Source organism: Strongylocentrotus purpuratus, unplaced genomic scaffold (assembly GCF_000002235.5).
Source record: "Strongylocentrotus purpuratus isolate Spur 01 unplaced genomic scaffold, Spur_5.0 spur5_scaffold_16, whole genome shotgun sequence".
NCBI classification, from domain to species: Eukaryota; Metazoa; Echinodermata; class Echinoidea; order Camarodonta; family Strongylocentrotidae; genus Strongylocentrotus; species Strongylocentrotus purpuratus.
Genome location: NW_022145601.1, coordinates 3,446,689 through 3,518,777, shown reverse-complemented (window position 1 = coordinate 3,518,777; position 72,089 = coordinate 3,446,689). Strand labels below are relative to the sequence as shown.

General features: G+C 36.2%; 3 protein-coding genes across 3 annotated transcripts; all 3 read right to left on the bottom strand.

Moving 5' to 3' along the window:
- Positions 1-7,483: 7,483 nt before the first annotated feature.
- LOC105439383 lies at positions 7,484-17,927 on the bottom strand. The gene is made up of 5 exons (XM_011668312.2): positions 16,872-17,927; positions 14,985-15,272; positions 12,129-12,230; positions 8,325-8,552; positions 7,484-7,999 (listed from the first exon to the last, which is right to left on the bottom strand). The coding sequence occupies exons 1-5, from the start codon at positions 17,773-17,775 to the stop codon at positions 7,638-7,640; spliced, it is 1,884 nt and encodes a 627-aa protein (XP_011666614.2). The 5' UTR covers positions 17,776-17,927; the 3' UTR covers positions 7,484-7,637.
- A 3,257-nt stretch (positions 17,928-21,184) lies between these two features.
- LOC105439385 lies at positions 21,185-26,145 on the bottom strand. The gene is made up of 5 exons (XM_030986546.1): positions 25,108-26,145; positions 23,811-24,068; positions 23,283-23,384; positions 22,646-22,873; positions 21,185-22,340 (listed from the first exon to the last, which is right to left on the bottom strand). The coding sequence occupies exons 1-5, from the start codon at positions 26,021-26,023 to the stop codon at positions 21,994-21,996; spliced, it is 1,851 nt and encodes a 616-aa protein (XP_030842406.1). The 5' UTR covers positions 26,024-26,145; the 3' UTR covers positions 21,185-21,993.
- Positions 26,146-42,629: 16,484 nt separating this feature from the next.
- Positions 42,630-70,117, bottom strand: LOC115924809 (lactadherin-like). The gene is made up of 3 exons (XM_030987659.1): positions 69,954-70,117; positions 43,498-43,651; positions 42,630-42,792 (listed from the first exon to the last, which is right to left on the bottom strand). The coding sequence occupies exons 1-3, from the start codon at positions 70,115-70,117 to the stop codon at positions 42,649-42,651; spliced, it is 462 nt and encodes a 153-aa protein (XP_030843519.1). The 3' UTR covers positions 42,630-42,648.
- Between the last annotated feature and the right edge of the window lie 1,972 nt (positions 70,118-72,089).

Genomic DNA, 72,089 nt, shown 5'->3' with positions numbered 1-72,089 from the left:
GTAGTTATGCTAAGGTCTGGAAAATGAATGGCTTTGTATAATTAATTGATGTTAAACAATCCCGCTCGTCTCTGTACCAGTTCATTTAACGCAAGGCATCGGTGGTTCAGTGGTAGCTACTTACCTGCCACGCAGGCTACCCGGGTTCCATTCCCGGCCGATGCAAGTACATTGTAGCTTTGGTTACGGTTATAAACGAAGATACAATTTTGCAAAATTTCGACCACAAGAATCGTCAGACCATGATTGAAACATTTCATGTATTTGTAAAAGCTTCCAATCGTATGGTATATTATTTGAACATCAGTTTTCTCTTAACATTGTACATCATTTAACAACAACAACAACAACAAGAAAAACAACAACAATCGCTTGACATCTGTTAATTTTGTTTAATGGTCATATAGGATATTGTTCAAATCACTAGGTCCCTATCTTTTCATCAAGCATACACATGAATATAATAATCTTGCCAAAATTTGAAAGTGCAGGGTAACAAAATTGTTTTGATGATTTGTTTGCTTAAATTTGTAGGTGTGGGTTGTAGATTTGGCAAATCAGTACTCAAGTTGAGCATAAAGTTGGCTCCAATATTGACATGAAACTTACCCTCGTATGGGCAATTCTTTTTACCCAACATTTTTACAGAGTAGAGTGTCTCTGAGGAAGAATCGGGGACAAGACCAGATCTTCGAGAAAATGTATATAGGATTTCGTGTTTGCGTATTTGTCATTCGAATAGGCCATTTTCGTAATGTAACCAAATCTAATGAATGCGTCTTTGTGAAGTGCCTCAATACAAATTATTTCATTCACCTGATAAGAATAATAGTATTTCAATAGACACAATCCAAACTGCATACATTAGTTGTTGTCAGGTTGGACAAGAATTATGGCTTGACCTACCTTGCAACAGTTAATATATGCAGTTTGCATTCTGAATATTGAAATACTATTATTCCTATCAGGTGAATGAAATAATTTGTATTGAGGCACTTCACAAAGACTTATGCATTAAATTTGGTTACATTACGAAAATGGCCTATTCATTTACTTTGCATTTAAGCATGGACCTATTACGGATGGACATTCATTGTGATTGTCTCCGTCAATGTCGTCTTAATAACATTCCGTACATGTTTCTTCCCTTTGGTCTCATCATGGTCGCCGGCAAAAAGCCGGGACAGAATCAAGATAGTGATTTTACACATGTTTATCTACATGCGCAGAAGATAATTACTCGCCTAAATCATGGAAAATAGATGGGCAGTTCTGGCTTATAATCGGAAACTGTTGTTCCGTGTACTGTACATGTATTTTTTTTGAAAAAAATGTTGATATTACCAGACAGAGGTTATTTTTGGATTTTTTGGTTGTGATTTAAAATCCCTTTCCCCCCTATTTCCTCATAATATTCCAGAGTTACAACACACAGGGCTGATACAGATCATGGCCTTCTAATTGATTTATAAGATCATAGGTGTGTGCGAAAGTTTGCGAATCAGTAATAATACATTTCATATCACCCAAATCGTCTGCTTTTCAACTTTGCTGCTCCCCATTGAGGATGCTTTAATTTAAGACACACTCTTACAGAACACACCATCCAAACAAAACCCAAGAAAGGGAAACTGCTCCTTTGTCAATGACCGAAAATGCTTACGCAGTCGTTATTGTTAAAACAGCTGAATGTTCCCATTAAGATGCACATAATCCGAAGATGGCGACTATGATTGGATTATTAAAAGAAAGAATCACATTGAATGTCCATCCGTATTAAGTCCATGATTTAAGTAAGCGCTAATTGGCTTTGCCATGCCAATTATCATTCAATTTTCCAGTTTTTGTATTTAATTTAGGATTTTGGTCGAAGGGTTTCATAGATCTGTCATTCAATTTAGAAACTGCTCAACTAGCATTCAAATTAATATTTACTTGTCGAAGCGTAATTTTTATCATTCAAATTAACACCTGTCATTCGTATTCGTAATATTTTTATTCAAGTTAGGAATGTTAGGGGGAAGAATTGCAACAAACTGTTACAGTTTTTAAATAATGCAGTTTAAATGCATGATTTGCCATTGCGGTCTAAGCTTTTATTCCATTTATTTATTTTCAGGACAATGCAGATGGGTGTAGTCAGACGTAAAGTAAAGAAGGGGCGAAATCGAGGGATATGGCATTTCTGCACGGACATGTTCATATACCCGGGAATGGTGGGGGTACCATCGCCCCTTTTTACTACAGACTCGGAATTTTACAAAAGTAATTTACATCGTCTCTTATACCCAGGACACGTCTGTTGTTCTTAAAGAGTTTCATAGTTTACTTGCCCGTCAGCAGATCGATGGCTAAAGACATGGCTAAATAATGAATCATGTTCAAATTATTGACTCTAGTCCCTACCCCAGTCACAATATTGTACCCTTTTTCCATAATGAAATTATGATGAAATTATAATAAATTTATGATGAAACATAAGACAAACAACTTCCTTACATGAGCATTTACAAATATACTGTGACCATCAGGTCCGTATGCAAGTCGTTTTCTTCTTCTTAACAATCAAACTTAAATGCTGATGAATATCAGATAAATCTAATAAGTATAAGTGTATAAATGCAAGAAAATGAAATATGATGAAATACACATGAAAACACAATCTTGAAAGAAAAATAATGAGCTATAAAAAGTGTGTAATAGACGAGAAATGTATATTGACCATCAATTTAAGTGTACAAAGTGCTAATTTGAATGCTACAAATGAATTAGAATGCTAGAGGTACACCGTCGCGTTGTCAGAAAATTGTGTTGCGCCAAATCGAATGACCAAATAGTGAAAGAAGCACATTGTTCATTAATTTGAATTAAACAAACGTAGATTCTAACAAAAATTCCATAGATTTGAAAACTAGAAAAGGGAATATAAACCCGAGATATACCTGATTGCACTAAAACCGTTGAATTTGAACGCAAGACAAATTAATTTGAATGACAAACTCGCGAATTTGGCCGGGAAATCCTATATTAGTATGTTCTTCTTATTTATTGACGTTTAAAAGAGTTTTCGTATAAACCTTTCCCATCTTGCCTTATCTTCCTCTGTGTCTTTACATTACGTCAGCCTTATGCCAAAAGGGCCTTAACCCGATTTTGGGGGTTATTGAGTTATTAACATCACCTTGTAGACTTCATCATTCTCTTTAAAATGATGTGCTTGACTTGTTGAAATTCGATTTATTTATGAAGATAATTATGAATTTCAAAAGGGCCTTAATGCGTATCTCATCTTTTTCCTTACGCCAAAAGGGCCTTAAAGGTAATACAAAGTTTTGGTATGGGGTCATGAACTTGGTTCAAATGAACATATTCGACGCATATGCGGTCTTACAATATTCAGTGATCGTTGTCGCTGTTGAAATCGAGTCTAAAGTTATGAAATTGTAAATAATAAACTCTTCATGTTGTATAGCTCCCTCTCAAGGTCAAGTTGTAAATTAAGCTATAAAACAATGTTTGTTGACTAAAATCTACCGATTAGTTGTTCCCGTTCGGAAATTATATATTTTGAGATTATCATGGTCGCAGCTACCATTGTATGGCCGTGGCGCTATTTGAAATTTATCAATATTTACCGGGAGCACCGGTGAATCTTTTTATTCAATTTTTCTCGAAAGCAGTAGTAGTTTAGGGGCTAAATTTTCTAGTGCTTATAAAACATAAACAGGGGCATCCAAATATATCAAAATTGTAAAGAATCACTATCCACCCAATTTTCAAAATTTCCCAAAACTTTGTATTACCTTTAACCTACACGGCAAATCTTTTATCAATGACAGATTATTTCGTAATTTCCATTTAATTCAATAACTATCAGTAGAAACTCCATTAAAAACATGATTAGTCTACAATAGACACAATGTACTTAAAATAATCACTGAAAGTATATGTCATGAATTTAGATCATGAAATCTGAGTGAGATTTAAATTAGGTGTGGAAGCATGAAAGGCGACCTACTCGTTGAAATACGCAGATGTCAACGTATGGGACTGTGATGAAAATTAAACAACGAAAAAAGTTGTCCTAAATGTACGATCTCTAAAAAAATAACTTAACCGAAAGCTGCATTATATTAATAAAATATTCAGATATCAAAAATAATTTTTCAAACATTTTAATTAATCAGTTTTACCAGTTTTCGTGATCCAGTAGCCGTAGGAGGGCCTTTCTGGCAAACCAAAGGTGTTGCGAAACAAGAAAATTTCTTTATGCCAGAGGGGCACTAACTATGCGCGCGTACGATAACGGCAGGTTTAGGCCCTTTTGGCATAACGCCGCGTAGGTTACGCCCCTTTTGGCTTTATGCCGAATAGGTTACGGCCCTTCTGGCATAAATACGCTACATTCAAGTCTTATGCCAAAAAGGCCCTAACATGTTTTTTTGCACATAGCATGTACAATTCTGAATATTTTATAACACATTTAACACATTTCATGTAAAACTTAATAACTTAACACATTTATCGAAATTGGCTTCAAAAACAAAAAAACGACCACAAACGTTTGATTATTAGAGAGGCCAAAACCTTTAAACGCGATTATCTCGGAATGGCCAAAAGCAGTTAAGGCCTTTTTGGCATAAGGCCGACGATTTGTTGATAGTATTTATGTATTCATTTATTTCTGATATTTGTATAGGATAGTACATTTTCAACATGATAGTAGTAGTCTCCCATGAGGCCCTGTTAAGTAACAACAGAGTTCAATAACAACCATGAATATAAACTTATGATACAACAAACACAACAGAAGTTAATAAGAATACGTGTATACATTATTGGATATCCTCGTAATGATGCTATCGTATTACATTATAGATGCTAATCAGCTTGTAAACCAAGTGAAGAATAATCATCATTTTTTTTGTGGCCTTGTTTTTTTCTCAATGATTTATCGTATGGATTCCGTGTTATTAATGAAGACACGAAGGGCAATGTTTAAAACATTCTGTTGTATACTTTGGCACATAAGGTAAACCTCCTTTCTCCTGCCTCCGCTTTCTCTCTGAAAAGGTAGGTTATACACAATAATAAATATTCAAAACATTTAAAGAGGTAACAAAATAAATTGAAAGAAATACAACTATCCTATGTTAACATCGGTGGTTTAGAGGAAGAATCCTCGCCTATCTGTATAAAACCCGTTAGCTTCTGGGGGCTCCGCCCCCTGGACCCAACACCAATTTGTGTCCTGCCAGTGTCACAAATAATGTACAAAAATAATTGCTCATCTGACCGTTATTTATTGCCCCAAACCTCTGAGCTTCCGGGGGCTCCGCCCCCTGTACCCCACGCCAATTCGTGACCTACCAGTGTCACAAATAAGTTATAAAATATGCTCAACTGACCATAATTTAATGTATAAAACCCGTTAGCTTCTGGGGGCTCCACCCCCTGGACCCAACACCAATTTGTGTCCTGCCAGTGTCACGAATAAGGTATAAAATATCTGACGATAATGTATAAAACCTGTGAGCTTCTTGGGGCTCCGCCCTCTGGACCCAACACTAATTTGTGTTCTGCGAGTGTCACAAAAAAGGTATAAAAATATGCTCATCTGACCGTTATTTATTGCCCAATACCTCTGAGCTTCTTGGGGCTCCGCCCCCTGGACCCAAAACCAATTTGTGTCCTGCCAGTGTCACAAAAAAGGTATAAAAATATGCTCATCTGACCGTTATTTATTGCCCAATACCTCAGAGCTTCTTGGGGCTGCGCCCCCTGGACCCAAAACCAATTTGTGTCCTGCCAGTGTCACAAATAAGGTATAAAAATATGCTCATCTGACCATTATTTATTGCCCCAAACCTCTGAGCTTCCGGGGGCTCCGCCCCCTGGACCCCACGCCAATTCGTGACCTGCCATGCACTTTCACAAATAAGGTATAAAATTATGCTCATCCGACGATAATTTGATGTTTAAAAACCCTGAGCTTCTGAGGGCTCCACCGTGGGGAAAAAAACGTGTAAAAACACGTTAATTTTACCTTGGGGTGCGATTTCTCAAATTTTCCGAGGGTTCACTACACCCCCCTCCCCCTCCCCCCTCCCCCTCCCCCCCCCCCCCCCTCCCCCCCCCCCCCCCCCCCCCCCCCCCACTGAGCGAAATATTGGCCGGCACGATTTTCAAATTTCAGCACACTAAATTTCAAATAAGAAATCCCGGATCCGCGCCTGGGTATCCCGATACGGTGTAGATTATACCAAGATACGCCTCCATACAAAATTTGAAAGAAATATGACAACCCCTCTCATACCAGCCCATTAGCTTAATTAATTGCTCATCAAGTTGGTCCTGATAATTGTTTATATAATGCATAATTTTATCAAACGGATTGTTCATCAATATTATGTCCCAGTGTTCGTAGCCTCGTGTCGATGCCCTCGCGCTGTTGGAGTCTCTAAATTCTGACGAGCGAAGCGAGTCAGAGAAACCGAGGCGCTTGCGCGGAGGGCCTCTTGACAAGTGATCTGAATTTCTTATGTTTTACTATGTTTGGTGAATATTTCGACCCAGCAGAGTTCGGTGAAAGTCATCCAATCAGAGAGAGCTACTATGACGTAATATCTACCGCTCTGTGCGAATTCCCTCCGTGAGAGCGAGACTGGCCGCCTAGTTGTAGTCTGCAAGCACAAACCCTGGTCAGTCGTAAAAGAGAGTGTGCACTATAAGACTACCATATGCCACGTACTATAGCTGCTCCTGACCTATATTGGTACAACCAGTAGGTACCAGTAGATAGCTGGGCTAGGCTTCTCTCAAGGCACAATGATTGTTTGATAAAGTGTCAAATTAGGGTCTGTGCTTGCAGACTAGCCTAGTTGGGCAATCCCGAACGCGTCTTATTTTTTCGTACCACGGCGAGGCCAGATTCCAGTATGTACTCATTTTCATACATAACAAGCTACGTAAGCTTGCAAAGTGGTCACAAACAATCAGACTTTGATTATTCATTGCTTTGCCTCACTATTTATAAAGGCAAAAAAACTAAATAAACTGAGATTTGAACCCTCAAGTCAACGTCAAAGTGCTATTAGTAACACGCTGTCCTTACCGATTGAGCTGACGATGAGTTGATGAAGGATTGATTTGTATAATAACTATCACCCTATTGACCACCCGACCGGATCCATGTGCGCATGCGCTGGTTTCCTTCGCGAGAGCGCATGCGCAGATTTCCCTCGCGAGCTCAATCTGGCCTCGCCGTGGTACGAAAAAATAAGACGCATCCCGAACACACACGTACACACACACAATCGCTGCGGTCTAGACATGCATAATTCAGTAGGAAATCGGGTCTCATGAATATATAATTCAGATCACTTGTCAAGAGGCCCTCCGCGCAAGCGCCTCGGTTTCTCTGACTCGCTTCGCTCGTCAGAATTTAGAGACTCCAACAGCGCGAGGGCATCGACAAGAGGCTACAGTGTTCGTTGCTTTGAAAATCATTTTTTTGAATATTGTGATGGCTAAGGCAGTGCTCATTTCCTCGCCCCACTGCTCCCATAGCAATGCTCTCAGCATGTACATCTATTGCATTTGCATCTATTAATGAATGATGCTAAAACTCTTCAAATTTAGAGTTTCTCTAACGCATCTACTAGCGCGAGGACGTCCCATAAGCAAAGACCCAATTCGTCTTTCAGAGACTTCAGGCAAAATTCTGGAGCTAGATTTAGCAGTTTCTTGATCTGCTTCAAGCGGGTGCCATCTACCTTCTTAAAACTATCTTTGCTCGTATCAATGCCATACGATCTCAGCCATTCTCCCGCTTTTTTTTCATCCCACTTGCCCAGATCTACCGTTGTCTGCGAGCGGGAATTCCCCTCGTCTCCATTGCCTGTTGGTTTGTCATCTTTGTTTCCTCCACTACAGTCTACGTCATCTTCCGCTGTTCCATCCCGTTGCCTTTGAGCATGGGATGTTGGATTGCTTGCACCTGCATGCATGATAGGAGTAAGACACAGTCATGAAGTGTATTTTAATTGGTAAGGGTATACCAGAGAAACTTATGCGAAATCCCTTACACTGATTTAGACTCGTTTTATTATTTAGAATTGGGACGAAAATCATTGTTTAAATGGTTTTTCGATATTAGAAAAGATCGTTTAGATTCTTAGGCCATTCTATTTCTGTAAGGAAATAAGAATATCTGCAGAGGCCTATTAGATGTTAATTTTTCTAATCAGTTGATTACAGAAAAAGTATGATAAAAACACACTGCTGTTACGACAAATAGAGAAGAGTTTCCAAAGAAGGCTTACCTGTGACTTCATCATCCGATGGCACAACCAGATCTAGTTTCTCACGTTTGCCTCTATCGCTTAGCTCAGAGACCAGATCGGGTAGGCACTGTCTCATGAGATCGTCTGAAAACATAGGGTAATACTTCTTCATTCCCATGAGGGCACCGAGCCAGTCCTCTGGTGTGAATTTATCCTGAAGCATCAGGGGAATTATGTCTTTCTTTAGGGTGTAGGCGTAAGTCGCTTCTGATAGATACACGTATAACGTAACACAAAAGAAACAGCACAGTCAAGGTAAAGTACAGGAATATCTAAGTGGGGATCCAGATTGGGAGGGGGGACCTGGGAGACTCAAGCTCACCCAATCTTTTGCAAGCTTCCCACATATTTTCTTCATTAAGAATGACTTTGAGTGAGGCACACGTAGAAAACGAATTCAAGAACCCATCAAGCCTCCTCCCCCTTCTCGAAGACCCCATCCTAAATAATTCTTACAAAACCACGCCTTTTCTCTAGCAACGAAAGAAAAAGTGTATCCCTTTCCGAATAGCAAAAAGAAAAGATAAAGAAAGAGAGAAAGAAAAAGGAAGAGGTAGCCACTATAGGAAGTAACATAAAGAGATGATGATACTGACGACCCAAACCCCTTCCAATATTCGATGGCCTTTCCCTTCTGATGTGCATCCTCCTAGTTGGTCTGGTGCCCCCTTCCGTTCCTTATGCCTCAGTTGCGTATTTGGCTTGCGTATTGCTGCGTATTTATGGCAAGCCGTTTTAACACTTATTCCTATTTCTTGATACCAAGTATTGACTTGACTTGACGTAGGTGCATAGGACGGTGTGTCCCCTTGCTCCCTTGCGAAAAATCATGCTCCAGTCTGATCTGTCCTGGGCTCGTTGCTCTGCCTCTTGAACCGCATCGAACCTGGTCCTTCCATCTCTTTGGAGGGCGTCCCCGAAGTCTGCGTCCATCAAAATCATTCTGGAATGCTTGGTATTGTAGGTAGTGATGCGGCATGCGTAAAACATGGCCAAACCATTTCAAGCGACGTTTAATTATTTCCTCGCATATGGTGCTTGGGATGTTCAGTCTCTGTCTGATCTCTTCGTTCCTAATCTTGCCCATTAGGTGAACTCCAAGGATGGTCCGGAAACACCTCATTTCAAATACCTCAAGCATATTTCTATCAGATTTTCGGAAAGTCCAGTATTCTGCTCCATATGTGGCAATAGGGAGGATAAGATTCTGACTTTGAGTCTCTTAGAAATATCCTGGTTGGACCAGATGGCACTTTTCAGTCTTCCGAATGCCCAAGTAGCCAGTCTTGTACGACTCTTCACGCCCTCTTCTATGGATGGAACTATGCTGCCGAGAAAGACAATTTTTTCCACTTTCTCAATGTTGGTGTTGTTAAGTGAGATATCTTGTTGATCCTCTGTCATGACTTTGCATTTTGTTGCATTGATTTTTATACCCCATCTTCTACAAGCCTTCTCCAGTTCATTTGTTGAGATTTGGAGGTTTTCAAATACGAGTTCCATCAGGGTGGTGTCATCTGCATATCTTATGTTGTTGATACACATGTCACCCATCTGTATTTCACGTTCTAGTTGTTGGATGTCCTTCATCACAAATTCCAGGAATAGGTTGAAGAGACTTGGAGAGAGGAGGCAGCCTTGTTTTACCCCAGTTATGACATCAAACCATTCAGTTATCTTTCCATTCACTATAACAGATCATTTGGTTTGTTTGTACATGCTCTCTATGAGTTCAACTAAGGACTTGTCCACTCCAATGGAACGCAGACATTTCCAGAGAGCTTCTTGCCATATGGTATCAAATGCTGCTTTAAAGTCAACAAAGTTCAAGTGGATTGGTATCCTTCTTTCTCTGGCCTTTTCGATGATCTATCTAACAACAAACAAAGCATCTGTCCACATTTTTCCTCAGTCAGATGATTCTCAATGGTTCCCTGTATTCTCATGAGGACCATTCTACAGAAAACTTTCCCGGGTATGGAGAGTAGAGTTATAGCTCTGTAGTTGGATGGATCCAGCTTGTCTCCTTTCTTAAACACTGGAGTGATAAGACCCTTGCTCTAGTCTTCTGACCATGCTGCATTTATTATTTTGAGCAGGAGTTGTCTCATTGGTTGTCCACCAGCCTTTAGAGTTTCGGCATCTATTTTGTCCCACCCGCAGCCCTTGTTGTTCTTCAATAGCTTTATTGCCGTCTCTACTTCTTCAATTGTGAAAGGTTCACTTGGGTTATCTGTAGGTTGTGGGTCAGGTATGGTCAGAAGAGCATTTTCGTCCCTTGGAAATTGCGTGTTAAGGTGAATGCTAAAATGTACTTCCTAGCATTTCAACACATCTGCGGGAGTAGTTTTTAAGATGCCGTCCTTGTTCTTCACGGCAGGTTGCATTTTGTCTCTCTGGCCAGATAGTTTCTTCAACTTCTTGAAGAGCTCGTTGCTGTTGTTCTTTGCGCGAGTTAATTCCATCTATTCCACCTCCGCGTCAAGAATTTTCATCTTCCACTTCTTCACTTCATACTTGACCGCTTTATTGAGTTTCGTGTAGCTTTTCTTGTTGTGGGCCGAGGGATTGTTCATCATGAGGATTCTGGCTTTTCTCCTTTGTTCACAGGCCTTACAAACCTCCTCTGGGAGACCTTTAACTCGTCTCGACCTTTTGAAGCCTACAATTTCCTGAGATATTATTGGTTGTATCTCTGAATGTCTTCCACAGCTAATCCACATCTGTGTCCGGGAGCTGAAGTAGTGGTTCAAAGGCACCTCCAATCCTGGCTTTGAATGCTTCTACAATGTTAGAGTCATTAAGTCTGCCCACATCATAGCTTTTCGGGAGGCTCTTCATTCGCTTGGTCTTTGTAGGTGAGAACTTCACATTAGCCAGTACTAGATTGTGGTCTGACCCAATGTCAGCTGAGCAGTACGATCTGCAGTTCTGGAACGTCTTTAAATTTTCTCATTTGGTGGTAATGAAGTCTATCTGGTTTCTGTAATGTCCACCTGGGGATGGATGTCCAAGTTGCCCTTCTACATTCTTTGTGTTGGAAGTAGGTGTTACACACTCCCTCTTCTGTTGATCTGACCTAATCCATACTTGCCCAAAGTTGGTGCCCATATTCCATGGTCTGCTTCTACTTTCGCATTAAGGTCACCTATGACAATTATGTTCTCCTTCTGGATATGCAACATGAGTGCATCGTAGAAAAGGTCACTTTCTTGTTTACTATGTGCAGATGTAGGGGCGTAAACCTGGATGATATTCATGATCCCTTCTTTTATGTTGAATTTCGCTGTGATGATCCTTGGTAAGACTGCTTCGTAGCTCATCAAGCAATGCAGGATTTGTTGGGAAATCATGATGCCGACTCCCTACCCGACTCGTGTTATCTTTCCTGCTTGATAAAAGGATTGAGTACGCCTCTTTGTTTATAAGCGTCTCTGTGCCAGTCAAGTGTGTGTCACACACACCTAGAACATCCATATCAAATCTCCGGGCTTCTTCAAGGAGTATATTCCAGTGCCCTGCTTTCTTCAGTGTTCTCACATTCCAGTTCCGATGTTCAGCACACCAGATTTCCCTGTGTTGTAAGAGGACTGTGTTGTAAGATTGCCTTATAACAGAAAATAATTTCTTGAAACCAAGAATTCATTTCTTGACATGAAGAAATAGGAATTAATTTTAAACGGCTTGCCATGAATACACAGCATTACGCAAGCCAGATATGCAAAGGTGTCACTGAGGCATGAGTATAAAAAAGGGTGCCCCTCCATGGCTATTTTTTCTCACCTGTACGGCAGTGTTGACTCTCTTTGAATTTATGACTCATGCAAACCAGTACGACCGAAGCTCTCTGGACTGCCTTGGCCATGGAATCCAGTATGTCACCTTCTGTTAATAAATACCAAAGACATGAAAGAAGAATAGATGAAGACCTACAAAACGAGGAGGAAAAAGACGGACGTGTGGTTTCTTTAATAAAAAATGAAATAACATGTTAACATGGATTGGCAGAGATAATAACCTTGGTGACAATGACTTCGGTGGTAAGGGCTTTAAAAGCACCGTGTGTATAATTATTAATAATACTAGCAGGACCCGCGGAAATCCGCGGGATTCTAGAGGGGGGCGAGGGGTGTAAATAGATATACAGAGACTCTCTAAATTAAAACCACAAAGAACTTTATTTGCCATTCATTAAAAAAAAAAACGATCCAGCTCTACCGGTGGTTATTCTTTAAGCCTCTTTCACACTGGAACTGCGTAGTGTTGTGTACCGACTATGCATCAATTAGGCTGCGTATTAATGGAAAAATGTTGCTTTACTGTAGTCCCTGCGTAGGTTGTGCGTAGGCTGGCGTACAGGTTTGCTTATGGTTGCTTACGGTTGCTTACTGTGTGGAAAGCTTTTACTGCTTTGTCGATTTGGCTTAGGGTAGCGCACTGTTGCGTAGGCATGGCGTACAGTAGCGTAGTGTTGCGTAAAAAGGCGTACTTTCTGTGTCTGTGCCAAGTCAAGTACGCGAAAAAATTAAACATGTTGAATTGTTTGCGTCCCTCAGCATATAGTAACGTAGGCCAGCGTAGTTGGTTCGCAACACTACGCAAATCTACGTATGGACCCCACGCCAATTAGTCACCTGCCAGTGTCACAAATAAAGTATTAAAACTATGCTCATCTGACCCTAATTAAATGCCTAAAACCCCTGAGCTTTAGGAGGTTTATGGCCCCTCCGTACCCGTAGACCCTACGCCTATATACACTCAACCCGCTGCGATCTAACTGATCTCCCCCCTCCACTTTAAAAAACGTTTCCTGGAGCCTGCATGCAACATGTAGGAATGGTGCATGGTGATGCATATTTTTTCTGCACCCCCCCCCCCCCCGAAACGATTTTACTCATTACGCAACTGACTGTTTTGCAATGCATGAAGTCACATATACTTCTGTCTGGTTGATATTGAATTATTAATATGTAAATGTACAATTCATAACCCTATGTAATGTTTTCGGGTAATTTACTGTATATATAAGACTATATTAATCTCCTGGCTAAGTAGACGTAGAGTCGTATAGGTTTAAAGCTGTATAGGTGTACAAAATGATGGCACTTCGGCCCGCACGCTGTTGTATTGACGGGTTCTTCGATGGATGGATAGACGTATGTGTAGTTGTATAGTTGTGCGAATATTGGCCTACTTGGCCCCCCATACTCTTCGACTCTAGCTCACTCAGCTCAGTCAGAGTCCCGGCCGACAGCAGTGCAGCAGCAGCAGCACTGTATGTACTGTATGTGTGCTGACTGAAGGCAGCTTGCAACTGAACTGTCAGTCCAATGATTTTCTTGTGAAAACTTTCCTTTAGAAAAAATTCAGTAAACATGGCCGTAATAATCACAAAATAAGCTTTGATTTCATACCTCCATTCACTAAAACTATATACAAATCGCGGCAATAATGATGGAAATAGGTCTCTAAGTTTGGACGTCGACGGGAAGTCCCGTGTATCTCCCTGGCTTGTGCAGCTACTACAAAGCATATTATATAGAAAGATGCTTTACTCGGGTGTAAGCCCGACCCGCATCGTAAATTTGCTACGCCTTATTAGGCGAGTTAATGGTCATCTGTCGTGTGTCTCTTTCATACGGATGTAATATTGAATATGCATGAGGTATCTCTGTCGTCACGCATATCATGCATTATGCATATCGTGTCTGTTTTCGCCCTAGACGTCGACACGGAGGAGGACCTCGGGCGGAGTATAGCCAATTCCACAGAGTAGACTCTCCCGCGGACGTTGGCACCGGGCACCGGTACCCCGAGGAGAGTGTTCAGGAGGAGATAGCTGCACCAACTTCGGTCGGCGATCTCATTAAAAAACATTAAAAAAAGAAGGCTTGCGGAGACGTCATGCCCCCCGCGGAATCTTAGCGTATTACTTACTGTGATTATTATGCCATTCTAATGATGAAAGGAGAGAGTAAGAACACGAAATGAAGATGATTCTACCCCTGACCACTCTTTTATATGAAGTTCTTGTTTTCATGAACTTCACCCACCTGCATGGCCCTCCAGAGGATTTGTTTATGTTGGGGACCGGGGTAAAATGCAATAAATTATTGAAAATTTATTGCATTTTCTTAGTTTTTTTAAAAGATATTTATGGAAACTGCCCCCTACCCTAGCCCCCGCTGCGTATAATCATAGTTCAGTGATAAAGCAATGGCCTCGTAACTGTGAGGCCCCAGGATCAAAACCGTGTCGATGTGCTTTATTAGTGCCCTTTTGTGGGGCATTAATCCTCATTACTGTCATTCATGACTTAAGGGCGGTAGGTCCCCTAGTTGATAAGCATAGTAGCATACACTTGCTTAGCAGTCACGCAAAACACACATTACTGCCATCACTCCTTAATTGAATGGCTATATTTGAGACTCACGCTACAAAACTGAACTAGACATAGAAAATAAAAAGAAGTGAATGAAAAAAGGAGAATGAAAGAAAGGGATAGTGGTTAAAGGAGAATTGATTAATGAAAATAATAGTGGTCAACGAGGGAAAATAAATTAAAGAAACAAACCAACAACGCTGGAAAAAGGAGAATAGATAATGATCAAAGGAGAAGGGTTATATAATAATTCCTACTCATTTTGTCCACATCCATCCATACGTTGTATCCAGATTCTTCCAGATGGCACTTGACTTCCAGCATTCGCTCCTGGCTCGCATGCTGGTAGCTAATCATAATATGACCCTCCACATGACCAGACGATACCTCATTTTTCACCGAACTGTGACCACCATCTCTACATATAGGGATGTGACCCTTGAATTCGTCATCGATGTCCAACACGTCATTGATGACGAAGAGTGCACCCGAGCAGGCGTCCTTGATATCACAATCTTCAGTCGTTTCCTTAATCTTCTCCAGCGCTATCCATAAGAATATTGGAAACAAATAAAACAAACGAATAATATTAATCCTTTCTTTAAGAATTATGTATCATTTTACAATATTGTCGTGTAGACATATACACTTTTTCTTGAAATTACTCGTTGATGAATATTTGCGGTTGCAAACAAAATGTCGATAAGCTACATATTAGGTAACCAAAAGCATAAAACAAGAATTAGATTGGATTGCTCGTTGTATCTTGAAAATGGGTTTTAAGGTTACGCTAATTATTTTGACAGACTGATTGACATCAAGATAAAGAAAACTAAAGTTTTCCATGTATATAGGTTCTGTTCTAATATAAACATAGACAACATTTGCCCCGGGCCCACTAATTTCGTCAGGTGTAGGGTCTGGATTAGGAATTCGCTTTTGACAGTAAGCTCATTTACACATCCCAAACACCATTTTGAAAACCGTCGATTTTGTAATTCTTGTTTTGTTTTCTTGTTGTTGTTTTTTTTGGGGGGGAGGGAGGGGACTTTTCTTGGAATTAACACTACTGGAAAAACCCATGACAACCGGCGAAGTTTGCACGTACCGATGTTGAGGTAAGTAATGCGCATGCGCGAATGGTATAACCGTTGATGTTTGCTCATACCGATTTTGGGGGTGAGGAATGCGCATGCGCCATTCGTTGGTGCATGACCTGGGGGTGTTTCACAAAGGTTCTAAGTCGAACTTAACTTTAAGTTGGACTTAACTTATATGGAGAGTCATCAGTAGCCTTATAATGAAATATATTCTAAAGCAAAAATTAAGTACTTTAGATTTTTCCCATATCAAGAACATATCAAGTTTTGGGACGAGGTATAAATTTTGGACCAGGGCTGAAGTTAAGAATTCGGTTATTGTAATATATTGAGAACGGAGCAACTGTTACCGTATGTACACTGTCGCTCATATAGTTGGAATATTTTTGTTTTACCCCAATTTATGGAATTACTTTAAAAATAATTTTAAAATAATAGATCAAGATAATAGTATACATTCTCAAATTTAATTGAATAATAATTTGCCAATGTGTGTTTTGCGTGACTGCTAAAGCATGTGTATGCTACAATGCTTATCAACTATACTACCGCCCTTAAGTTATAAATGACAGTAATGAGGATTAATGCCCCACAAATGGGCACTAATAAAGCACATCGACACGGTTTTGATCCTGGGGCCTCACAGTTAGGAGGCCATTGCTTTATCACTGAACCATGATTGTACGCAGCGGGGGCTAGGGTAGGGGCAGTTTCCATAAATATTTTTAAAAAACAAAGAAAATGAAATAAATTTTCAATAATTTATTGCATTTTACCCCGGTCCCCAACATAAACAAATCCTCTGTGTGCCCATGCCTTGAGCCATAATGCATGGCCGTCCATGCTTTAGCAGTCACGCAAAACACACATTGGCAAATTATTATTCAATAAAATCTGAGAATGTATAATATTATCTAGATCTATCAGTTTTAAATTATTTTTAAAATAATTCCATAAATTGGGGTAAAACAAAAATATTCCAAATATATGAGCGACAGTGTAGCATATGTCATATATTTTTAAAGATTGTAAGCATTCGCTTACCGTTGAGGAGTGTTGTGCGTTGGTGTATCTTGACTTTGTTCTCTTCTTTGAAAGCCAGTTGCCATATTCCTCGGGCAGCCCAACGCTTTTCTTCGTTGCTCGATCCTTCTTCCATCAAGATTCGCTCCAGGACGTCTATCCCACCAAGTTTTACGATGAGAAGCTTGTTGCAGTCGTTGATGGCCAGCTGGTTGAGGCCTTGCAGGACCTCGAATGTCGAGTAGCCGTGAAACCGGCGACCTGGTTCACTCATGGCCGACTTAAGTGTCAACAGGAGGAACTTCAGACACGGTTCATTCAGGGATATCTTATGAACTTCTGATTTGTCGACGATGTAGGAAAGCGCCAAGAAGGCATCGGCCTGGATCTCTGGGTTCTTCGATTGTGAACACTCCTGGAGGGTATCAACGAACTCCCGACATATCACTCTGTTCTCGGAAACTTTCCAGCAGCAGTTGTAGATGATCGTCAGTGCGTAACTGATGTGTCTGTCGCCGAGAGTTCCCGTCTTGAGATCGCGAAAGAGCAAAGTTAGAAGACCCTTCTCGCCAAAGGCATAGCACAACTCTTCCGAACAATCCGTTAGATTGCTAATACTATACGAGAAAGTCCACAACGTCTGTGAGTTGAGGAAAGTGGAGATGTTTGCTTTTACACGGCTCTTCCAAACCAGCGTAAATATCTCAAAGATTTCATCATAAGAGACCAAGTATTTGAGAATGGCCGATTTTGCGTCCCCAGTTTTCAGATGGTAGATCATGCCGAGTATATTCCGATCATCGATGAAGGTAACAGCCTCTAATTTTTGACTTTCTTTGAATTTTACCAGAAATTCATCGATCCCATGGCAATGAGCTTCGACCATCGCCTTTTGCTTTACCGTCAGGTTTTGCTGTGCGTCCATGGTGGCAGCTTCATTCAGTTTTGATTAATAATATCCTATATCTATACATTACACTGGACGCTGAAAGTACTACTGGGAAAATTCGTGATGCGCAGTTTGACAAAGCCCGGTCCCACTCGCCCATTGACTAAACCGGTGCCTGGGGTTTCAGGAATATAGCGACTTTTCTTTTTACTTTTAAGGCAAGGGGGGAGGGGGGGCAACACAAATTAATTAATACGAAAGTGTTTCGATTATTAAGGCAAAGAAAATACTTCATGAACTCATCCATAGAAAATACATTAATTTTTATCTATTCCCCTATGTCTATGACATGTATGACAAGCATATTATGACAGGGATATAGCCCAGATTGTTTCCTATAAAGGAGTTCAGGAGTTCCCAACTTTTCTCCTAGAAAGGTAAAGGGCACTTAATTTCTTAATTAATTAAAGTCCGAAATAGATAACTTTTACATTTTGAGATAATTGTTTAAAATAGGCATTCTAATGCATTACAGAGCTTACATAAGGTTTTTAAACATAATGTAATTTCCTTCTGCATTTTTTGCACTCTTTTATATGGGTAATTTGGAGCCCCCCCCCCCCCTCTCAAGTGCAACAACGCTGCCCCTAGTCATTCTATTTAGCAAACATAAAAACAAAGGAAAAATGCAAAAGATCAAATTTTTCATTTAACACAGTAAAAGGTGAATAGGAAGGTGGGAGCCGAACCTAAAATCTTTCAAAAAGAATGCCTTTTCAAGCACTTATTTGAATCTTCTGAATACGAATTCAAACATAATAAAGTGTTTCAAGTAGGAGTCAGAGTCTATCTTCTAGTACAGAGCGATTTATTGTTATTTATTTTGGGTAGGTGGAACCACGTCATATCTTTCCAACAGGAAACCGAAATTACCGGCTTAACATCCGCTTGCTCAAAAGGTTAATTGGTTAGAAGTACATAGAGATTCGAAAATAAAACACTGAAGCGATCAACGTTGACACAATCGCTAAGCAACTTTCTGCGTAACTCCCTAGAACCACAGGACATACGGGATGCTTCTACTCAGAATATCTCCAAGAGTCTCTTGAAAACACAACTCTTCCAGTAATCTAAATTCAATTTGTATATGTTTGTAATAGTGTAGAATATCCATCAAATAATGTTTGATTTGCCTTATCATACTTTGCTCTGTTCTGTAGCCTCTCACTTTGTTGTCGTCATATATTATCTTTAATTCTTCATTTTGTTATTTTTATGGAGCTATTAATAAATGAAATTTTGTTAATTTTTTTTGCTTATTTTTTGGTATATTTGCATTTTTTCCTTTAATCTGTAGTATTTATTTATTTATTTATTTATTTGAAAATATTTATACAGGATGACAATATCAACCAAGGCTGTTTTTCATATTGGTCCTGTATATACATACATGGTAGAATACAAACAATGAAATACAAACTATCAATGAAATACAAATATCATTGAAATATGTAAAACATTAATAGATTACATGGATATTGAATAATATAACATTTTTATAAAATAACCAGCATCTAGACACATAGATTTACATTCAAAGGTTTACCCAGAATCACAAAAAGAATGATTTGAAACAATGTAAGAAAAAACAAAACTAACAAACTTGTATTTATTACAGTAGGGTAAAAAAAAAAGATATATAAACACACATCCATGAGGATATTGGTTATTTACAACATTAATGAAAGTACAATCTTTTATAAAGGTATTTAAATGAAGAAATAGATGTAGAATTCTGTAAGTAAATAGGTAATGAGTTCCAGATAATTCCTCCTGAGTACATAAGACTGTTCTTAAAGCATTCTAGATTAGGTTTTGGTAATATTACATTTGTTTTGTCAGCGGCTCTAGTATTTAAGTTATGTCTAACGCAGACCATTTCAATAGCATTACACAGATGTGTTTGTGCAATACCATGTACAGATTTATACATTAAAACAGCAAAAAAATAATTTCTCCTTTCGTCAAATGATTGCCATTTCATTAATTTTATTAAATCATCACCTCTAACATTTTCATAGTCATAGTTGGATGTAATTATACGTGCTGCTTTCTTTTGTAATCTTAAGAGTAACTCTTTATTTTGCCTTGAGCAATTTCCCTAGACTGTGCATGAATAGTCAATACAAGGTAAAATGATTGTATTATACATGAGCTTTAAGGATTTGACATCTAAATATTGGGACATATTACGTAATGAGAACAGTTTCATAGAAATCAATCTGGTAAGTCTTTTAACATGAATATCCCAAGTAAGGTGTTCATCAATTTCCACCCCTAAATATTTAAAATCATGAACCTGTTCCATTTTCGTTCCATCCATGTATATATTCAAGTTATATGCTTTACGTGTACTTAAAAGCATAATTTTGGTCTTTTCAGCATTAACTTTTAAATTATTCTGAGTATACCATCTATGTATTGAATGAACATCATTTTGTAACAATATGGTTAGTTCATCAATATTTTTATGAGAAGTATATATAACAACATCATCAGCAAACATATTACAGGTACATGTCTTCAAAGACTGAGCTATATCATTAATAAAAAGTAAAAATAAGATTGGTCCGAGGACACTCCCTTGAGGTATACCATTAGAAAGTATACTACATCTAAATTATTTGCGATTGTAACTATCTCTTAAAATTCTGCCATACTATATAAAGCGCATAGAGACATTTTGAGGATAATGCATTACATAATAATGTACTTATTACTACTATTATATTATTGTTAAAAAACTATTACCAAAAAAAAAAGTGGTTGATTTTCGTCCCAAAACTTAGGGATTGGGGAATATAGGCAAATATTCCAACTTTTATTTCGCTCGTCTTTTAATCCTAAACATTGGGAAGTACACATGAGGCCTGTTTAGTAACAGCAAAATTAAGTAACATCTATGAATACTAAATCATCACAGTCATAAAACAAACAAAACAAAAGGAAATAAGTATATTATGTATACATATTATTGGATATCCTCGTAATGATACTACTGAATTACATAGCCTAATAAAGAAAGTAGAAAGACAATTTTTCGCTAAAAAAGATAGAAGTATTAAAATTGTGTACATATCTAGAAAGATTGAATTCCGTGTAAGGTAATACGCGTTAATTTGCATTAATATAGCATTTGAATATACAAACTATAGTGAACAATTAAACATATCATATATGTTTCATGCTGATAATGAATGACGTCATTCATTCAACTTGAAAACTTCATGCCATCCTTCATTATGAGAACTATGAAGCAAGGTCGATCAAATACGAGGATGGATATGAGTACTAGGGGTGTTTCACAAAGATTTTAAGTTGAACTTATCTCTAAGTTTGACTTAACAATTATGGAAAACCGTTAGAATCTTTGAAAAATATTTTGTAAAAGTTTTACAAGGCATAAAATGTTGATTCAATCATTCATATTTTCTATTATCAAGGAGATTTCATGTTCTTGAAATGGAATTTAAAGAAAGTCTAAAGTAATTTATTTTTCGCTTTTGAATTTATTCCATCTTAAGGCTACAAATGGCTATCCATAGATGTTAAGTCTAACTTAGAGTAAAGTTCGACTTAGGATCTTTGTGAAACACCCCCTGGACATACAGCTAAATCTAAGTGTGAACGCATCATAAACCAATGGTGTGATTCATACGGGAGAAATACGTTGAAATATACTAATGAGAAATAACAGTCGAAATTCAATCACGAGACGGAATAGAAACCTCTCGGCATTTTCTTTTATTGGGAACGGACATTACTGAAGTGTTTGAGGTGCATGGACATGTTTTTTTAAAAATGATCTGTCCAATTGATCCCATGCTATTATTGAAGACACGAGGGGGTTATGTTAAAAAAATCCTTTGGTACAGAATGTGAACCTTCATCTTCCTTCCTCCGTATTCTCTCTCTCTCTCTCTCGTTCTCTTGTTTACGTGGGGATATCATCTCTCATACCATCCCAGTAGATAAATAAAATGTCTATCAAATTAGCACTGATTAATGTTCAGACAAATGCATCAATTTATCAGAGATTCTGTTAAACGTTATTCTGTCCCTGTTTTCGTTGCTTTGAAAATATTTTTGAGAATTGTAATGGTGAAGAAAATGCTCACTTCCTTGCCCCGCCACTCTCTTTGTAATCCTACATCTCCAATTGCATCTATTAATGAATGGTGCATGACTGATTCTTCAAATTGAGAGCTTCTCCAACGCATCTACTAGCGAGAGGACGTCCCGCAAGCTAAGACACAATTCGTCTTTCAGAGACGTCAGGCAAAATTCTGGAGCCAGGTTTAGTAGTTTCTTGATCTGCTTCAGGCGGATGCCTTCCACTTTCTTGAAGATGTCCTTGCTCATATCAATTCCATGCGATCTCAGCCATTCTCCTACATCTTCATCCCACGGGACCAAATCTACCACTTTTTGCGAGTGGGAATTCCTCTCGTCTTCATTGCCTGTTGGTTTGTCATCTTTGATTCCTCCACTGCAGTCTACGTCGTTTTCTGGTGGTACATGGGTTGTTAGATTGCTTGCACCTAGACGGTCGTGAAGAGTTATAGAGTTTTATATGTAAGGTTTGACCAGAGAAACTCATGCAAAATCCGTTTCACTTATGTGATTTAGACCCGTTTTTATTATGTAGATGGGGAACGAAAATCAGTGTTTAAATGTTTTATCGATATTAGAAAAGACCGTTTAGATTCTTAGACCATTCTCTTTCTGTGAAGAAATACAAATACCTACAAAGTAGATATTATTTTTTCTAATCAGTAATTACAGAAAACGTATAAAAAGCACTGCTGTTACGACGAATACAGAAGAGTTCTCAAAGATGGCTTACCTGTGACTTTATAAAGCAACGGCAAAGTCAGATCTAGTTTCTCACGTTTGCCTCTATCGCTTAGCTCAGAGACCAGATCGGGTAGGCACTGTCTCATGAGATCGTCTGAAAACATGGGGTAATACTTCTTCATCCCCATGAGGGCACCGAGCCAGTCCTCTGGGGTGAATTGATCTTGAAGCATCAGGGGAATTATGTCTTTCTTTAGGGTGTAGGCGTATGTCGCTTCTGATAAATATACGTATAAAATCAAACAAAAGAAACAGCAGAGTCAAGGTAAAATACAGGATCCAGATTGGGAGGGGGAACTTGGAAGGCTCAAGCTTACCCTCCCCCATCTGTTTCAAGCTTCCCACAAAGAGAATCCCTTTCCGAATGGCAAAAAGAAAAAATAAAGAAAGAGAGACACTGGCAGCAAAAAGAAGGGGGTGGCCACTATAGGTAGTTACATGAAGAGATGATGTAACGGACGACCGAAACCCCTTTCCCACATTAGATGGCCTTACCCTTCTGAAATTTATCTTCCTAGTTGGACCAGTGCCCCTTTCCGCCCCTTAGTATAAACAAGACTGCCTCTCCATGGCCGGACCTTGCTACGCCACTTACCGCAGAAATGCGTTTTTCATTTTTTTCTCACCTGTGCGGCAGTGTTGACTCTCTTTGAATTTACGACTCATGCAAACCAGTACGACTGAAGCTCTCTGGACTGCCTTGGCCATGGAATCCAGTATGTCACCTTCTGTTATCATTAAAAACCAAAGACATGAAAGAAGAATGGATGTAGGCATACAAAACGAAGAGGTAAAAGACAGACATGTGCATGGTTTCTTTAATATAAAAATGAAATAACTAACATGCAGTGGTTGAGAAACAATGACCTACATGTCCATCTAATGATGAAAGGAGAGTAAGAGCGTGAAATGAAGATGATATCCCCCTCACAGACCGTCCCCCTTCATAAAGTTCTCGTTATTTTGAATGTCACCCACCTACAAATAATAGGTCCGCGGTACCTCCCTTTCCATTAAACCACTGCCATCATTCCTTCATTTAATGGTTAGACCCACGCTACAAACAAGAAAAATGAATGAAAGGAAGAAACAACGGTGGAAAAAGAAGAATGGATGATGATCAAAGGAGGGAGGAAAGGTATAATAATTCCTACTCATTTTGTCCACATCCATCCATATGTTGTATCCAGATTCTTCCAGATAGCTCTTGACTTGCAGCATTCGCTCCTGGCTCGCATGCTGGTAGCTAATCATAATATGACCCTCCACATGACCGGACGATACCTCACTCTTCACCATGTGACCTTTGAACTCGTCATCGATGTCGAACACTTCATTGATGACGAAGAGTGCGCCCGAGCAGGCTTCCTTCACAGCAGAATGTTTAGTCGTTTCCTTGATCTTCTTCAGCGCTATCCATTATAATGTAGGAAAAACACAGCAATCATTTCATAATTGACATTAAGAATGAATGAATCATTTTACACTAATGTCGTGTAGACATATCTACTTTTCTTGAAATTACTCGTCCATGTAGACTTGAGGTTGATATACAAAAAAATAGGTAGACTTCAAACAAAATGACAAAAAGCTAAGGGAAACAGAAGCATAAAACGAGAAGTAAGAAACAGAAAGAGAAATGAGAGCGTATTTGTGTGTATAAGATAGGGGACAGTGAGTGAACAATGATGTCCATTTATATCTTTGATTGCTCGTTTTATCTTAAAATGTATTTTAAGGCCACGCTAATCATTTTGACAGAATGATTGTAATCAAAATGAAGAAGAAAAAGAGCTTAACCATACTTATATAGGTTCTGTCCCCTGACATAAACATTCATAACTTTTGCCCCGGGCGCACTATTTCGTCAAAGGTTTGAAGTTCTGGTTAGGAATTCATTTCGGCTTTTAGACGGGATGCCCATTTACACATCCCAAAAACTATTTTGAAAAAATCGTAGATTTTTGTTGTTGTTGGGGGGGGGGGGGACTACCATGTACATCACTGGAAAAACCCATAAAAAAGCCGGCGAAGTTTAACCGTACCGAGTATTGGGTGAGTAAGGCTCATGCGCCACTTATCAGTGCCCTGCATGCGCTTAAGAACGGTAGCGAGGAGAGTCATGTGAGCAAAATTCGGTATCTTACCGAAGTTTCCATTTACACTGCAACAAAACCTGTGAAATTAATTCGAATCCTGAATTCAGAGGTAAATTGTTCAATTTTTATTTTTTGTAGTGTTTACCGGTAGTTGCTATGCAAACTTAATGGTGAGAAAAATCGACTATTGTTGGTTGCAGTGTAAATGCAGGTAGGTTTTCGTTTAGGGCGAGGTTTAGTGTTTGGTCTAGGGCTGAACTTAATAATTCGATTATTGTAATATATTGAGTACGGAGCAACCTTTGTCTTAGTACATGTCATATAATTTTTTGAATTGTAAGCATCCACTTACTGTTGAGGAGTGTTGTGCGTTGACGTATCTTGACTTTGTTCTCTTCTTTGAAAGCAAGTTGCCATATTCCACGGGCAGCCCAAAGCTTTTCTTCGTTGCTCGATCCTTCGTCCACCAAGATTCGCTCCAGGACGTCTATCCAACCAAGTTTTACGATGAGAATCTTATTGCAGTCGTTGATGGCCAGCTGGTTGAGTCCTTGAAGGACCTCGAATGTCGAGTAGAAGTAGACCCGAGATCGGCCATCTGGTTCATTCATGGCCGACCTAAGAGCGTGTAGGAGGAATTTCAGACACGGTTCATTCAGGGATATCTTATGAACTTCTGATTTGTCGACGATGTAGGAAAGCGCCAAGAAGGCAATGGCCTGAATCTCAGGGCTCCTCGATTGTGAATACTCCTGGAGGGTATCAACGAACTCTCGACATATCACTCTGTTCTCGGGAACTCTCCAACAACTGTTGTAGATGATCTTAAGTGCGTAACAGATAAGGCTGTCGCCGAGATTTCTCGTCTTGAGATCGCGAAAGAGCAAAGTTAGGAGTCCCTTATTACCAAAGGCATAGTTGAACTCATCCGAACAATCAGTTAGATTGCCAATAATATTCAACAGAGCCAACAACTTCTTCTTCTTCAACTTGAGAAAAAATGAGAATTTTCCTTTCACAAGGCTCTTCCAAAATAGCGTAAATATATCAAAGATTTCATCATGAGAGACCAAGTATTTGATAATAGCCGATTTGGCGTCCCCAGTTTTCAGATGGTAGATCATGCCGAGTACGTTCCATTCATCGATGGTGGTTAAAGCCTCTAAATCTCGACTTTCTTTGAATTTTACCAGAAATTCATCGATCCCATGGCAATAGGTTTCAACGGTCGCGTTTTGCTCTTCCATCAGACTTTGCTGTGCGTCCATAATGGCAGCTTTATTCAATTTTGGTTAAAAATGTAATAAACATGTATGCACGCTGAAATGGAAAGTACTGAGAAACTCGTCACTGTTGACTAAACCCGTTGACTAAACCGAAGCCTGTGGTTTCAGGAAAATAGCGACTTCCTTTTTCTTTTAAGGCAGGGGGGGGGGGGCTAACACAAATTAGTTAATATGAAAGTGTTTCGGATATTAAAGGTACTATGTCCCTTTTGCAGCCAACCTCTAATTCTGTAGAACTTTGCAGGAATTATAAATATGTCATGTATGTCCTATCTGTGAAATTTAAACGTTAGCAGTGTCCTCATATTCAAATTATGCAAGGAAACCCATTTACTTGTTAGACTCTACTGTCAGACACTATTGAGTGACTGACTGGCTTTTTTTCTTCTTTGGTAATAACATACATGAAAATAGTTGTAAAGGGTACATGAGCATTTGTCTACATCAATAACCTACTTCTTGTGATGGCCAAGATTAAACTGATTGAATCTTTGCGCAGCATAAAACGTATGACCATTCGGTACAATTGTCTGAAAATCAAGACTATTACTTTTGGGCTCTATAGCCCTAAAGTCGATTTGACAACGAATAGTTGTTATTTTCCCACTTGAAGACATTTTCAAGCCCCACCTTTTTTAGGAAAGTTCTAAATTAGTATTATCTTTCAAATGCAGTTGGAATTTAACTTTTTCATTTTTTTGACCTGCAAATGGGACATAGTACCTTTAAGGCAAAGACAATTCTTCATGAATTCATCCAAAGAAAAAAAAAAACTTTCTATTCCCCTATGTCTATGATATGTGTGAAAGCATATAAGCAGGATAGCCCGGATTGTTTTCTATAAAGGAGCTCAGGAGTTCCCAACTTTTCTCCTGGAAAGGGAAAAAACAGGTACATAGTATTCTTTTATTACCGGAATGTAATGGAATTTAGAGTCCGCAAAAAGTTAACATTTACATTTTTAGATAATTGTTTAAAGTAGGCATTCTAATTACAGAGCTTATATACGGTTACTCAGAATTATACCATTTCATTTTGCCTTTTTGGCACTCTTTTATAACAGTAATTTAAAGCACCCCCCCCCCCCAACGGCTACGCCGCTGCCCCTAGTCATTCTATGTATTACGGTGTACGAGGTAAAGCACTTGATTGGTTCGAAAATTACTTGTCATCAAGAAAACAATATACTTTATTCAATTCAGTTTCTTCTAACGTATCATCTATTAAATGTGGAGTTCCGCAAGGCTCCATACTTGGGCCACTATTATTTTTGATATATGTTAACGATATTTCTAATGTCTCACCAATTCTACAGTATATATTATTTGCCGATGATACAAATGTATTTTATTCACATTCCGATTTAAATTCGATGATCGCAACCATGAACACTGAATTACCTAAGTTATCGAAATGGTTCAAAAGCAACATATTATCATTGAACCTAACGAAGACCAATTTTATTCACTTTAGAAACTCAAGAAATCACAATATTTATAACTTTGAGCTGCTTGTCGATAATGTTCCAATAGAAAAAAAGTCATCAACGAAATTCTTAGGTGTATATATAAATGAAAAATGTAACTGGAATGATCATGTGAATTATATCTCTACCCCTATTTCTCGCAATATTGGTATACTATTTAAGCTAAAATACTTTTTGCCAACACATGTGCTTAGTATGCTATATAATACACTGGTTTTACCATATATTTCTTACTGCAATATCATATGGGCTACTCATAAGTGCAATACTAATCGTATATTACTGTTACAGAAAAAAGCAATTCGAGTTTGTACCGATGCAGGTTATCGCGACCACACTGACCCTTTATTTGCCACATTAAAAACTCTAAAAATAAGTGATATACACTACATGCAAAAATCTGTGTTCATGTTTCGACTTAAATCCGGCAATCTTCCCCCATCACTAGTCATTTTATTCCAACATAATTTTAATTTTCATTCCTACCCAACCAGGCATTCCAATGACTATCACCTATTTAACGCCAAAACAGCCTTAGCTCAAAACTCAATTAGACATTCTGGCCCTGATACCTGGAATGCACTACCCCCTGAAATAAAAACGATGAATACAATGCTATCCTTTAAAAGAGCGGTGAAAAAGTTTCTTATTGCTCATTATCTTTAAATCCATCAACAAAATAAATTCTCCTCGTTTACCCATCGTTACAAAACTCGATAATTTTCTGTACTGTTTACTTTTTTTTGCTTCCATTTATTGAAACGTTGATTATAACCTTCCATGACCTGGTATGAATACACATATGAATAAAGAGTGGCCTACTTGGGATACTGAATAAACACTGTCTTCTATACAAACATTTCAAGGCTCTGACTCGCAGGCCCAGGTTTAAAACCAGCTGGTTGATCTTACTTTCACATTCTTACCGTCCGAACCTTGAGAGTCTTCTCATTCTATTGTATCCCAAGTTGGCCACTCAGTATTCAAATTTGCATTTCTTTTCTTATTTAAAATCTTTATATATCAATTTGAAATCCAACTACCACATAAGTCTGTGAATATTGATGTGCATCCCCTCTTTCTTTTCTCTTCTTTTTTCTGTCTTTTCCCCCTTTTTACCAATATTTTGTTCTTACATATTTGTATTATTATGTATCCTTTGAGGGTAGTCATACTATCAAGCTTTGCTTATTTTGTCAACCCTCCTGTTTGATGTTCTCGATTAGTTACACCCAGCCTTACCTTATTCTACATATATTCTTTTGTCATGTGTAAATTTGCAATATTTGTTTGTTATATATTTGTAAAAATGCAAAAGAAAAAGAAAATCAAACAGAAATAAATAAATCAAATCAAATCAAATCAAAAGAAAAATGCAAAAGATCAAATTTTTCATTTAACACAGTAAAAGGTGAGTTTTGTGAAGGTAAGAAAACCTTTTAAGCCCTTGTTTAAATCTTTTGAAAACGAATTCAAACACAATAAAGGATTTCAAGTAGGAGTCAGAGTCTATCTCGTAGTACAGAGAGATTTAACGTTATTTATTTTGGGTAGGTGGGACCACGTAATATCTTTCCAACAGGAAACCGAAATTACCGGCTTAACATCCGCTTTCTCAAAAGGTTAATTGGTTACAAGTACATACATAGGGATTCGAAAATAAAACACTGAATCGATCAACGTTGACGCAATCGCTAAGCAACTTTCTGCGTAACTCCCTAGAACAATCTGCCACAGGACATTCGGGATGCTCTACCCTGAAAATCTTCAAGAGTCTCTTGAATACATACTTCTTACAGTTATCTTTATTCAAGTTTATATGTTTGTAACAGTGAATAGAATAGCCATCAAATAAAGTTTGAGTTTTGCCTAATATCATATTCTGCTCTGTTCTGTACCCTCTCAACATGTTGTCGTCATGCATATTTTCACATATTCCAACTTTCATTTCTCTTGTCTTTTAATCCAAAGCATTGGGAAATACACATGTATATATTTGAAAAGTAAGAGTTAACACGAAATAAAAGTCAATGTTGAAGGGGGTGTAAACTGACTAATACAGGGAAACACCAACTACGTCTCCTTCTGGACGACTGCACGTAAACAAATGTACTTGATTAGTAGCGGTAGTCAGCGACTTAATAGGGAGTTTTCGCAAGCTCAACGTGGACGGAGAACATATTGCTCCGATTGTCTCATTTTCGCTCGCGTGAATATTGCCAGCACAAAACACTGGCCTCTACCTCCTGGACGGATCATTGCCCATTCCCATTCACTATACGTTACGTACTGACAGGCTGTATTGTCTGACCGTTCATGAATATTCATGTTTTTGCTAAAATCGGAAAAATGTTTGCTTTTACTAAATGGAAAAATTACGGTGGGGTGTTGGATGAAATAGACATAATGAACACATCAGAAGTGATAATTGATAATTCATGCTTCTTATCCTTCGTGTGCTTGACCTATAATCTTACAATCCCATGGCAGACTGAGTCCAAAGTTCGACTTGTTTCACATGTGTATTATAGGCAATGGCGAGCTTGCAACCTATTTTGAAAAATTACAGTGGGTGATCTTTCAAAAGTCAATGAGACATGAGGGCTCCAATGAAAGAGCTAGTGATAACGTACGTCGGGGTGGATGTGCTTTTCGTGTAAACAAAATAAAAAGAATTTTTAACGATTTTAAAAAAAAACGTCCATAGGCTAACATGTATGGCTGCTGACTCTGACGATAGGGGGCGTTGTGAAATGAGACTAAACGGAGCTATATGTTTGCGGTTCGTGTGCAAAATCAAGAAGCTAGTTCAGTAACACCTGAGGGACCGTTCAGATCTACGGGCGTTCCCAATGACGCCCCGAGTGAATCAACAGCCAATCAGCGAGCTTGTATAGATGGCATGCGATGATCACATCAGGGGACGGAAAAGAAGGATGACGCATTTCAACGCGAACGGCTCTTCGATGAGTTTCATTCTCGATTATTGATTCTTAACTATAACACCATGAACATGGATAGAACATGAAATGTTTAAATATGATAAAAGTCGTTTTGTGGCTTGGTCGAGACAAGTTGTGATAGTCGTGTATTCCCGTTGATCTGTACTGTATTGCGTGGTAGGGCATTGGCATTGCATTGCAATGTTGTTGTGATTCCAAAGCGGTAACGTCAGCTCCTCCGTACTGTACGCACTCTTTCACCGAAAAGCGAAACCACTTATTGTAACGAGAGCGGTCTGTGTTTCTCAACGCCACATTAAAAATTATCAAAATTTAACCTCTCAAAATGCAAAATACCATCCGATTACTTTCTTGAAAATGTATATTATTATTCATCTTTTTCTTTGCACTCTGCTGTACCCATTTCTTCCATTATTGTGAGATCTAATTTAACATGATTATAAATGTTGCCATCTTTATGGAGAAAACAAAAATTTGATATGTCGTTTATATTCATATAAATTGTCTAAATTTGCTGATATTGTGTTTCGTCTTCGCTATCGATTTGACTGATTTATCTTTTACCATAATTTGTCATACATGTTTAAGTTTTAATACCAGGACCAAGATGAGAAGCAGTTAGATTACAAGTCCCGTGCATGCTTTGAAACATTAATTCTGTTTACGAAACAAATAAAATACGGTCCAGAAAGAAAGGAAAAGGTTCATTTTTCATTCGCCGTTATTGATTTACTGCTTCAAGTCGATTTGATGCTATTGTTGAATTTGCACTTTAATATTAAGGTTTTCACCAGGTAGCTTCTAACCCTAGTTCTTGTTGTTGTTTGATAAAAATTTAGGTGAATTTTGGCGAAATAAGTGTGTAATCCGGTGAAAATATTTGCCTATATACGGTGATCCCCAGTCTGTTGTGGCGTACGTGCTCCTGTAATCCAGCTAATAGTGGAAGTTACAAACTGATTCAGCCGAGGACGCAGGTTCGAAACTGAGTCACGTTTATCGGATGGTGACGTTAAAAGTCGGTGCCCAGACGTAAATAATCATATCTGATTGAAAAACGTCTGTAAATAACCCCATTTCACACACACACACACACACACACACGCACACGCACACACACACACACACACAAACACGCACTGTGATTGCGATGAAAGCTGTCCATTCCACAGTTGCTGGGGGTTTTTTTTGGGGGGGGGGATAGATTTTGTTGTAGTTGTTCATTTGGAATTTCTCTCAACACACAAAATCGAATAGATTAAATTGCACAATTAGGATACAAAATAATGCAAAGTTATATTATACAAGACTTAATGCAATTATACTTATAACTTCATCAAAACATTATCAGAAAGTAATAGCTTATATTTGATGCATGTATAAAAGCACAGTAGTTCCTACTTCCACAAGGATTTCCCATTACCTTTATTTTAGAATAGATAAAGCTTACTTCTGTTATTGTGAGAAAAACTAGATAAGACAATCATGTAGTCGTTGAAAACAAATCGTAACAAAAATGGCAATTAACCAAAAAAAGGAATGAAATGAGACGAGAGATGTCTGGTTCCCCGCCCCCTTCCAGCTTGTCTCACACACTTCCCTCTTCCCAAGAAAGAAACGTTCAATATAAACACACACACATTTTAAATTGACATAATGTTCAACAACACGCTGGTGGATAAAACTTTCTAAAAGTCAAGCAAATATGAGCTCAGAACACATTGTTTGATTATTTTGTATGCAAACTTTTATCATCGTCAACGTCATCATTCTCGCATCTCCCTGTTTCTGCTTTCTTGTCTGTGTATTAACTACTAACAGCTAAATTTTGTATTGGTCGATAGATTGAGTAGATACCGAAGCGTGTCGTTCTTAACCGACAAGTCGCCGCATTAATGTAAAAGTGAACGAATCAATCAACGTCAAAGAATTGATTTATCACGGCTCTATGATGAGTTATTTCACATTTAAACATACGTACATTCGTATTCATCACAACTGAATATGTAGTAGGTATCTGAAATGTTTTTTTCGATTAATTTCCCCTCCATTTCTTTCTCCCTCTTTAATACTCATAAAATATTCCATTTGTCTATAATAATTAATGCCCAAAATTATGATAGTATTTCTTTATGCGAGAGAGCAAGAGAGAGTAAATTACCAGACAATTCTCGTGTACAACTAAGAATTGAATCCTTTTCATATGATTCAATTCGTTGCCAATATTCAGAATATGAATATAATGAATCCACTAGATACAGCAACGCTGTTAACCGCATCCATCGCTCCAACCACAGCTCATATTGATCAAATATGGAAAGTTACCAAATGAAATCTGAATAAATAATGAAATATACCGTGCACTGAGAGGCTTCAGTTAAAATTAAAAATTCTCTGTAACTGGCTTAGCACTAGTCTCCGAAGATCATTAAATTTACAGGTGTCTCGAAAAGAGTGCATGGTACATATGATTTATATCCTTCATCAAGAAGTAAAAAACTAAGAATGTAAGCAAAAAAGAAATACATCAGAAATCAAGTATCAATCCAGAATTTTGTCTAAAACACACATACACACAAAGTGTGCTTGCGAAGAGAGCTGTCCATTCTACTACAGTGGCTGTTTTTGTTTCGGGGGGGGGGGGGTTAATTTTGTTATTGTTGTTGATTTGGAATGTAACTTTAGTTTTTTTCTTTCAACAAACAAAATCGAATACATTCATTGCACAATTAAGATACAAAATACTGCAAAATCATATTACATAGGGCTTAATACAATCAAACTTATAACCTCATCAACACAATATATACCAAATTAGAACCCAAGTCCTTAAAGAAATTAAAATCAAAGAAAAGGAATAACATGAGACGAGAGACGTTTCGTTCCTGTCTCCCTTCTAGCTCGTCTCATACACCCCTACCCCCCCCGCCCAAATACATATAGCCTACACCTTACACATATTAACACGCATACTTTTTTTTAACTTTCTTTATTTTGTTTTATTCCTCCAAATGTAAGCCACACAAGAACGACATATACAATTGATTTAAATACATAAACTGGTTCAATAATTGCTTATACATAAATATAATTAGACAAAAACTCATTTGAAGTATATATTACTGAGCAACAAAGTAAACTTAAAGTACATAAACATAATTTATAAGTCAATTGTACATGTTATTCACTCTATATAAAAAAAACTTGAAAAAATCTGGAGGTTATATTACTGGTAGGAACAAAGTCCTGCTGGTTTAGGGGGTTTACCCCCCCCCCCCCCCCTTGGGCTGTTGCCAAGTGAAAATGTGATGGGCATAGAAAAACGCCATCATGTGTCCAGACTTACACAGTATTAGTAGACGTTAGTATACTAGCTGTTGGTCATAAAGGGGATATTATTTTTACCCCAATTTATGGAAGGATTTTTACAATGGTTAATTCCTAATAGATCTAAATGATAGTATACATTCTCAGATTTTATTGAATATTAATCTGAGAATGTTTGTTTTGCGTGACTGCTAAAGCATATGTGCTACTATGCTAATCAACCAGGGAACCTACGTCCTTAAGTCATAACTGACAGTAATGAGGATTAATGCCTCCGAAAAGGGCACTAATATAGCTGATCGACACGGTTTTTATTCTGGGGCCTCACAGTAACAGGGCCATTGCTTAGCCAATTAATCATGACTGTACGCAGCGGGGGCTAGGGTACGTCGCCGCCCCAGCAAATACAAAAAACAAAGAAAATGCAATAAATTATCAATAATTCATTGTATTTCCCCGCCGGTCCCCAACAGGACAAATTCCTCTGTAGGGCCATGCATTATGGTTCAAGGCATGCCCCCATATATAATTTTGTTTATGTTGGGGATCGGGGGAAAATGCAATGAATTATTGATAATTTAGTGTATTGTATTTTTTTTTTTTTGTATTGGGTAAAGTATTGATGACTAACCAATCCATCTCGGTTATCCAATGTCCGAAAGCCGATCGAACAGCAGAATCTCGGTAAGGCCGATGGGAAAATCGAACACTTAGGCGACACAAGTGGCCATCGATTCAGAGAAATCAATGAATGGTCACTGCTGGCAATAAGGGCAGTGGCGGATCCAGGGGGGCTTGAACCCCCTTACAAACACATTAATTTTACTTTTTTTTTGGAGATAGACCCCCCCCCCCCCGGCGCTCAAGGGGGAGGGGGTGCGATTTTTCAAATTTTCGAGGGTCAAAAAAAAATTAGTGCTCACTACCCCCTGAGTATTGCTCAGTCATCCGGGAACTTCAACTATTGATATCGATATCACACGAAAACAAAGCCAAATTTAATTCAATTTTTGTTATTTCGCTAGTGAGAATAATATTGATAATAATAATAATAATATCGTATGGCTTTGTTTTCGTGTCATACAAGAATATATTGTCTTAGCTCGAGCAATATAATATCCTTGTATCACACTCAAAGCCATCCAATATTATATAAATACTGCTGTTCCCCTGGTGGGGTTCGTGATAATCTGGACCAGTGAGTAGAATAGTTAGTAGAATACGAAGCGCTTGGCACTTTCAAGCAAGCTATCTAAGCCTTGAGACTTAGAGCATACATCTCTAACTCCTTGCTCTCACTTAAATCATCCTTTCTTCCATTATAGAACAACTATCACACTTTTAATTCTGTGTACCATCAACAAAAAAGTTTTATTAAACAGCATGGTGATCCAATAGCAGACGAAAAGGACCGAACAAAAATAAGGAAAAGGTGTCTGTAATCCCAGCAGTTTGATTATCTAGTATTTATGACTTCCTGGTTTGTTTGTGTTTGTTTATTTGCTTTACAAGCAAAGACTATTGTCAAAGAAGGTATTTAATATGAAATATATAATAGCAATACAACAAAGGCATCAACTCATGCTTGATTTATCATCTTGTAATTTCTGAAGATGTTTTTATTTAACTGAACATGGCATGAGCTCCTAGCCTCATTTCTCTCTCTCTCTCTCTCTCTCTGTCTCTCTCTCTCTCTCTCTCGTATCCTCTATACAGGCTTCCTACAATCTCTACCTCTCTCTCTATATATAAATATGCCTGATCCATGTCTCTCTCTCTACCTCTCTGATATGCCTGCTCCCTGTCTATCTCACCCCTCCCTCTCTCTCATTTTCTCTCTCATTCTATCTTTCTCTTTCTCTCTCTCCCTTCTATTTTTCATAATTACCCCTCTCACGACATGAACACAAGTAAATAACACAAGAAGGAATTATTACGTCATTCCATTTAATGAGACCGTTTTGTGCATAATGTGTCAGAGAATAAAGCAGCTGATTAGACATTTGAAAATAAATCGGAACATTACGTTTAATAAAGTCATTGATTTATATTAATATGTACACCTTAATGGTTTTATTTGCACGGTTCCTCTACGTTGAAGCATATGTACAAGATCCAACTCTTCGATGCATTAAATCAAAGAATCAAATTTTCCAGTGAATTGGCTAACCTGTTGTCAACACAAAACTACATTTGGTTACATGTAGGCAAATTGTTACTTTACTTTGAACCGAGATTCGAATTGTATATATATATGTTTATATAAGTATTTCAATTTTTCTTTTTAAGGCAGGGTTATAAATTCGTTTGGGTTAGGGTTAAGGTCAGTGTTGACTGATTACTAATGGGTTTTTTTTTGCATTTATTTCACAAAAGTCTCAACAAACGGAGAAGTCGTCTGACCACATGGAGAATATCCAGCTGGCCTGCTTCCCGAACTTCTCAGTGCTACTGTTCCCCCGCCGCTGTTGAAATAAAAGAAAAAGGGCAGTTTTAAAATTGATTAGATATATATATATATATATATATTATTTTCTCATGTGTTTTTGCTGTTTCCTTACAATGTGCATGTACCGATTGCATTTCAGAAGCAGTAGTGTTATGTGGTATGGTGTTATTCTGGTAGAGGGATAATGAAGAGGTGTATATGTGCACTCTGTGAGCAGTAGAGGAGAAAAGTTACCTTAGGGTAAAGGTCGTGTTTAAAGAGCTAGTCGAGGTTAATATGGCGGGCCAAGCATGCCACTATCCGTACAACTATACAACTGTATGACTATACGTCTACCCAGCCGGCTAATCAGAACGAAGGAAAATGTACATCTTTACAACTATACCAGTGGCGGATTTAGGGAAAGGAAGAAAGGGGAAGAGAGAGAGGAGAGAAAGGACGGAAAAGGAAGAAAAGGGGGAAAGACGGAGAAGAGAAAAGGGGAAAAAGGAGAATAATGAGAAGGAAAAAAGAAAGAAAGACGGATGATATTATAAAAAGCTTTTTTTTATCAGGAAAGGGGCGGGGGGGCACGCAATTTTACAGTGTGCATAATATTGGGTCCCTCTTACCAGGCGTGCATCCCCCACCCACCCCCCCCCCCAAAAAAAAAAAATGGAAAAAGTAAAAGGAGAAAGGATTGTTTTTTTAAAGATAATTAAACAACGATGGAAGAGAGTTGCAAGAGCATGAGGAATCGAAAAAGAAAAAGAGGAAGGAGCGGGAAGAAAGGGAAAAAAGAAAGAAAAGGAGAAAAAGAAGAGAAAAAGGAAACAAAAGAAACGGTTAAACATTACTTTAACTCTTACCCAACAAACATGCATTATCCCTTTCCCACTTTTATGTGTAAAATTTTACCCAGCTCTTCTAATATTGTGAAGAACATATTGGAAAAATATGGACTGCATAATTCTCCCAATTATAAGTAACTTTAGGTGATTAGAAATAACTCCATTAGCTATATACAAAAGGGTAATCCTAAAACAGAGAAAGTACCATGTCGTGTGTACAGTAATTGTTTTATCATCCTATTGATGATGACAACTATGGTTGTATGAGCCTGACTTGTAGGAAATAAACATCCACTCGATACTGTTATTTGTTTAATTTTATGTAAAGTCATTTAGATCAAAATTATGCAAACTTAAATGCATTCTTGTGTCATGACTGCATTGAGTACTCCTTTGTAGTCTTTAGAAACAAGACACTCATTAATAATTACCATGCCGCTGAACATGACCATCGTTCATGTTACCAATAGTATTATGCGTGCATGTACTGCACATACCCGAGTCTTATATCAGCATTAGCAGTATTGCTATTATTAACTTAATCATTACGTTAAAAATTACATGCATGGATCATGTTGAGAATGGTTACAGTGGTGGTGGTACAGATGACAGCGAAAGGAATATATCTTGCCAAATGTTCAAGTTTGTCTTCCTTGACCTTTCTCATTTTCATGACTATCTAATAGAGATGTCGAAACGAAAATTGAGAGGTGGACTATTATCATTCATAGAAAAGAGCATTCTATTTCTTTAGTTTTGGAGATATTGTTCATGCTTGACTTACATCCACACGTTAGTACTCTGTCTCCCTGGCAGATACACACTTGACCATTAAAGTCACATGCTGCAATACAAATATAATAGACAAAAAAATGATTGAAACAATAATAAATCAATGAATCAAATCAAATCAAACAAAACTTGGTTGGTAACTAAATTTATCAGGAGATATCATTGGCGAAGATGAGAAGTGATAACAAGTATCTTTCTAAAAGTGTTAAATCGTAATAAATATGGAAATGTTGTTAATTGGGTAAAAAAAAAAAACCGAAGTTTGAATTGATACATTTTTTGATAAATTTGGGACAAATTACCGCGTACAAGTCTTATTTAAGAAACAGATTAAACAATTTACAACATTTATAACAAAAGGCTGATCGTTGAATTCATATCATCATTAGGTCTTATCTGAAACATTCAGGAATTCAACAATTCAATGTCAAAGAAGTGAATAAAATAATTGATATGTTGTAATTCCAAGCAAATATTCCATTGTTTACCTTTGATAAATATTGTTTGTGTTTTGTATATGTTTGTAAATATGTATAACATTTAAATATAGTTAACAACAACAAAATCCTCATGGAAGAGGCATAGAGAATTTTTTTGTCATGCTGGCACAAGCCTACGGCTATTGAAATTTATTTTCTAGATTGATTGTTTTGTAATTGTATTCGTTTAGTTGGGTGACAACTTTAAAAATGAATCGCTTACAAACTATTGGTTGGTTCTTTCTTCTTTTGTCGCCGTTCTCCTCGACATCCAAGGCATCGGAATTGTCGATCGCATCTTCCTCGACTAAAACACTTGCTGCCAAAGCCAAGACAATCAGAAAGTAGAGAGCAATCATGGTTTTTGACGCCATTTTCAAAGTCTAAGGAAAATAGAATCAACATGGAATACATTTTTATCATTTGATCAAAGCTACGGTGAAATTGCAAAACAATTAAGAATATCAGCATTGAATAGTGACGTACTGAAAATTTCCTTTTACCACTCATCAAGAATAAAGAGAAAGCCGAAATGGGACAATATAATGTTATAACGAAAGGAACAAATTGCGCTATAAAATAATGACGGGTTTCGAGACGATTGACTGCCAGAAAATAGTGGAATTGCGGTTTGCTCTGACGAATGCAAGGCGGAAGGCTTCAGAATGTCTACATTCAATCACATTCTTCGACTTCTTTAATGTCCTGTTTAATGCCCTGTTGAAAGACGATGTTCCCGGCCCACTTCTGCATGCACTGCTGTCATTTCATACACTTAACGGCTTTACCCCACCCTCCTTGAGAATACGATGACAAAAAGTCAATGCATAGTTTCATTTTTACAGAATAGAGGTAGGGGAATGTAATGTCTTTAAATTGCTATTATGGCGGGGGAAATAGCAAGAAAATGAATTCAATGGATGATCTGACAGCAGTACTTGACACACCTTCTTGTAACATTATTTATACTAACTTCCCCTTTAAAAGTGTTGGGCACAATGTTAGACATAGGAGGTTAAAAAAGGACCATATAATTATGTTTGTTGGATAAGACTTAAAACCAATGTTTAACCAACTTTAGGTATATTTTACCCCACAAACATGCAATAATAATAATGGCTCATACCCAAGCTTGAGTTTGAAAACAATTAGTATTTTGAAAGCAATTAAACATTTAGGAAAGTAGGTGTAAGTCAGTGTGATTAATGAGGATTAATGCCTTACCAAAGGACACTACCACCCTTCAGTATTACGAACCTGGGACCTCCCGATTACGAGATCACTGGGCCATCGCACCCCTCAGAATTGCCAAAGCATAGCTCCTGATGAATTTGTACTAAAAGCCCGTTTCACAAGAGTCGAAGAAATGTCCGAATAAATGTAGAACTACGCTCAACAATTGAATATACATTACTTATTCCCAAATCCAGACTCTCAACTACCGAAAAATGTTTTACAACGGATGCTTCGAAAACGCAGAACAATATCCCCCTTTCCATTAGAGTAATAACCTGTCTGGCCACTTTCAAAATATCCATTAAAACGTACTTCTACCTTCAGTTATAAAGTATGATTTACCTACTTATCATTTTTAAGTTTCTCTTCACATACTGTTACCTTGTAAGCGATGAGGTACTTTTTGTTTCAGCGCTACTAAATAATCGATATCATTATCAATACAATTACAAACAGACGCAGTCAGAAAGACGTTTCATGTGCAAGAGGTATAACGTTATAATGGCTGTTGGGCCTACCTGATTTTGATGCAGTGTCCGAGTATGATTCGTTGAAATGATGATATGCTTTCTCGTAGCTTGATGTGACGAATTGTCTCTATCCAGCTTTCTGTTGAAGTACTGTCTAGATAGTTTCTAGTTTTATAGAATATCGAAGCCTGTCATGACCATCTGCTCGTTACCGACAAGTCACCGCATTCATGTAAAATTGAACAAATCAATTAACGTCATAGAATTGATTCAAGAATCATCTACCTGCTTTATTTACTTTCTGGTCTGTGTATTAACCACAGCTAGATTTCGTATCGTTTGATAGATTGAGTAGATACCACAACCTGCCGGTCTTTACCGACAAGTCACCGCATTCATGTCAAATTAAACAAATCAATTAACGTCATAGAATTGATTCAAGAATCATCTATCTTCTTTATTTACTTTCTGGTCTGTGTATTAACTACAGCTAGATTTCGTATCGTTTGATAGATTGAGTAGATACCACAACCTGCCGGTCTTTACCGACAAGTCACCGCATTCATTTAAAATGAACGAATCAAACAACGTCAAATAATTGATTTATCATCGCACTACCGTATAATGAATCTTTCAACATTTTGACATACCTGCATTCGTATCCATCACGAATGAAAATTTAGTAGGTATTTTAAATGTTCGTTTTGAATAATTTCCTCTCCACGTCTTTCCCCTGTTTGATACTGATAAAATGTTTAATTTGTCTTAATCAAGGCAAAAAAATGCGAGAATATTTTAACAGAGACATATCGTGTACAACTATGAATTACATCCTTTTCAAATGATTCAATTCGTTGCCAATATTCAGAATCTAAACATGATGAATCCACTCAATACAGCAACGCTGTTAACCGCATCCATCGCTCCAACCACAGCCCATATTGATCAAATATGGAAAGTTACCAAATGAAATCTGAATAAAAATCAAATATACCATGCACTGAGAGGCTTCAGTTAAAATATAATAGACAAAAAAATGATTGAAACAATAATAAATCAATGAATCAAATCAAATCAAACAGCCACTCTTATGGTTTAAAGATTATTTAACAAACAGAAGACAATATGTTACATTTAATAGTTATGATTCTGATCCTCTTTTAATTCAATGCGGTGTTCCTCAAGGCTCCATATTAGGTCCACTGTTATTTCTTCTTTATGTAAATGATATTATCAATACATCCCCCTTCTTTCTTTTATCTTATTTGCCGATGATACAAATATCTTTTATTCCCATAAAGACCTTAATTCGTTAAACAATACTTTGAATTATGAAATTAACAAAGTATCAGATTGGTTTAAATCCAATAAACTTTCACTTAATACAAAAAAGACTCATTTCATGTATTTTAAACATCATTCTCATAATACAGAAACACCTATATATATTAAAATCGATGGTATGCTACTAGAGAAGAAAACTAATTCCAAGTTTTTGGGTGTTCTTATAGATGAAACCTTGACTTGGAATGATCATTTACACCAAGTTACAATGTGCATTTCCAAAAGTATTGGAATAATCTCCAAGTTAAAGTTTCTTCTACCCCATGCAACCTTATTCCTACTATATAATTCGCTAGTTCTCCCGTATATAACATATTGTAATAGTGTATGGGCAAATTGTGGTTCGACAAAAATCAATTCTATTTTCAAACTGCAAAAGAAAGCCATACGTATTTGTACAGGTTCGCATTTCTTAGCTCACACTGATCCTTTATTCTATAAACTTAAAACACTAAAAATTTTCGATCTGAACACTACTCAAGTAGCAGTTATTATGTTTAAGTACATTAATAATCTGCTTCCACCATCCTTTGATAACATGTTTAGGTTTAATAATTCCGTTCATTCATACTCTACTCGCATATCTGGAAACTTCCATCTTACAAACCCCAAATTATCAATAACACACAAATCTGTTAGACATTCTGGCCCGGACATTTGGAATGATTTACCCGACAACATAAAGTCTTGTTCAACCATCTACTCCTTAAAAGCTACACTTAAACGACAAATAATACAATCATATGCTCCCCCTCTCTAAATTAGTATAACAAAACCGTGACTTATTTATTCTTTATCATGCAACTGCTCACTGCACCTGCACTTGCACCGCACCCTCTTGGTCACTCAGTTTTTCGAAGAGAGTTATGTCGCCAATTCTTTTTACGAGGCCGCCATCCATCTCCAGCCTAACCGCTCACGATGGTGGTCTCCTGCGTTCCAAATTACCTCTCTAATTTATTGAAAATATTTCATATTTCTTATGTTATTGTATGCTTCGTACATGTTTATCGAATGATATAATTGAACATGATTTTTCATTTAATTACTTTTGTAAACATTGTATTCATTGTATTTGTTATTGTTCGAAATTTTGTACTTTGAATTTGAATTTGTATATTTTTGAACGCAGAAATAAAATCAATCAAACAAATCAAACAAACTATAATAACATTACAAAAAATGACAGCATTAAGATTTAGAAGAAGTATTCATGCTTTAAAACTTCAGTCTATCCAGCTATGCCAAGAACTTCATATCTCATGGCCTGGTGCCCATGCCACGTGAGTGGGTGTATTCTGACGTATCGAGCAGTGATTGGTCGAGGGAATAGTATAGTCTCGGGAGTGTATTCATTGTAGTTTGCTGCGTAGACCTGAAAATCACGAGGAGAAAGTCAACATTTTAAGGTCATTGCATGAATTTTCCGGTTCAATTATGTCTCACAGCATAAGCTGAATTGCGAATGCGTACTCACAAACTAAAATAATTTTTGAAAAAAGTACATGTATTACTATCAAATAGACATGATAGAATTGGGGAAAAACGATGTCTACTAAAAATATGTAAGCTGGGAATGAGTATAGATATGATTACATAAAAAACACGTTCAACGGCATGGGGGCACAATTTCTCCATGAGGATGGACGACCTCTCTCGCTAGAATATTAACTTTATAGGGATCCGGTAATTTTTTCTCAGATTCTGAAACAAAATCCTGGATTTAGCTCATGCTGCAATGAAAATTATAAACCCTTAGGTCAGTCAAGAACCACATGACTTTTACAAGCCGATCGCCTGTCTGATTATCAAGATATTTATGATTCGAAATCGAAACCAAATTTTGCGTTTTCCTAATGGTTTTCATAACACTACAGTCTATTCCGAAAAACCAGTGTGGTAATACCGGTCACTCAAAGTTTTTTACTTCTTTGAGGCACTTGTTGATCATCTTGAAGCGCAATTTTTCTTAGGTCTTCAATATTAAACCATATCACAAACACGGATAACACGTAGGGCCATGCATCTCAGATTTAACATACGGTTTCCGAAGTTGTGTCTGACTGAAATAGTAACTTACTTTTTGTTCACCACATTGTGGTTCCAAAGCATAAGTCCATGTCACGTCATCCAGCGAATAGGACACCTTTACAGACGTAACCCATTGTGTCAGGTTGTATCTGCCTTGTACGATAAGACCAGTGACGGTAGAGGTCTTTCCAAGATCTATCTGACTCGTCAGTCCATTAATAGGAGTAAGAATTATCAACCAGTAACTAATAAATAAACTGATAATGAATATATATATATAAGGAAATAAATTTGACAAATACAAACAAATAATACCTAAAGTCCTTTGGAAGCGCATAGAGACGTTGATATGCGAATTACTACAACGACATATTATAAATTGATATTATTATTATAATACACAATTTTGAATAACGAAACATCGAGAATAATGGTGCTTAAATTAGCTCTATCAAAGTTTCTTACTGCTGCCCTCCCTTTTTGATTGGGTTAGAACGCCATGCCATAACTACTAGACCGCGGAGACGGGTCAGTAGTTTGGCGAAACAAGATCAGTTGACTGACCGTTTGAAAAAAAGAAGTATATCTTTGTCGGCGGGAGGGGACAGGTGAGTTTTTAATAACGACAAGCCCTGTGCCTCAGTTGAATCCTAGCTTTGAGCATATATATATATATATATATATATAAATATATATACTTAGATTTGGTCTATTCCTCCGTACAGTGCTCAATGCTCAGTTGCCTGATGATCGCTCACAAGGCGTGAAACTCGGAGTTGCAACCATGTTCCATTGGTCTGCCTTATCCAATATATATATATATATATATATATATATATGTGTGTGTGTGTGTGTGTGTGTGTGTGTGTCTATCTGCCTGTCTTTGGTCAATGCACTGTTTTATTCCTCACCCAGTAAGTTGGCGCAAGTGAAATCTGGCAGTCTTGTAAAGATTGTCTGATGTTCAGTCATGCATGCAGACATTCAAATGAAAATTGTACCTAAATGTACTGGGAGGATAACTCTATCAAGACATATCATTAAATCCCTAATTAAATATTCATACTTCAAACAATACAATTTTTAAAAAGTGGGACATTCTTTCTGACTCTCCCTGTAGTACTCTTGTATTTAAATGTACGTGTGTGGACACTAAAAATTAAAATACAAGTTCCTAAACACAACGCCTTTAAATTGTCAAGGAAGATAAAACACAGTAAAATGAGAGACTTGTACCAGAAAGTAACAGAGACAAAACGATACCAAGGAAGGAGACTAGACGAAGACTTTACAAAACAATAAATGTGAACAAGAAGTGATAGAAGAAGAAAGACAGTAACGAATTAAAAGGGGGTCTGTATAGAGTACAAAAGTACATCTGTATAGGTCAATAAATAGGGTGGAACAGAGAAAGATCGGTGACAGGCTGTTAGATAAATAAACCAGATTTATTTTCATATTCTAAGATAAAGACAATTTCTTTTATAAGTAAAATCAACTTGGGTACAGAACTAGTCTTCGACTGGCTCTCTTTCTCTTGCTCTCACACCCCCCCCCCCCCCCCCCCCAACTGCTTTCCTCTCTATCTCTTGCTCACACCCCACTTCTTTCCCTCTAGACAACAAAGAATTTGGAAAGATGCAAGAATATAAAAGACAAAAAAGATTGTAAACAATGACACTATTCATATCGTTTACACTTTTATTAATTCTTGAGTCCCTGTACACGCATGCATACTCCATATGCGGAATATATCAATTACAAGTATCACTTTGATGTTACTACACGTTCATTCTTGTACAGCATGATTTTTAAAAAATTAACATTTTAAAACTCTTTTGAATTTAATTCACTATGTGGTGATACATTTTGCGGAACAACTAACACAGGTTCAATTAATGAGAAAAAAAAAACATACGGTACACAAAAACAAAATCATGAACATGTTGAATGTCGCCATTCTTCTTTATCTCCATATAAATCCCAATAAAGACATTTATAATCCTTAGTATTTGATTACAACTACATCCACACATGATTATAGATTTCAAAAATGCAGCATTTGATGCCAGATAAAAATGACAAAATTCAACCTCTTATTGAACAAATCCATATTAAATGATATTTCTGAACTCAATCTTTAATAAAATATATAATAATGATAATTGAAAACTGAGAAAAAAATAATATTCATCAATATTCATCAAAACTTATTAATATACATCACACACCATTTATCCATCAGTACTGTACATTTATATAAACAGTGTATTCTTTATCTTTGAGATATAAAAACTGGAAAATTGCCTTTCCAGACACATTCAGCAAATACTCAAAATATCTATTATAATAAAATCAGACTCTTTACTGCACACAATGGATGAGTTGATAAACAAGTATTTTCAGCATTTCATCTACATTATTGCTGAAATTTGACCCAAATCGCATGTTATTCCATGAGTCACACGCAAATAAGGCTGGAATGATAAGATGGTGAAAGACTTGTGAGCTAGCAAGCTAATCAAGGTAGTTAGGTGACTACTCAAGAATCTGAATGGTGTCATTTTATTTCATGATTGCAATCTCTCCAGTATCCTAGCAAGTTAATAATAATAATAATAGGCATTAGTATAGCGCCGTCTATCTAGACAATGCTATTCCGAGGCGCATTAATCAAGGCAGTTAGGTGACTACTCGAGAATCTGAATGGTGTCATTTTATTTCATGATTGCAATCTTTCCAGTCTCCTAGCAAGTTAATCAAGGCAGTTACAGCCTTTTCACACACAGCTAAAATTCTATAAAAATGATTAGTATAAACGTGTTTCGAACGTGTTTAAACTAATAACGAGCCTTTCACACACATAAATCTCGTTGCGATCGTTAATAGATTATTAACTACTGCTCGTAAAATGCGCAGTAGTGCCATTGCGCATTGAAGGTCATGTCATGTCAATCAAAGCGCACGCTCCATCCAGTTTAAACACGTTTAAACACGAATTTCCTTTCACACACAAAATGGCAAGCTCTCTAGATACGAACTTCGTATCTGCAGCCTGCTTTTAGGGGCGTATGGATCGCGATTTCGTATATATCCCAACATCGTATAAACGATGTTCACACTGGGAAATTTTGTCTATAAACATGTTTAAAACTGTTGAGTGATTCTAATCATCTCTAGATACGATGAATTTTAGCTGTGTGTGAAAGGCTGAATGATGACTACTCCAGAATCTGAATGGTGTCATTTTATTTCACGATTGCAATCTCTCCAATCTCCCAATAAATACATTCTTCGGTAGAAGTTTGCATAACCTACCTTATATCTTTTACAACAACATTTTTTGTTAAAGAAGTCATATTTCAAAAGTTGATCATTGTCTCTGAATAGTTCATTGTTATGAAATTTATTTCCAGCAAAACAATTGTTACTTTTACTGACCACTAACCCCCCCCCCCAAAAAAAAAAAAATAAATAAATAAAATAAAAAATATCCTGAGTATATACTGAAATTCACCAGTGGAACTATCTGAGTGACAGATCCGTGACTGCAACATCTACACCACAACATTCAGGAAGGCCATTGGCAGATTCTACTAAACACCACAGCGCCCTCTCTTATCCGAGCCTTCACATAAAATTATGTCAATATTTATCTCTACATCAAATACTTGTAACTTGTGGATTACCTGATGATCATTATAGTCGCATAGAAAATAGTAATAGGCTGCAACCTTCACATCATCTTAAAAAATGTCATACCTACATGTACTCAAGAACACGACTATGACATCCTATAATACTAGCTGACTTTGGGCAAATCTTGATTTAACTTCTATCAAATAGTGATGTTGAATTCGCTGTTTGACAACTGTCCATATAAATATAGTAAATATTCATTTTGCATATCAACTGTCTACTTATACTGACAGGTACTAAATTTGCAATTTAACAATTATTTTACTAAATCAAAGCAAGAAATCTATTAATGTTATATCAAATATGTAGAGCTTCAGGTGTGTCACAATTGTAAGGAAGAGAAGTTCTGGAGATTCAGAGATTATCCAGTATAAGAACTTAATGTTTGCAAACAAGAAATTGCATAAATATCTGAATGGATTTCACAATAACAAAAATTGTAGTACTGTACTGTACAGTAGTACTTAATTTGTAGTACTGCTTAAGACATTAACTGGAAAGTTGTTGTTATCTTGACAAAACAATTTTAAAATCTGGATTTGTATGCTTTCTTGGCAGTCTTAGACTTTAACCTCTAATATAGAATATATAAAGTATAAATGATGTAGACTGTTAAGTATCATATAAATTTCATGTAAAAAAAAAAAATCGTTTTATATCCCCTCTGTCATACATAACAATTCTGAATACCAAATTCTCTGAAAATTCTACAAAGAAAATGTATTAGGTCCAAAACATAAACTTGCAATAACAGAACCGAACTCATTAAGTACGACTTGTATGTAATAAATGTTAAATATATATGTACTTTGTACGGTTCAAAGTGGAGGTCTTTGATAGTAGTGTTTGTACAATTAGTATTGTTGATTAAATATAGTGATAAAGATATGGACTTAAAGTCAGCTAAAACAATACCATGTTTTGGCAAAAAGGAAACTGAGCGAATAAGAGGACAAGTACTTATAACCAATTCATTAAGCAACTAGGATGGATTTAGAAGAGTACTCGATATAACAAATATTAATTGAAATTTAAATTCAATATTCCATATCTTCCAGGAAATGCATAGAATGATACATGCCCATGTAGGCAAGAAATCAGTAAATATTTGCAAAAATAACTTGATAATGGTGCATGATGTTTTGAAATGAAATAAATATGAAATGTTTATTCCTAAGCCAAAAGATGGCACTCAGAGCTTTAACATATAGTCCCTTTCGGGCACATTCAAAACCAATATTCCAGGAGTTAAAATTATTGAATGTGTATCAACTACAAAAACTATCTATTTGTGTTTTTATGCATCAATTATTGAATAATAGATTGTCACAGTCCCTTATTTAGTACTGCTCTTTCGTAGAGCACAGATATGAGACAAGACAAAGAGAAAATAAAAGGCTAAGTTTCCCTTAAGTAAGGACAACGCAAGGTTCATTTTCTGTGTCATACAGAGGCGTATGATTCTGGAATGATTTACCTTTATCTATGAAACTTCAGTTTCTTGTTTTCGTAGTACTTTTATTGTACACATTTTAATCGAATAACTATGGTCACCTTTTAATCAAGCTTCTTGCCTTCGTTATTAGACAATAAACATGTACTCTATATTTGTAGACAGTTATGATACTTTAATGTATCTTATACGGAATGTCTATTTAAACAAGTTTAGGCTTTGTACTAAACACACAAATATGTATTATGTTAGATACATAGAATAGTATGTAGCTTAAGTTGTACTGTATTCAATAATTTATATATATATATAAAAACACACACATTGTTAAATGTTAAATACTGTATTTTAAAGGTACCAGACATAATTAGCATTGTATGCTATTTTCTGGTCCCTATTATTCATTCGAGATATTTGTTAAACATACATTTATTATTGTTATTATTGTTATGTATTTGAACGTTTGGATATTAAAACCTCAACTCAACTCGACTCAACTCAATATAGAATTCCATTATAATCTGTACAGTTATCTATAAAAACATTTGTTTTATCTAAAGGGCAAGTCCAATCCAAAAATAACTTACCTTCAATAGAAGCAGACAAATCGGACAAACCAATCAAAAAAAGTTTGAGTTGGCAACTCACTCATGAGTCTGTTACGTCATTGCCTCACTATTCACTAATTGTTTTCTTTGCATTGATAATACAAATTTCCCAATTTTCCCCTAGGAATCTTATTTCTTCACACCAGCATTCAAGTTATATTGATAGTAATATATTTTTGTGTGGGTGCACAAATATAGAGTAAATTTGTTCAGTTAAATCCTGACAGATGTGAATTTTGATGAACTATTTATATAAAAATCAATGATTATGAATGTACAATATTCAGAAAATAGTATTAATTCTTCAAAGTTCATACAACATTTTGTATAATGTCACACACGCAATATGATACAAATCAGAAAACCTGGACAAAGGCATGGGGAAATCAGCCAGGTTTTGGGGGATAAAAAGGAAAATTAATGGATAAAAATATAGAGAGAAGTTGATAAATAGTGGAGCAATGACGTCACAAACGGAAACGCAAAATGGCAGTTTGTGTAGTGATTTTATTTGTTCCATACTTTTTCTTACTTTTTCAAAAATTCATAACTTCCATATTAGTTTTTAGATTTTACTCAATTTTTTTTGCTCTGTTTCTCTTGTTTTTCTGCATCTATTGAATGCAAATTATTTTTGGAGTGGACTTGGTCTTTAACCATTAATACACAAAACACTTTTGATCAGGATACGTTTGCACAATATTTCATATGGAAAAGGCCGAATAATTTACATGCACATGCACTAACACACCAATATAGATCTTTAAACAATCTTTTACTATTCCATCTTTACACACGGACCTCTTCGAAATAATAATTATATTTATGAAGAAGATTATAGAAAACATGAAAACAGATCACGTTACCTCCAAGTTTAATCTCGATTACCCACCTCCTTGAGGTGTTTTTTTAAAGCCTGTCATGATATCTCTGCAAGCTCTTCTAATCTTTCTGATGTTCCTCTCGTGAAGACGGGATAATGGTGGTGGTGGTGGGAGTGGTCAGCAAAGGAACACCTATATGTAATTTAATAAAAGAGCCAATTTCAGAGCGCGTAGCAAACTCTATAAAGGGGGTTTATAAATAATAAGACTACAAGAACCACACAGTGCTTATTGATTGAGCTTAAAAAGGGAAAGTCCACCCCCAAAATAAGTTTGTTTCGATAGAGGCAGAATAATAAGAAAATCAGGTGAGTGAAAGTTTGAGCAAATTCTGAATGAAAATAAGAAAGTTATGAATTATTGAATTTGTGATCAATCAAATACAAATTGGCAACTCTGTGACGTATTATACGAGCTCTCCTTCATTTGCTTTGTGCATAATATTCCATAAAATCATGTTTTCTTCGTTATTGATGACGGAATATATATTTGTTCCTTGCAGGGGGAGTATAGAAACATATTTGCAATTATTATATTTAGGGTGCATGTATGGTTGAAATTTTTCTTGAGGGAAAATGAAAATTTTAGATTTTTTTAGTACTGAGCAAATGGAAGTTGAGCTCGCATGATACGTCATAGAGTTGCCAATTTGTGTTTGATTGATCACAACTTCAAAAATCCTAACTTCCTTATTTTTAATCGGAATTTGCTCAAACTTTCACTCACCTGATTTTCTTATTATTCTGCCTCTATCGAAACAAACTTATTTTGGGGGTGGACTTTCCCTTTATGAGAACTAGAATAATCTATAGTGCCTGAATATGGGCGACACAGATAAATCATCAGAGAAGAAGCATGTCGATGTTCCATGAATGAACAAGTCAATGAAAAATTGGCAATGATGTAAATATCTCTACTAGCTATGCAATGGTCAAATATATATATCATATGGGGCGTTGCAAGAAAGTTGGAATAGATTGCAAGTTGCAAAATTTGCAACTGATATTTGCAATCGATTGCAACTCAACTTTCATGCAACGCCCCACTAGGCTCCCAAATTTCCTAGGATTTGTTAGGATTAAAGTTTTAACAATGAAGTTATTACTAGATATATTTGTTACCCCCCCCCCTCCCCTCTCTCTCTTTTTTACTAATGGGGCGTCGCAAGAAAGTTGAGTTGCAATCAATTGCAAATTTGTAATTAATCGCAAGACTTACGCTTGATTTGGGGGATTGGCAATTGATTGCAACTTTCTTGCAAGGCCCCATAAGACTAAGATGTTTTTTTTTTAATAATTCAGGCAAAAAGAACAATTGCCTACTTACCTTGTGGTGGTGCAGTGCTATTGGTGGCGGATGTGTTAGCCCGCGGCGAAGGAACAGCTAGATGTAATTTAATCAAAGAATCAACTTGAAGTTCAATGCGTACAGCAAACTTTCTGAAATCGCGATCGTACAGTGATTTTAGATGTCTTGCATTCGGAGCAATTCTTTCCAGGTTGTGCGTTGTGTAGTATTTGTTGGGAATTGTAGCTTTAATATGTTATTCACAGTATATGTAATGTAATTGCCCTAATTTGAATTTGTAATGTTTTGCCTTAAAATTAAATGTATTCTCTTGTATTTATATGTATTGACTAGATGTATCTGTGCTTATGTATTTTGAATTAACTGTAGGTTGATTAGTAAATATTAATTATAGTTTGTAAATATGATATTGAATGTATTATTATCTTGCCAACTTTGTAAAGCGCTTAGAAACATTTTAATAAGCGCTATAGAAATATAATGCATTATTATTATTATTATTATTATTATTATTATTATTAATTTTATTGGGAATTGTTTGGTGATTGAAATGAAAATGAATACGTACACTGGTAAAGGATAGAGTGTGAGGGAGGGGCCCTGTCATCTTCTTTTCTAGTCCTACCCACTTTTTTACAATTCTAATACCAGAGCTACAGATTTGCTGAAAAGGCCTGAAAGTGAACCAATCACCAACAAATAATTTGTGTAGCTAGAATATATAAATCAATTTAACAAAACAAAAAAATACCTGGCATTAAGGACCAGTGGATAAATATTGAGATAATAAAGAATAACATTAAAACAAGCGAACGGAATCAAAGTCAGACTTCGCATATGGGTGTGGCGTGTTGTTAAATTGAGAGTTACATGTTTCTAAAATTGCAGTACCTAATTATAGAAATAGTTCTTGAAGCTTATGTTTTTAATAGTAAAGGCACATGTTACCTCTATTAAAACATACAGAAAATACAGAACAGAATATATGTTTTAGTTGTAGGTACACTATAAAGGGGAAGTCCACCCTAATAATAAAATGTAGCTGGTATTAAAAGCAGAAAACAAGAGAAATCAATTAGTGAAAGCTTGAGCCATATTATGATTAAGATGACAGAGTTATGAATGTTTGAAGTTGTCATCAGTAAGACACAAATTGGCAACACTTTGACGTATCTTGCGAGGTCCTCTCCAATTTTGCTCTGTATACGGAAAATTGTATACGTTTTTAATTTCGTAGCTTTTGAAGATAAGGTTGTATAGGAACATATTTGCAATAATTATATTTAGGGTATATGCATGATTGAAATTTCGAGGGGAAAATATGAATTTCTGATTTTATTTAGTACAGAGCACATGAAAGGGTACCCGAGGGAACCTTGAAAGATACGTCACAGAGTTGCCGATTTGTGTTCGATTGATGGCAACTAAAAATCATAAATTTCTTATTTTTTGATCAGAATTCCCTCTAACGTTCACTGATCTGTTCCTCTCATTTTCTGCTTTTATTTAAAAAAAATGTAATTCAAGGTGGAATTTCCCCTTAATTATCCAATAAACAACATAGTCACTTAACAATCCTACCTGATTTCTGGTACTTTTGAATACAGAGCACTAAATACACGACAACCAAGAGAATGAATGGTCCCACATTCATAAGGAAACCTACTTCACTTTACAATCCTACCTGAGGGGCATACATGTACATACATGTAGCAGAGGCAAATACAGATCGCCAAAGACACGACAGCGAAGAGAACGAATGGTCCCACAATAGAAAAAAAACCTATTTCAAGTGATGTCCAATCAGATTTACTCTCCTGTGGATCACCTGGCATGGAAAATGTAACAAATTATGAACAAAATGGAATTTCTTTTGAGTACATTTCTATGCACATAATATTAAATTCAATTCATTTTGGGTTATTGATAAAAATCACTGTAAAACAGTGCAAAGACTGATGCATACAAATGTTACACAGTTACTTAGAATGATATTCAAACGATACAATACATTCACCAAAATTGACAAGGAACGGAAATAAAAATTTGAAATAAAGATTTAGATGTATATGCGCAAACAAGGTCACTTTTAATAGCCATATAATAAATATACCTACTTGGAGTGTCAACACTGGAAGCTTCTGTAGTTGGAACAAGTGTAGTAGTGGTATAAGTAGACCCTATCCATGGGCAAGCAGAAGTTCCTCGGGGTGTTGGATCATCCTGTATTTTACAGACCGTATCGCTGGTAAAGTTGCAAGGGACTACTTCAGTTTTATTCTTTATACCATCACATTCTGCGCACGGTAGGCATTCACAGCAGTTATTCACATCAGGCATGAAATGAACATCGGGGCAGACTTGGCAACTGAGAGGTTTGCAGAATAAAGATAAAGTCGAATATGGAATGATAATAATAATAATAACTATTACTGCAATCGTATTGGAGCGATATGCATGAAATTGATAACCATGTTTTCACGTGACAGAAGAAAAAATATCGCTCGGACTATCTATATAGAACATTTTGTTAGAAGTCTGTAGCATCTAGGATAGTGGAGATAAGCAGGCACGGATCGGGGGTGAGGGTCTTGCCCCCCGCAAACTTAAACGAGAGAGAAGGAAGGAAGGGAAGAAAAGGGAAAGAGGAGAGGAGAGATAGGAAAATAAGAGAGGAAGATGAAAGCTAGGGGAGATCAGTTGCGATTTTTCCCGCCATCAAGGTGTGGATCGGGGGCAAAAGGCCCTTGCCTCCCCCAAACAGAGAGACAGAAAGAGAGAGAGAGAGCGAGATAGAGAGAGGGAGAGAGAGAGAGAGAGAGAAGAGAGAGAGGGGAATGGAAGGGAACGGGAAAGAGGAGAGAGAGGGAGAGAAAAAAATAGGAAGAAGAAAAAAAAAGGGGGAAAGAAGGAAAGATCAATTACGTTTGTTATCGCTTCTTCTATCATTGTTCATTTATATATGTATTTATTTATTCCTGTTTGATTCCAAGAATATGAATATGACAACAATTTTCGCAAACTTGGTCACTGGTGGGGAATATATTTTTCATTTGCTGAAATGGGCATATCTTGAAGTATCTGAATAACTAAAAGGGTAGGGATTGGGCGAGGTATATGATGGATCTACGGGCAAAGAAAGACAGCCATTTCAGATCTTTAAAGAGCGCTAGTTACATCATGCGTGAATATTGGAGCGTGTGTCCAATGGTAGGGTTTAAGTACTGTAAAACAAAATTAGTATGAGAAAGTTATTGCTCTTTACATTATCATACCTATTTTTCGTCCTAAAGTAGCCTGGGCAGCATTTCCCATCTACAGCACAATGTACCTCATTTTCTGATGTGCAATGCTCTTGTACCACTTCAGCCGGACAATCGTACCGACACTGTTGAAGAATTACAATCATTTTTCATATTTCATCGATTTTGCACTCTCGCAAACAATGCCTCCTGTTCATCCAAGCGTGAACACATACCACACCAAAATGATACCAAATGATTTAGGATAAAACCATTTTTCATAAGATGTATAACAATTTACTTTTCAAAGAACATTAAAAAAATAATTAGCAATTTTCTAGGTGTAAACTTTTTTTTTACTCACACGGTGTGTGTGTGTGTGTGTGTGTGTATTGGGTTTTTACAGACGTGTATCAATCAGATATGATTATTTACGTCTGGGACCGTCACCTTTAAACGTCACCATCCGAAAGACGTGACTCAGTTTCGAACCTGCGTCCTCGGCTGATTGTCAAGTCAAGTCAAGGCCCCTCGGCCCAGCGGTGGCAATACCAAACGGTATTGTTTGGTTCTCATTTATATTCGGGATACCTCACGATCACCCTCCCATACTGTCTATTGGTTCTTCCTTCTCCCTGGGGTCTTCTATTATGTTGCACTATCACATTTGTTTATGTTTCTGTATCTTTTTCGTCTCTTTTAATTAAACTAAGCTGATTATTTCTGTAGAGCAAGAGTTTATAAGATGATTTTAGCAGTATAAGAGCAGAATGTGAGAAAAGAAAATATTATAAGTTTATACTGGTGGCAGGGGTGGGATTTGAGCCCGCGCCATTGAAATGACTGGTGTCTCTAACCAATCTGTAAGTCTACTCAAGCATCTTATTTTGCCCCATAGTCTGATATACAGAAATACTCACTGTTGTGATATCATTATTGCAAGCATTCGTAGAATCAGTCGTAAATATCAACACACCGATCTGTATGTGAAGGGGATTAGAGGGGGGTAAAGAAATGCAAATGATTCGAATATCAATTAAATGAATTTATATGTACTGTAAGCTTGGTAAATATTATAGTCATATACATGTACATTACATAAGCCCATTATACAACTGAAAAACCTTGATCTATCAATCTATCAATAATGAAACCTATATTCACCCGTCTTTTCGGGCTCCTCAGACCCTGTGGTAGGATCCATGATAAGACAATGTATTGTAATGTCAACCCATAGTCTTACAAAAACACCACTTTAATGGTTTCATTTGCGGATAGCCTACGTCAGTACCTGGATAACGACTATGGGAAGAATCATCAGGATTAACAACTGCTGGGTCATAAGTAGACTTGGTTTTTAATGTGTTACAGAGTACTTTGTATTACCTCTTTCTCCTTTCCCCATTTTTAATTTCTGCACCATTATATCTCCTCAGCCTTCAGCTATCTTTCGTCCTTCATTTTTTAGCAAAGCATCATCATAAGAGCTCAAGCTGATCATTTATAAAAGATAACGATGGGTGTCCAAAGTCATTTTCCATACGTACACTAATACATAATCACAGAGCACTGTATGAACTAGTAATTATGAAAAAGTGCCATTAAATTTGTTTTCTCATTGTTTTCCCTCCATTTCACATTTCCAACATGTAAAGTGCTTATCCAAAAAATGTACCAAACTTTGGTATCTCCTATTTAAACTTTCATAACCGATATGACTTTAACATTTATTTCATAATGAAGAGTAACTTGTGTTTTGTCCAATGTTACCCTATTCATAATATTTCTGTCACGGGTGACTGAGCACTAGAGTCTTTAAAAGTTTGGCCAAAATCGCCTTGTACCAAGTTTTGGCTAATGAACGAATGTGGGTCACTACGTGCTTTTTTGGTCCTAAATAATTTTAAAGGTTAAATTGTGCCTCGTGCTTCATTATTTAAAATGACGCAATGTAAATAACGCAATGTTTCTAGGCTTTCACAGAACCTTGTTTCAATCCCTATTCCTTAGGATAACCTTTAGATATTTTGCAGAGCTTACTAACTTTTTGTTTCATGATATTCTTCTAACGTGTCCGCTGCGCCATTTCACAGGCGTAAGGATCGAGCATAAGGTGTTTAAATCGAACAGCGAATAAAAACTAAAAGGTTACTTAACCCAAATGCAAGAAAGAGCACATGTGATGATAAGTATTAGAGAAATTGACAGTAGACTTTCATAAAGAAGATGGCGTCCCAAATGCATGTTATCTATTTTGTACCACTCAGTGAGAAGGGTTACCTTAAACGAGGGATGCGAATGAAGTCAAGATTGTAATCATCATACCGAAGAGAATATCATACATTTTTGTTTGTAATAGGGATTTCCTTGAATTTATGTTGATATTAACACCAGGGCCCCCGTCTTACAAAGAGTTGATATTTATCCGAATCAATATCAAGTCCCTAAATCAATCACAAGTTTGCAGTCTCCTATCTATTATGTACATAGTTGTGATTGATTTCAATCACAAATAAGTTGCGATTGATATCAACTATTTGTAATACAAGGCCAATATAGTCAAAATTGCCTAATAGTCAATATTAATAAGTGATAAATTGTTTGTGGAAGGAGATAATCCATATAATTTTTGTTTGACCCGAATTTCATTGCTTCAGCCCAAACTTGTTACAAGAATATTTTAACAATACTCTTTGAAACGCCTGCTGTTCAGGCGTCCATGGGAGCACAGTTATATGTATGGTATCATTAGACAGTGCATCAGTTATCCTTTAACATGCTAGAAGATTCAAGGTCACATATGTTATAACTCTTTAATTACAAGCTACCAAAGTTGGGCACACTTCTTTTTGTATACGCACTGTAAGGGATTCACACGCTGTTTGCCTGTTCGATCATCAGCAAAATATATCCTTCACACAATCAAAACATCACCACTTCACAATTCAGAAACAATCACATGTCACTTTTTACTGTTTACTCACCAATGTCACCCGTGTAACGAAGTTTCTATCGAGTGGAGCCATTTCCCCCTTCTTTTTTTTTGCCTAATGTTGACGTTCGCGCAAGTGCAACAGGTGTCAGGTTTTTCGTCCAACACCAATGCCTACACGTTCGAAAATGGTAGTCAACATACGTAGGCCTACCGGCAGTGCAGGGGGCCCGTGGCTTCCGTGCCACGCCCACTTTCCAAAGTGAGGAAGCCATAATGTGCACATTCACTCTGCATGAAGCTGCCATCCTAATATCTTTTGCAGACTACAAATAGGCATTTAATTATTTGAAATGATTGATTTTTATTTCTCATGCAAAACATAATACAAAAATAATTATATCACAACAAATATGTAATGAAACGATAAATATAGAGGAAATAGCACGAGAAAAGAGGAACTAACTTGAATCAGAGCTTGTTGAAGTGTTAGTTCCTCAGATGCAAATTTTACAATAAAACATGAACAAAGTATGCTTATAGATCAATAAATAGACAATATGTAGCTAGGAGGAAGGAAAAAAAAAGAAGAAAAAAATGAGGAAGAAAAAGAAAAGAAAAGAAGACAAAAATGAGGAAGAAAAAGAAAAGAAAAAAAATGAATGGAGGAAAATAGTAAAAGACAAAAACAAAAGCTCTAGAAAAGGGAGATTGAGAAATAGATTGAGTCGAGAGTCAAACAAACCGAGATTCTATCATGTACATCTATATGTGTCTAAAAGTTTAGTCTTTAACTTTTTTTAAAAAATGCATAGACTAATACTTTGTTTAAGAGATGGATCTATGTTATTCCAATATACTGGACCGGTGTAAATAATTGTCTTTTGTGCGAAAGCTGTTCTCATTCGAGGAGTGTGGAAGTGGTTTGACTGTCTTGTGGGGTATGAATGTATCTCGTTATTTTTTTGGAAAATGGAGGAGATCGGGAGAGGTAAACTCGTTATTAATCAGCTGGAACATAAAGATACCAAGGTACCAAGAATACGAGTCTTTAATTTTAAGAATTTTGTCTTGTAAAAATAAGTGGTTAGTGTTGGAACGAAAGTAGACATTGTGAATTATTCTTAATGCACGCTTCTGTGAAATTAATATTCGGTCAGTTAGGGTCTTAGAAGGATTTCCCCGTGCTAAAATCCCATAATTGAGGTAAGGCAAAATAAGGGTTGTGTACAGTGATGATAAAACCGGTAAAGGAAATGTATTTTTAAACATGATTTATGACACCAATGTTTCTTGATAATAGTTTACATAAATAATTAATGTGAACTTTCCATGTCAACTTGCGATCAACATAAATTCCAAGGAATTTTGTACTTTGAACACATTCTAGTTCGATACCATTTATTTGAATAGGACCAGGAAGATGATCAATGGTGTTGCTAAATATCATATAATTTGTCTTTTTAATATTCAATGATAGTTTGTTGGTTTGTATCCAACTTTGAACCAAAACTAATTCCGAGTTAATTGTATTAAGGAGACTTTGTCAAGTATATCTATTGATTTCCATCAAAATCAAAACTCAAAGAATACTCTTTTTTCTCGTGCAAATGAGATTTGTTTTCAGCACAGTACAATATACATGATAACAGTCATAATACAAATAATGAAAACGTAGTATTACCAGTGAGTTGTGAGTTTAAACATGATATGAAAACGCATGCTTTAATTGTATAATGAATGGTAAGAAACATAATAATGCAGAAAGTATAATGAAACAGAGTGATCCACTAAAGCTTGTAAGACGTGAACAACACGATGAAACAACATAGTTATACAGTTTACAATTTCGATTTGAGAACCCAAAAATCTTAATGTGTATGAACAATTATATTCTATCTAAAAACGTGGATGTAACTACTCACTCACGCAAACACGCAGCACTTTTTCCTTTTTAAAAAAGATATATTTATCATTTTCTCTCAACTCAAATACCTATTGTACAAATCATTTTCGACAAAACTATAATACATTGATATTTTGGATTAAACATACATTGCAATAATAAAAATAAAAAAGTACATTTTCATAAACTGTTTAGAAAAACATACATACATATATATATATATATATATATATGATCAAGAATATTTAAGTAAACTTTTTATATCATGCATGAAAAATTTATTTGCTTTTGATTGGTTGAGAGCTCGTCTTATTTTAAGGTTGCTCTGAAAATATACTATATAAGAGTATAAGAGTAGAAGCAATATTTGGGAGTAATATTTGGGAGTTGAAAACAAATTGTGTTTGATTTGTTTTTTCTTTCAAATCTTAATTTAATGAAAACAAAATATTTTAAATCTTTTTTGATAAAAATTGACATTATTTTTAATTCTAAATTTATTTTTTTCCCCAAAAATAGGATTTTTTTTAAAAACTTTATTTTTTTGAAATAATTTTTGATGCAGGAAATAAAACAAATATACCATGCCTTCTATTCGAGGTACTGGTTAAAATTATGGGCCTCGGTGACTCCAAAAGTACCATTGGAGTCACCTCTTGCGCACAGTTTTAACCAGAACCTCTCAAGACAGTGTATATTTGTATATTATTTTGACACTAGTCGAATATTCAGGCGCACGCACTCACACACACGTGTACACACGCGCACCCACACACACACGCATGTACTCGATATAGCAATTAATACTCTTGTATTAAAATGTACGTATATGTTATTGGACACTACAAATTTAAATACAAGTCCCTAACGTCTTTCAATTGTCAAGGAAGACAAAACACAGTACAATGAGATACGTGTACCAGAAAGTGTCAGAGAAAAAGCGCTAACAAGGAGACTAGACGAAGACTTACAGAACAATAATAACGGTGAGCAAAACAAAAGTGATAAAGAAGAAAGAGAGTAACGAACTAACAGGGTGTCTTTTTATAGTACAAAAGTACAGCTGTTAGGTCAATTAATTTATATTATATGCACATAGGATTGAACAGAGAAAGGTCAACCAGATTTATTTTCATATTCTAGGATATAGACAATTTCTTTTAAAAGTAAAATCAACTTGGGTACAGAACTACTCTTCGTCTAGCCCTCTTTCTCTTGCTTATAAATTACAAGTATCACTTTGATGTGACTACACGTACATTCTTGTACAGCATGATTTAAGAAAAATTAACATTTTAAAACTCTTTTGAATTTAATTCACTGCATGGTGATAATACATTTTGCGAAACAACTAACACATGTCCAATTAATGAAGAAGAAAAAAACATACACAAAAACAAAATCATGAACATGTTGAATGTCGCCAATTATCTTTATCTCCATATAAACCACAAGAAAGACATTTATAATCCTTAGTATTTGATTACAACTACATCCACACATGATTATAGGTTTCAAAAATGCAGCATTTGATGCCAGATAAAAAGGACAAAATGCAACCTCTTATTGAACAAATCCATATTAAATGATATTTCTGAACTCAATCTTTAATAAAGTATATAATAATGATAACAGAAACTGAGAACAAAAATTGTATTCATGAAAACTTATTATTATACATCACACACCATTTATCCATCAGTACTTTTACATATATATAAACAGTGTATTCTTTATCTTTGAGATATAAAAACTGGAAAAATTGCTTTTCAGACACTTTCAGTAAGTAATCACAATATCTATCTAAAATAAAATCTGACTCTTCTCTGCACACATATTATTGAGTTGACAAACAAGTATTTTCAGCATTTCATCTACATTATTGCTGAAGTTTGACCCAAATCGCATGTTATTCCATGAGTCACACACAAATAAGGCTGGAAGGATGAGATATGGTGAAAGACTTTTGAACTAGCAAGTTAATCAAGGCAGTTACATGTAGGTCAATACTCCAGAATCTGGATGGTGTCATTTTATTTCTGTATTCTTTGGCAGAAGTTTGTATAACCTACCTTATATCTTTTACAACAACAATTCTTTTTTTAGAAGAAGTCATATTTCAAGTAGTTGATCATTGTCTCTGAATAGTTCATCGTTATGAAATTGATTTCCAGCAAAACAATTGTTACTTTTACTGACCACCAACCAAAAATATCCTGAGTATATACTGAAATCACTAGTGGAACTATCTGAGTGACCGTACCGTGACTGCAATCTATACTAGAACGTTCAGGAAGGCCATTGGCAGATTCTACTAAACTAAACACGTACCGCTGTGCCCTTTTTCATCGGAGCCTTCACATTATGTCAAGTATTTGTAACATGTGGATTACCTAATGATCATTGGTCGAACATAAAATAGAAACAGGCACAAAGGTATTCTCAAGTCAAGCTTCAAAAATGTGAAACCTAGTAGAAAAGTACAACCGTAGTCCGCATTGCAATCATTTTGTTTGCAATGATCGATGTGCATGAAATGATGACAATGGATTAAAACTAACAATCTTAAACCTCATATACAGTTTTGGGAAGCCTTCAAAAACTTTAGTCAAATTTCTTTGACTTGAGATGAATAATAGCAAGATACCAGTAATACTGGGATGTTGTAAATCTCTTCCTCCTCAAGTGAAATCCTAAACTGATGAGAGGTAGAAAATGATTTCATTACAATCCTGAGATGTAAATTCTAAAAATGGTGACCTGCACTATAAAGGTGTAAAATTGAGGAATGTGCGTACACCCTTTAAGTCTACATGCATGCTGTCTCTAAAGCGAAGCACTTGGGTAAATGTAACAGGAGCTGTAGGAGAGGGACATGAGACTACAAAGTTCACCACGTTTCTTTCCAATTTCCTTTTTGTTACCATAACTGTACATGAGCTAAAATTGTCAAACCTACATGTAGGCCTACACAATAACAAGACCATGACATCCGATAATACTAGCTGACTTTGGTCCAATCTTATTTAAACTTCTATCAAATAGTAATGTTAAATTCACGGTATGACAACTTTCCATATACATGTAGGCATAGTAAATATTCATTTTGCATATCAACTGTCTACTTATACTGATTAAGTACAAAGTTTGCAATTTAACAATTATTCGAATAAAGCAAAGCAAGAAATCTATTAATGTTATATCAAATATGTAGAGCTTCAGGTCTGTTGCAATTGTAAGGAAGAGAAGTTCTGGAGGTTCAGAGGTCACCCAGTATAAGAAATTAATGTTTGCAAACAAGAAATTGGATCCATCTCTGAATGGATTTAAGGATGTGTATACATGCCCTAAGAACAGAAACTTGCTCTCATGCAAGCATTTCTTTGTACTTTACTAGGCATTAACTGGAGAGAAGTTTCTACATGCAAATATGCATACACTTGACAACACTATTTTTGTAGCTGGGTTTGCATGCATGCAAGTAAGTCTTAGACTTTAACATACAACTGCACATACAGTGTACATTATAGAGGGTCATTTTAATATAATATAACAATATTTGAGTTTGATATCCCCTCTGTCATACATAACAAATCTGAATACCTAATTCTCTGAAAATTCAACTAAGAAATAATATTTGGTCCAAAACATATACTTGCAATAAAAAAAAAGTGCATTACTGTAAGTATGTATTTAAAATATATAACACAGCTTCATATACATTTACTTTGTACATTTAAAAGGGCTGCTTTAAGGCAGTAGTATGCAGCGATAACAGATTACCGTAATTCCCTATATTTTAGCATGGCAATATTTACAGGCAGCTTATAAAATACAAGGTGAATAAAAGTCACATTTTGGTAAAAAGGAAATTGAGCGAATAAGAGAATAAGTACATATCACTAATTCAATCAGCAGCTAGGATGGATTTGTAAGTACACTCTATATTAAAATACATACAGTTAGCAAGTACATTATTCATACCTATACCAACTTAGTTTTGTCATTTTATAAGTATCTGAAAAATGTATTTGTCACAATGTTTCTTGAGAATGTGACATATTAAAGCTTACATCTAAAAGTTTCAGCAAAGGCCCCAATTCAAAGAATCCACCTCTCATTTTTGAGCTATGAAAAACACTAAAACACATCAAATTTACAAGTGTGATGATATATTCAGTTAACTGTATCTTATACTCTGTAATATCTATAAAAATACAATGTACTTTTTGTCAACAAAAATGAATAAGAAATAGAATTCATCTGTTTTCGTATATATATATATTATTTAATTTTTTTTATATGTATGTAAATTATATGTAGAAAATATATCATTCTCTTAAAGTTAATTCATGACTTATGAGATTTAAATAATTTCTGCTCTCTAAAATATGAATTGAAGACAAATATTCAATAGCTTCCATGTCTATGAAATGCATAGATTGATACATGCCAATTTAGGCAAGAAATCAGTAAATATTTGCAAATATTATTTTGAGAATGGTGCATGGTGTTTTAGCAAAGAATTCTAATACAATATGTAGATTTATCTATAAAACATTTAACATCTCATGAGGAAAAGAAAAAGAGAATATAATGCAGACCAGATCTCGCAAAATCATAACAATAGTAAGCAAATGTGGAGATGTTTGAGAAACCTGGTGCCTAAGTCATTACCTATATCTCCCAATAGCATAAATGTTGATGGTGCTAATGTGTCAGACAATGCAAATATTGCTGAAGCTTTTAATGACTTTTTCATTTCTAATGCTACTAAGTTTACAAAGGACCTGCGAAGGAATAAGTCTCAACTGAGAGTAGACGAGGACAATAATATTGGTCCAACTCATTCGCAATTTAATTTGAATTTGATTACTGAGGATTTTGTATTGAAACAGATTGATAATCTGAGTATAGATAAAGCAACTGGTGAAGATCACATCAGCTGTAAACTTTTAAAGATGACGAAGAATGTTATCGCAGAGTCTCTTTGTGATATCATTAACAAATCCCTGTCTACAGGAGTTGTTCCACGTGAATGGAAAAAGGCTCGGGTAGTACCAATATTCAAATCTGGAGATATTTCTTCTTTGAATAATTACCGCCCCATTTCAATATTACCTATCGTGAGTAAAATTATAGAAAGGGCCGTCCACCAACAACTCAGTGAATTCTTGGACGTGAATCAATTATTACACCCTAATCAGTCTGGATTTAGACCTAAACATTCAACAGCTACTGCCCTTGCAAAACTTGTAAATCAATGGTCGTTGAATATTGATAACAAAAAAATTTCTGGAGTTGCCTTCATAGATCTTCGTAAGGCTTTTGATACTGTTGACCATGAGCTACTTCTACATAAACTAGCTTGTATAGGTTGTAGTAATAGGACTATTTATTGGTTCAAATCATATTTAGGGGATCGACAACAAGTGACCCAATTCAAAGGAGCCAAGTCGCATCCATCAACCATCAAATTAGGTGTGCCACAAGGTTCAATTCTTGGTCCCCTTTTATTTTCAATATATGTTAATAGTCTACCTGAATGTACTCCTGAAGGTATCATAGATATGTATGCTGACGATACGACACTTACCGTCAGTGCACATGATGCAACTGTTGTGGAAGAAAAATTAACTGTTGCGTTAAACAGAGTCATGGCATGGATTAAGGAAAATCGTCTTGTTCTTAACACTGAAAAAACTTGTGTCATGTTAATAGGCTCTCCTGCTAATCTCAAGAAAATTGAATCTTTTACCATTTCATTAAACGGCAATTTGATCAAAAGAGTTCAATTCACCAAATGCTTAGGACTTTTGATAGATGAAGAATTGAAATGGTCTAAACAAATCGAAAACGTAAGTAAACTTACCCAGAAAAACATTAGCATGATAAAGAGAGCAAAAAGTTTTTTGCCTCAAAAATCCTTAAAGTTACTTTATAACAGTCTAGTGTTGCCACGATTAGATTACTGCTCTGTTGTATGGTCGAACCGATTTCATTCTCATACAACTAAGCTGCAAAAAATTTAAAAGAGGGCCGCAAGAATAATATTGAACAAGACATATGACACACCGTCGGCTGATTTGTTCACAAGTCTTAAATGGATGACACTAGACAAGCGGTTTGAGTTAAGTCGCGTTATGATGATATATACATGCGTTCATAACTTAGCACCTTCTTACCTTCAGGTAGGCTTAATCAATCCTAATGATGTACATGAGCATCATACAAGGCAAATAGACAGTGGATGTTTACGTGTGCCTAGATTTCACACTGATTGTTATAAGTGTAGCCCAATTGTTTCTTCCATATTTGAATGGAATAAGCTAGATAATTCATTGAGAACGGCTTCCTCTGTCAATTCATTTAAGAGATTGTTTAAACATGTTCTGTAATATTTACATGACTTATTCACATAATTGCGACTTAATTAATATTTTCCTATTGACATTACTGTTTACTAGGTTAATGATTATATTTATTTTGCAAACGAGTATTATTTTTGTAACTGTTCTGTATAAATGTTATAAACGATGTAAATATGTTCATTCAGGGCCCCATGGAAGACCACTACTTGTTGGTGAATGGGCTACCCTGTCAAAATATTAGAAATAAAATAAAAAACATTGGTTTTATTTAACCACACTAGTATTAATAGTATTCACTTTTATATTGTGATGATTGTTAAATGTTAAGTTGAAATGTAATTATTTTGTCTGTATTTATATATTTATATTTGTATGTACATGTAAAGCACCTTTTAAATGTCCGAAGGCAAATTTTATGTATTTTTTACATGACAATAAATTATCTTGAATCTTGAATCTTGAAATACATGTGCATCTTTGATCAGGATCTGATCCACAATATTTCATATATAAAAAGGCCAGATAATTTATATGCACATGCACCAATACAATACATAGGATCTTTTAATAACCTTTTACTATTCCATTCCATACACATGAACTTTTTCAAAGTAATAAAGATATTTATGAAAAAGATTACAGAAAGCATGAAACGAGATTTGAACCATAGCTAAAGGAAGGGTGAACAGCAATATTTCAGTATTCACTTTTATACCTCTATAACTCCCACCTCCTGGAGGTGAAAGTTTGATATTAAAAGTAGCCTGTCATGATCTCTCTACACACCTGTTTCCTAATTTTCCTCTTGTTGAGGCACGTCTTCTCCAGGCAAACAAGGATAATTTTCATCTGGCTCATCATAACTGCAGCATAGAGAAAGAAAAGATATATAGATCTTAATTCTTAAGCCGACTTGACACTATAACAATCTACTACGATCCGATTTTGGAAGAATTTGTAATAGCATTTGATACAAACATTCATACATGTCAAATCTTAATGGATAGAAATATGATTGAAATGTCAATTTTAAGGGATTTCATGTTTCTTTGGAAGAGGGAAAGCTAAATCGACCCAGAATTGAAGTGGCATTAGACCATCAGACGAAGACTTAATGCATGGCTAATCATCAACGAACTCTGTCAACTCTGTTTGTTGCTACAGCAGGCATCCGGCCAGTGAAAACAAATTCGTTTAATCAAATTATGGAAATGCAAGCATTACTTTAAAGATATTATGTCCCTTTTGCAGCCAATATCAAATTATGTAGAACTTTGTAGGAATTATGAATATGTCATGTATGTCCTATCTGAGAAATTTAAATGTTAGCAGTGTCCTAATATTCAAATTGTGCCAGGAAACCCGTTTACTTGCTATACTTCACTGTCAGACACTATTGAGTGACTGACTGGCTTTTTTTCTTCTTTGGTAATAACATATATAAAATGAGCTGTAAAGGGTACATGAACATTTGTCTACATCAATAACCCACTTCTTGATACTATAGATCATGAAATTTTGCTAGGGAAATTATCGCATTATGGTGTCAGGGGCACAACTTAGCTGACAGGAAACAATTTGTTTCTTTAAACGGTTTTGATTCAGGGTTACAGAATGTCACATGCGGCGTTCCTCAGGGATCTCTCCTTGGTCCGCTCTTGTTTATTGTATATATTAATGACTTTCATTTCTCATCTGATATTTTGTCATTCATTTTATTTGCTGATGATTCCAGCTTGTACTATTCACACAAAAATTCACAAACTCTGTTAGAAACGGTTAATTTCGAACTAAGTAAAGTTACTTTGTGGATTCAAGCAAATAAAGTGTCTTTAAATCTGCAAAAGACAAATTATATGTTTTTTAGTAATACAATCAAAGTGCTTCCAGGAGATGTATCATTTAATAATGTATTGATAGATAGGGTATCATCAACAAAATTCCTTGGTTTGCACATTGATGAGCAAATGAGTTGGAAAATTCATGTTAATCATCTCTATAAGACATTGTCAAGAAACAGTGGCGTAATTCATAAATTGAAATCAATTTTACCTAAAGGCATCCTTCTATTAATGTACTCAACATTAATCCTGCCCTATCTTAATTATGGTGTTCTTGCTAGGGGTAACTCTCTTAAAACTAACCTTGAAAAGTTATACTTGATTCAAAAGAGGGTCGTAAGAATTATTTGTAACGTTAGCTTTCGTACGCACACTAATCCGCTTTTTTATACGCATAGAATTTTAAAGGTGCAAGATATTTATCACCTTCAACTGGATTCTTTAATGTACGACTTCGATTCTGGTGTCCTTCCACAGGCTCTAGTCAGCATTTTAAAGAAAAATTGTCAAGTTCATGACCATGCTACACGAAATGCCTCTGCGTTTCACTTGCCCCAAGTAAGGACAAAGTTAACTTTTAATACTTTGGTTTTTACTGGACCTAAATTTTGGAACTCTCTAGGCTCTAGCGTTAAGCAATCTGTTAGTCTCTCTTCATTTAAGTGTACACTTAAGGTTTATCTTCTTGATAAATACTGTGACTCATAGAGTAGTTCATTTTTGTAGTTATTATGGTGCCAAGATGTATTATGTATTACTATAAATGCAAATTTTCTTCTTGATATTAATATGTGTCTAACTGAATATTTTCAGATTGTCAACCTCTTATTCCCTCCCCCTGTTGTCTTGTGCCCGTTGTGTGCTGTGCCTATTGTCGATGTGTTGTAGTCTTCTATTATTTCTCATATTTTCTCTTTTCTCCCGTCTTGTCTAGTCTCGTCTCTCGTTTTGTTGTTGTTGTTGTTGTGTGTGTACACTTCTTGTTTTGTTATACCCCCTTTTCCCTATTGTATTCTTAGGTAGTCACAAATATCTATTCATCATGTTTATCCGGCTCAGAGGGGACCCTAATAATTACAAGCTCTGCTTTTACCAGGGTCTCCTCGTCTTTCTTTTAGTTAACTTTGTTTTTATCATTGCCATAATTTGCATTGTAAATGTGTAATGATCCAATGTTATGCTCTATATGTCATTTGAAAGAAAGACGAATAAAATCTTATCTTATCTTATCTTATCTTGTAATGGCCAAAATTAAACTGATTGAATCTTTGCGCAGCATAAAACGTAGTAACGTACGACCATTCGGTACAATGGTCTGAAAATCAGACTATTACTTACTGGCTCTATAGCTCTTAAGTCGATTCGACAACTAATAGTCGATATTTTCCCACTTAAAGACATTTTCAATCCCCTCTTTTTTTAAGGGAAGTTCTAAATTAGTATTATCTTTCAAATGCCGTTGGAATTTAACTTTTCTTCTTTTTTTTAGGCCTGCGAATGGGACATAGTACCTTTAAACGAACAGAACTTTGTTATTCCTGGCTCATTTTTCCTGATTGAGGTGTCATGTGAAAAGCCAGATTTTTTTGTTTCTAGAAATGTGATTTTTCTCTTCGAAATTCAGATAACGCCCGCCAAATGACTTGTTGGTACCCTTTCTTCAAATTGCTTTTAATCACTTATGCGTGAAATATGCATCATATGGGTTGCATCGAATTAAAGAGGAGGATGTAAACTTTACAAATATGTGTCATTTATTAAGTATGATTATGATTAAGTTATGATAAAACATCGATAATTCCAGTTTCGTTTTTTCTGGGACGCACTGTATAGGGCTCGCACGGAAACCAACTCCGACTTGGTTCCGTGCGATCCCTACATTTTTGGTTTCCTATAATTATTCTTTATTTTCTTCATACTCCTTATCAGTTTACTAATACTTGTATAAAATGGCGGCAATTTTGTGGTTGATTTCATACAATCTAGCCATACACAAATTATGTTTTAAGGTGATTGCTACGTATTACAAAATCAGAAGAAACAATTCATGAACGATCATTTTAATTCCATTTGAAAATGAGTATTACCCTTAATAACAGTCATTTTATGGGAGATTAAAAAGAACTGACATTCTCTTACCCAATTTTACTATCGTTATCTTCTTCCTTTAGACCTGCAACTTGACTTGCAGGTGGATCTCCAACTTGCCCTGCAACTTGCCCTGCAACTTGACTTGCAGGTGGATCTCCAACTTGACCTACAACTTGCCCTGCAACTTGACTTGCAGGTGGATCTCCAACTTGCCCTGCAACTTGACTTGCAGGTGGATCTCCAACTTGCCCTGCAACTTGACTTGCAGGTGGATCTCCAACTTGCCCTGCAACTTGACTTGCAACTTGATTTCCAGCTTCCCTTGCAGTTTCATTTCCACATACAGTCCTTTGTATTTTATCTAAAGATATATGCCAATTTACAGCATATACCAGAAAAAAACGAAACCCCACAGAAACGGTTAGTGTAAACAAACTATATACTTTATACGATTCCTTGCTTTGCATGAAGCCGAAGGAATATTTGCTTTCGAATTATCAATTCATGACATATATGTACATCGTTCACTATTGTAAGACACTAATTTTGTAACGTTTCTTATGTTGTTTATTCATTGCCACATCTAGCTTTCCATTCACTTTACATTTTCATTTCTTACATTCTTCTCCTTATTCAATCAATTAGTGCCTCGTTTGTCCCTTTGTTCATTGTTACTCAGGACCTAGATTCCTTCTTCCCTACTCACCTGTCAGTGGTTCTATTCTTTCCTCCTTAAGCCCCTTTCACACCGGGCCATACGTAGAGTTAGTGTTGCATACCGACTACGCCGAACGTACGCTGCCCTACGCTGCATGGCCTACGTAACTATACACTAAGGTACGCAAAGGGGTACGCGAGATGGATTGTTTTCGCGTACTTTCGGCGTAATCACTAGACGCAGAAAGTAGGCATTTTTTACGCAAGTTACGAAACACTATCCTACAGTATGCAAAGCCTACGCAATTGTACGTTACCCTACGCCAGTCCGACGAAGCAGTAAAAGCTTGCGCACACAATAAGCGATCGTACGCAACCGTAAGCAAATCTATACGCCAGGCCTACGTAAACCTAAGCCTACGCAATCGTACGCGTAGGTAAGCCAATTTCATACGCCGTATGTACGCGGTGCCTATGCACAGGGTACGTAACCATACGCCATCGTACACAAGCCTACGCATAGCCTAGGCAGGAACTACGCCGAAGATACAAAAAAAATTAACACGCAGCCAATTTTCGGCGTAGTCGGTAAGCCACACTACGCAGATCCGATGTGAAAGGGGCTTTACACACTTCTCAATAATTTACATTAGTTCTCCTTCGCTCTCAGGCTATACTATAATTGGACTTGTCCATTTTCTGCTATGCCACCAGTTAAGATGTTTTAAATGTAAATAAAGTAACGTCAGAGAAATAAAGTAGACCACTACAGGACTTTAACTAGTATACATCTATTTAATTTGGCTCTCATTTAGCTACTGACTTGGAAGTTAGTTTGATCATTATTTGTATTGCTGACTGATGTTGATTAATTCTGGTTTCTGATTGATTGTTTGTGGGGATGATTATCAACTATAATTAAGAAGCTTTACACTATTAAGCAACTTTGTTTTGAAAATGTCATGTAAAAATCCATTTGTGCCAGATTTGGGAAAACCACGAACACGTTAGGATCGTACATTAAGACGACAAAACATGACCTGAAGAAAACACACATTTTAAAACCAACCGAGATCAATTTAAAGGCTTTTTTGTAATACCATCAACGTAAAATAAGGATAGTGGATATATCATGGATGGGGAGGGTAAAAATGACAAATTTTGTACTAAAATGGGTCTATGATTGTTATGGACAGTGATTTTTGCATTTTTATTTTAAAAGCCACTATTTTTTCAACAACATATTTTTTAAGGTAGTCCAGCTAGAAGTTGTGCAGTGAGCCTGAGGTACCCTTAACACGTTCATACCAAGCAACCTTTTACAACACACCATGTCTCAAAAACCTGCTTTGCCCCCAGCCTGGGTATAGTGATTTGGCAAGTTAAAGTGTCATGAATGTGTCCCTTATTATACTCATACATTCATGTTGTAGTTCAACAATTCACAACACTTCATTTGGTGGGCATTGAATTTTGGGGGGAATTTATTTATTCAAGGTAAAACTCACATCAGCCTAAAAAGACTGCTTTTATAATTATGAATGGAAACACATTGATAAAAGCTCAGAACCTGCCAAACATTCACTGCTTTCCAAAATTGCCCTTCATGAAGCACTAGCCGATATATGCATTAAGAGTACATGTATATT

Excerpts from the sequence above, each read along its gene's own strand:
- LOC115924809 (XM_030987659.1), bottom strand. The coding sequence starts at position 70,117 with ATGAAACTGCAAGGGAAGCTGGAAATCAAGTTGCAAGTCAAGTTGCAG. Across the intron at positions 43,652-69,953 it reads GTCAAGTTGCAGGGCAAGTT|TCAGATAGATCTTGGAAAGA; the intron begins GTAGGTCAAGTT and ends TGGACTGACGAG. Across the intron at positions 42,793-43,497 it reads CACAATGTGGTGAACAAAAA|GTCTACGCAGCAAACTACAA; the intron begins GTAAGTTACTAT and ends CGTGATTTTCAG.
- LOC105439383 (XM_011668312.2), bottom strand. The coding sequence starts at position 17,775 with ATGGACGCACAGCAAAACCTGACGGTAAAGCAAAAGGCGATGGTCGAA. Across the intron at positions 8,553-12,128 it reads GAGTCAACACTGCCGTACAG|AAGCGACTTACGCCTACACC; the intron begins GTGAGAAAAAAT and ends TGTATCTATCAG. Across the intron at positions 8,000-8,324 it reads ATCGGATGATGAAGTCACAG|GTGCAAGCAATCCAACATCC; the intron begins GTAAGCCTTCTT and ends TCATGCATGCAG.
- LOC105439385 (XM_030986546.1), bottom strand. The coding sequence starts at position 26,023 with ATGGACGCACAGCAAAGTCTGATGGAAGAGCAAAACGCGACCGTTGAA. Across the intron at positions 23,385-23,810 it reads GATGGATGTGGACAAAATGA|AAGGTGACATACTGGATTCC; the intron begins GTAGGAATTATT and ends TAATGATAACAG. Across the intron at positions 22,874-23,282 it reads GAGTCAACACTGCCGCACAG|AAGCGACATACGCCTACACC; the intron begins GTGAGAAAAAAA and ends TATATTTATCAG.